At 49.0% G+C, this 69,560-nt stretch overlaps 1 protein-coding gene, 2 long non-coding RNA genes and 1 pseudogene across 4 annotated transcripts; 1 reads left to right on the forward strand and 3 right to left on the reverse strand.

Moving 5' to 3' along the window:
- Nucleotides 1-15,151: 15,151 nt before the first annotated feature.
- LOC141407832 (uncharacterized) lies at nucleotides 15,152-16,532 on the reverse strand. Its single transcript, XR_012418702.1, has 2 exons — nucleotides 16,390-16,532; nucleotides 15,152-16,055 (listed from the first exon to the last, which is right to left on the reverse strand). It is a non-coding gene; the product is annotated as an uncharacterized lncRNA (long non-coding RNA).
- A 1,725-nt stretch (nucleotides 16,533-18,257) lies between these two features.
- MCHR1 (melanin concentrating hormone receptor 1) lies at nucleotides 18,258-21,604 on the reverse strand. Of its 2 annotated transcripts, none has more exons than XM_005567181.5 (2): nucleotides 21,345-21,604; nucleotides 18,258-20,130 (listed from the first exon to the last, which is right to left on the reverse strand). In XM_005567181.5, the coding sequence occupies exons 1-2, from the start codon at nucleotides 21,424-21,426 to the stop codon at nucleotides 19,151-19,153; spliced, it is 1,062 nt and encodes a 353-aa protein (XP_005567238.2). In that variant the 5' UTR covers nucleotides 21,427-21,604; the 3' UTR covers nucleotides 18,258-19,150. The 2 variants fall into 2 exon arrangements, with proteins under 2 accessions (XP_005567238.2, XP_073859780.1); XM_074003679.1 differs by having other exon boundaries at nucleotides 18,258-20,742.
- Nucleotides 21,605-22,703: 1,099 nt separating this feature from the next.
- On the forward strand, nucleotides 22,704-28,286 carry LOC102138588 (glyceraldehyde-3-phosphate dehydrogenase pseudogene; annotated as a pseudogene).
- Nucleotides 28,287-30,584: 2,298 nt separating this feature from the next.
- LOC135965418 (uncharacterized) lies at nucleotides 30,585-54,710 on the reverse strand. Its single transcript, XR_010578334.2, has 3 exons — nucleotides 54,633-54,710; nucleotides 47,350-47,478; nucleotides 30,585-32,563 (listed from the first exon to the last, which is right to left on the reverse strand). It is a non-coding gene; the product is annotated as an uncharacterized lncRNA (long non-coding RNA).
- Between the last annotated feature and the right edge of the window lie 14,850 nt (nucleotides 54,711-69,560).

A 69,560-nucleotide genomic window follows, 5' to 3' on the forward strand; every position in this document is an offset into this window, starting at 1 on the left:
TGGCAGGTCAAAGCGGGCGGATCACCTGAGGTCAGCAGTTCAAGACCAGCCTGGCCCACATGGTGAAACCCCGTCTCTACTAAAAGTACAAAAATTAGCCAGGCCTGTGTGCATACCTGTAATCCCAGCTATGCGGGAGACTGAGGCAGGAGAACTTGAACGCAGGAGGTGGAGGTTGCAGTGAGCCGAGATTGTGTCATTACACTCCAGCCTGACTGAGAAAGGTTGCTTCAGGAAGTACAGTTGTTCAGGTCCACTGCACTGCAGCCCCCAATTTCCAGTCTCTGGTGATAAGGGATATTTTCACCCCCCTGATAAGGGGAGTGTATCCCTCCCAGAGGAATCTTTATGGCTCGCTGCATGCAGGAAGAGACAGGTCGGCTCACCCTTTCTGAAACCACATTTTCTCCACCGTTTTCTTTTTCTTTTGAGACAGAGTCTCACTCTGTTGCCCAGGCTGGAGTGCAGTGGCGTGATCTCAGCTCACTGCAACCTCTGCCTGCTGGGTTCAAGTGGTTCTCCTGCCTCAGCCTCCGGAATAGCTGGGATTACAGGCGTAAGCCACGTTGCCCAGCTAATTTTTGTATTTTTAGTAGAGACAGGGTTTCACGATGTTGGCTAGGCTGGTCTCAAACTCCTGACCTCGTGATCCACCCGCCTTGGCCTCCCAAAGTGCTGGGATTACAGGTGTGAGCCACCGTCCCTGGCCAGTGCCCCTGTTCTTTGCCTTGTTGCCTTATCAACCTTAGCATTTTGGTTTGTATTCTTAGGGTCCCAAGACAGTGTGTGCGGTTTCAGACACTGCATCTGCATTCAAGACAGGAAGAAGGGAAGAAGAGCCCAGCTAGTACCAACCTTACCTGTTTTCTTTTATGAAGAAAGAAAACCTTTTTCTGGGACAGGCACAGTGGCTCATGCCTGTAATCCCAGCACTCTGGGAGGCCGAGGCAGGCGGATCACCTGAGGTCAAGAGTTCAAAACCAGTCTGGCCAACATGGTGAAACCCTGTATCTACTAAAAATACAAAAAAAATTAGCCAGGTGTGGTGGCGCATGCCTGTAATCCCAGCTATTTGGGAGGCTGAGGCAGGAGAATCACTTGAACCTGGAAGGTGGAGGTTGTAGTGAGCCGAAATCATGCCATTGCACTCCAGCCTGGGCAACAAGAGCGAAACTCCATCTCAAAAAAAAAAAAAAAAAAGAAAAAAGAAAACCTTTTTTCAGAAGTTCCCACAGTAGTTCTCTGCTTAGGTACTGTGGATCACTCTTAGTTGCAATGAAGGCAGGGAACCCTGGAAGCCAGATTGTCCAGATAGGGCTTAGACTACTCATGGTCCATCACCTGGGGGTTCTGGTAGTCAAGAGAAAGGGGGCATGCGTGTTAGGTGGCCACCCATAATGTCCTACAATTTTTGGTGAAAAAAAAATGTGTTTTTTGTTTGTTTGTTTTTTGTTTTGTTTTGTTTTGTTTTTTTTTTTTTTTTGAGACAGAGTCTCGCTCTGTCGCCCAGGCTGGAGTGCAGTGGCCGGATCTCAGCTCACTGCAAGCTCCGTCTCCCGGGTTTACGCCATTCTCCTGCCTCAGCCTCCCGAGTAGCTGGGACTACAGGCGCCCGCCACCTCGCCCGGCTAGTTTTTTGTATTTTTAGTAGAGACGGGGTTTCACCATGTTAGCCAGGATGGTCTCGATCTCCTGACCTTGTGATCCGCCCGTCTCGGCCTCCCAAAGTGCTGGGATTACAGGCTTGAGCCACCGCGCCCGGCCTGTTTTGTTTTTTGACATAAGGTCTCACTCTGTCACCCAGGCTGGAGTGCAATGTTACAATCACAGCTCGCTGCAGCCTCCACCTCCCAGGCTCAAGCAATCCTTCTGCCTCAGCCTCCAAAGTAGCTGGGACCACAGGCCTGTGCCACCACACCTGGTTAAATTTTACTTTTTTTCTTTTGTAGAAACTGGATCTGGATCTTGCTTTGTTGCCCAGGAGGGTCTCAAACTCTTGGGCTTAGGTGATCTGCCCACCTTGGCCTCCCAAAGTGCTGAGATTACAAGCATGAGCCATGGCACCTGGTATAAATATACCCAACCTTCCCACTTTTACCTACTTGCTCAAGTTATTGCCACTTGTCTAAAACTTGCTCTTCTCTATCTCTGCTTGTCCAAGTCCTATCTACCCTTCCAAATCCTTTTCCAATGTCCTGGATCCCCAGTGGGATATGAAGACTGCTTCCGCCTCTCCCAGCACCTTGTAACCTTGACTCTGGCTTTTACATTCTGTCCTGTGTGTGGTCATTTGCACGAGGCAGCGTTGTGCTGTGGCGCAGCTTTGGGCATAGACCACCTTTGGTTCAGCCACTTTGCAGGTGCACCTTTGATAGGTCACTTACTCTCTCTAGGGTCTCAATTTCCCCATCTATAAAATGAGGGTAATATTAGATCCTGCCTCAGAGAGTTGTTGTGGGGATTAAGTAGGATAATTTGTGTAAACTACTTAGCCTGGTGCCTGATGTATAGCCAGCACTTGCTGACTGTTAGCCATCCTGGTTATTATGGTCATTACTGCTCTCCTCGCCCCATCGCCTCCCTCTGCCTTCCTCAGCTCTGCATGCTCTGACACTTTTTAAAATGGCGATAAAATTCACATACCGTAAAGTATGTGAATTCTTTATTCACATACCTTTTAAAGTGTGTGATTCAGTGATTTTTGGTATATTCACAAAGATGTACAACCATCACCACTATCTCATTCCAGAACATTTTTATCACCCCCACAAGAAATCCTGTACCTGTTAGCAGTTGCTCCCCATCTCTCCCTCCCCTCAGCTTCTGGCAACCACTAACCTACTTGATGTCTGTATGGATTTGCTTATTCTGGACTTTTGTGTTTTTGTTTATTTTTTTAAAGAGAGACTGGGTCTTGCTCTGTCACCCGGGATGGAAGTGCAGTGGTATGATCATAGCTCACTGCAGCCTCAAACTCCAGGATTCCAGCGATCCTCTGTGCTCCAGCCTCCCAAGGAGTTGGGACTACAAGTGTGCACCACCACACCTGGCTAATTTTTACATTTTTTTGTAGGCATGGGGTTTTGCTATGTTGCCCGAGCTGGTCTCAAACTCCTGGCCAGAAGTGATCCTCCCACCTCAGCCTCCCAAACTTCTGATATTACAGGCATGAGCCACCATGCCCAGCTAATTTTTGTATTTTTGGTAGAGACGGGGTTTCACCATGTTGGCCAGGCTGGTCTCGAACTCCTGACCTCGTGATCCGCCTGCCTTGGCCTCCCAAAGTGCTGGGATTACAGGCGTGAGCCACTGTGCCGGCCATCTCCACCTTTTGGTTATTATGAATAATGCTTCTATAAACCTTTGTGTTTGTGGATATATTTTCAGTTCTCTCGGGTATATATCTAGGAGTGGAAGTGCTGCATTCAGTGGTAGCTCTATATTTAACATTTTGAAACTGCTGAACTGTTTTCTACAGTGGCCGCGCTATTTGACATTCCCATGAGCACTGTCGGAGGGTTCCAATTTCTGCACATTCCTGACAACACTTGCCGTTGCCTGTCCAATGCTGCCCCTTTTCTACCAGTGACTGTGTGCCTCATCGGTATTTGGTTTGTTGGATGGAAGCTCTCTAGGGCTCTGGCTTCCCTGAGGTTTTTTGAGGCTGGCATAAGAGGCATGGTTTCTCCACTGGCAGCATCAGCTGGGACACTGGATTTTGGAAGGACTCTGAGCTTCCTATGCATCAGGCTGGGGGCTGAGCCCTGAAGTCCATGTCTTCATGGAGCCTGGAGTCTATGGGGGCACAAATAAGTCAACAAAGTGTTCAATTGCAATGCGGTGAGCAGGACTCCAGAGGGAAGCCCAGGGCATTATCATTAAAGTGTGATGGGTTGGGATTACATGTGGCTCATGCCTGTAATCCCAGCACTTTGGGAGGCCCAGGTTGCGGTGAGACAAGATCATGCCACTGCACTCCAGCCTGGGAGACAGAGTGAGATTCCATCACAAAAACAAAAACAAAAAACAAAACAAAACAAAACAAAAAAACGGGTCTGGGCGTGGTGACTCACGCCTGTAATCCCAGCACTTTGGGAGTCTGAAGCGGGCAGATCACCTGAGGTCAGTCGGAGATCAACCTGGCGAACATGGTGAAACCCTGCCTCTACTGAAAAAACAAAACAGAACAAAACAAAAAGCCAGGCATGGTGGTGCACACCTGAGGCAGGAGAATTGCTTGAACCCGGAAGGTGGAGGTTGCAGTGAGCTGAGATCATGCCACTGCACTCCAGCCTGAATGACAGAGCAAGACTGTCTCAAAAATAAATAAATAAATAATAAATAGACCGCACGCGGTGGCTCACGTCTGTAATCCCAATACTTTGGGAGGCCAAGACAGGTGGATCACGAGGTCAGGAGTTCGAGACCAGCCTTGCCAACATGGTGAAACCCCGTCTCTACTAAAAATACAAAAATTAGCTTGGCATGGTGGTGGGCGCCTGTAGACTCAGCTACTCGGGAGGCTGAAGGAGGAGAATCATTTGAACTCGGGAGGCGGAGGTTGCAGTGAGCCGAGATCACACTGCTGCACTCCAGGCTGGGTGACAGGGCGAGACTCCATTTCAAAAACAAAAAAAAGAAAGAAAAAATAATAAATAAAGTGTGATGGAGAGATGGTATCGATTCCCCCACCTGAGAGGCAAGAGGTTGTTCAAGGAGGGCTTCCTGGAAGAGACAACACCTGAGCTAAGTCTTAAAGATTAAGTAGGAGTCACTCAAGCCAGTAAAAATGGGCATAGTGTTTCCAGGCGAGTAGAACTGCTCAAGGAAAGCCACGGAGCTGGGAAACAATCTGGACTGCTGTGGCAGTGGCTGGGAGGAGAATAAAGTGGGGATTTGATAGTGACAGAACAAGAGAGAAATTGGAGTGTGATAAGCCTATGTACTGCATGGGAGACGCAGCAGCCAGGAGGCCTCTGCCTTGGTGTCCTCCTCTGTAAAACGGGGATAAAAATATTGCCTACCTTATAGGGATCTTGTCAGGGTTTAATGAGCTTGAATGAAGAGTTTATGCACCATCTGGAACAGTCTCTGGCACATGTTCAATAAATGTGGGCTATAACTGCTGCTCTCCTCCAAGAGCTCGGTGAGACACTGTAGCTTCCACTCTGGAGCTGAGAGAGATGCGCATGGCAGGGCGGGGGCTGTCCACGGTAGAGAAGTGAGGCTTCCGTCGTCATAATGAGCATGGGGGAGGGCGGGGTGGAGAGACAGGGAACAGCTTCCAGAGAAGGAAGAAGGGCTTGGCAGGCAAGACAATAGGTGTCCAGTTCTTTTTTTTTTGAGACGGAGTCTCGCTGTGTCGCCCAGGCTGGAGTGCAGTAGCTGGACCTCAGCTCACTGCAAGCTCCGCCTCCCGGGCTCACGCCATTCTCCTGCCTCAGCCTCCCGAATAGCTGGGACTACAGGCGCCCGCCGCCTCGCCCGGCTAGTTTTTTGTATTTTTTTTTTTTTTAGTAGAGACGGGGTTTCACCATGTTAGCCAGGATGGTCTCGATCTCCTGACCTCGTGATCCACCCGCCTCGGCCTCCCAAAGTGCTGGGATTACAGGCTTGAGCCACTGTGCCCGGCCAGGTGTCCAGTTCTAAGAAGGTGTGAACAAGGTATCAATCAACCACTATGTAGTGAGTACCTTCCATGTTCAAAGCAATGTGTGAAAGCTGCTGAGATATGAAGAAATATACCTCCCTAACCACAAGCTCACGATGGAGTTAGCAGAGACTAGGATAGATGAGACTGGGAGGGCTTCATGGAGAGGCAGAGAACCAAGCTGGAGTGGAAGGGTGGGGAGGACTCAAGGAGGCCAGCAGAGTGGAAGCCAAGTCAGGTGGAAAAAAACCGCAGGGTAGGGACAGGGCTTTTAAGTTATTTACAATCAACCAGAGAAGAAGGAAAAGATTCCAGAACATCCCATGGGGGTTAATGGAGGACAGGCCTGGAAAGAGAGATACAATTAAAAACTAGCATTTAGGCCAGGCGCAGTGGCTCACACCTGTAATCCCAGCACTTTGGGAGGCCGAAGTGGGAGGATCACTTGAGGTCAGAAATTCGAGACCAGCCTGGCCAACATGGCAAAACCCTGTCTCTACTAAAAATACAAAAATTAGCCGGGCTTGGTGTCAGGTGACTGTAATAGCAGCTACTCAGGAAGCTGAGGCAGAAGAATCACTTGAACCCAGGAGGCAGAGGTTGCAGTGATCTGAGATCGAGCCATTGCATTCTAGCCTGGGTGACAGAGCAAGCAAGACTCCATCTCAAAAAAAAAAAAAAAAAAAAAAAAAAAAAACAAAAAAACGAAAAACCAAAACAAAGCACAGATAAACATAAAAAGCTAACATTTATTAAGTGCTTGGTATAGTGTTAAGTGCTGTCCATGTTTAGTAGGGAGAGAAAAAATCACCCTTTTAAAATCATGCTACAAAATAGTACTCATTGCTCCAGGCCAAAATCGCAAGTATAAATGTTAGACAAGGATAAGGGAGTGATTCAGGCCAAGTGTTACCATAGGGAGTAGTGGGGACTGTGGCAAACCAGGGAGCATTTGCTTCCCCTAAAAGAGGCAGTTGCTCTTCCATCCAACCAGTTGTGTCCCCACTGACCACTGTGATCTTAAATCCAATGAATGCTTCCCTGTCTTGCCGACTTGACCTCCTAGGCAGACTTCCCCTCCTGGAACCAGTCTCTTTTCTTGCTTCCAGGATGCCACACTTTACTGGTTTTCCTTCTGCCTCTCTGGGCATTCTTTTACAGTTTGCTTTACTAACTGTTCTTCTCCCGTTCAGCCTTTGAGTGGTGGAACTTTCCAGGGCTCAAGCCCTCTTGTCATGTGACCCTGCACTCACTCTCTTCCTAGGCCATCTCATCTCTCTGTAGGCTGATGACTCCCACATTTCTATTTCAGCCTGGTTTGTCTGAAGCCTGGAGGATACTTGAGTATCTCACATATAAACGAACCCCAAATGGACTTTTTAAAATCTCTTCGGCCGGGCCCGGTGGCTCACTCCTGAAATCCCACCACTTTGGGAGGCCGAGGCAGGCGGATCACCCGAGGTCAGGAGTTCGAGGACAACCTGGCCAACATGGTGAAACCTCGTCTCTACTAAAAATAACAAAATTAGCTGGGCCTGGTAGCGCATGCCTGTAATCCTAGCCACTTGCGAGGCTGAGGCAGGACAATCACTTGAACCTGGGAGGCAGAGGTTGCAGTGAGCAGAGATTGTGCCATTGCACTCTAGCCTTGGGGACAAGAGTGAGACTTTGTCTCAAAAAAAAAAAAAACTCCACCCACAAATCTGATTCCCCTTCAGTTTCCCTACTTCAATCAATGGCGCCTCCACCCTCCATCACACGTGCCATCAACACATTCCCCTTCACCCTCCACATCCAGCTCCTCCCAATGGCTGTGGCTTCTGCTTTACAAAGACATCTCATGTGTGTCCACCTCTTGCCGCCTCCACTACCACCACCCTCATCCAGGCCATTACCATTGATGCTGTGCAGGGTCGCCTGGTCTCCAGGGTCGCTGGGTCTCCTTGCTTTCATTTTCCACCTGCTTCTATCCCATTCTCTACACAGAATCTATAATGATGATTTAAGGATGAAAATCTAATCATATTGAGGCAGGATGATAGGGAATTAGAGTAACCATGGGTTAAGGCATAAGCAAAAGAACAGCAGGTGCAGCCAGTTCTAGGCAAGACTGGGCTGCACACAGGCCATACCCTCACTCCTATGGTAACAAGACAGAAGTTTCCATTTCAGCCTCTGATTGGTCGTGGGCCAATCCTTCATAGGGTGTAGCCAATTGGATGCCTCTAAAGGGCACCTAGGGGTGTTACTAAATTCTTTTTTTCTTTTCTGTTTTTTGTTTTTGTTTTGTTTTTGAGATAGAGTCTGGCTCTGTCGCCCAGGCTGGAGTGCAGTGGCCGGATCTCAGCTCACTGCAAGCTCCGCCTCCTGGGTTTACACCATTCTCCTGCCTCAGCCTCCCGAGTAGCTGGGACTACAGGCGCCCGCCACCTCGCCCGGCTAGTTTTGTTTTTTTTTGTTTTTTTTTTTTTTTGTTTTTTTTGTATTTTTTAGTAGAGACGGGGTTTCACCGTGTTCGCCAGGATGGTCTCGATCTCCTGACCTCGTGATCCGCCCGTCTCGGCCTCCCAAAGTGCTGGGATTACAGGCTTGAGCCACCGCGCCCGGCTTTTTTTTTTTTTTTTTGAGATGGAGTTTCGCTCTTGTTGCCCAGGCTGGAGTGCAGTGGCGAGATCTTGGCTCACCACAACTTCTGCCTCCAGAGTTCAAACAATTCTCCTGCCTCAGCCTACCAAATAGCTGGGATTATAGGCATGCAACACCAGGCCCAGCTAATTTTGTGTTTTTAGTAGAGACCGGGTTTCGCCATGTTGGCCAGGCTGGTCTTGAACTCCCAACCTCAGGTGATCCACCCACCTTGGCCTCCCAAAGTGCTGGGATTACAGGAGTGAGCCACTGCGCCCAGCCACCAAATTCTTTAGCTTAATAAAAACCCGAAAGAAAATTGTAATCGGGACGCTTGAGCCGGCTCCCGCTCTGTAGTTTCACTTCAATAAATCTGCGCTTTCTTTGCTTATTTCTTCTTTTGTTGCTTCATTCTTTCATTGCTTTGTGTGTTTTGTTTAATTCTTTGTTCAATGTGCCAGGAACCTGGACAATTCACAGTCAAGACCTTCTATCCAGTAACAGTATCATTCCTGTTAAAAGCCTTTTGATGATTTCTCTTGGCTTTGGTATAAAATCCAAAATCATTGGTGTGGTTCACAAAGCTCTATTTGATGAGCTGGGCCCAGGGATATGAAATTAAATGTCAGTATGGTGCAGGCAAGTGACTTAAATAAATGAAGCTGGCTGAGTCAAGGGGACGATAGGGAGGAGTGGAGACTGTGGCAAACTGGGGAATGCGTGACTGCCTAAGAGTGTACCTTCATGCATCCAGCAGACTGTTGGCACATGGGAAGGTAGACCCTATAGCCAGATCTTCTGATATTTCAAGAGAAGCTGGTCACCCAGATTTTTAAGTAAAGCAATGGATTCAAAAGCTGGCAACTAATTCACAATCTTTTTTATACCATGCAAGAGAAAAACAAAACACCACATCTGTGGGTCGGATGAGCTTCTCAGCAGCCAAATGTTGGATTCTACTCTATACTCTAAAGATCCTGGACAGAACTTCTGTTAGAAGATTACTAATATATATATATTTTTGTTTGATACAGGCTCTCACTCTGTTGCCTAGGCTGGAATGCGGCGGTGCAATCTCAGCTCACTGCAGCCTTTATCTCCTGGGCTCAAGTGATCCTCCCCCCACCTCAGCCTCCCAAGTAGCTGGGTCTACAGGCATGCTCCCACCATGCCTAACTAATTTTTGTATTTTTTGTAGAGACGGGGTTTTTGCCATGTTGCCCAGACTGATCTTGAACTCCTGAACTTATGTAATCCACCCATCTCAGCCTCCCAAAGTGCCGGGATTACAGGAGTGAGCCACTATGCTCAGCCAGAAAAATTACTAATACTTTTGTTTGACAAGCATTTAACAGGTTTTTTTGAGGGTGGTGTGCAAAGATGAAGCGTCTCTTCTCCCCCTTTCCCCAGTGAGAGAGACGGAGGCACAGAGGAATAAGCCGCGCTGCATAAGAGTGAAGGGGCGTCTTCCTTGGCATAAACGATTTTGCCCTTTTACACTGAATTGTGGATTTCTCCAGGTTAGCCAGAAGAGGGGAGATTTGGAGATCCTGGAACTGGGAGGAGAGAGGAAATGGGAAATGGGAAAAGGGGTCTCGCCCAGTGTCTGTGGCTCAGATGTGGGACAGCAGGCCAGGCTTGGGAGGGCAGGAAGGCCTCTCCCCACAATGACAGAATGCAACAGGCAGACTGCAGGGATTGTGAGGACTCCCAGCCAACTCCAGTCCTATTCTGGACTCTCACCCACTCCCTCCTTCTCTGCTTTGACAATCCCTGAGCCCCAGCCTCAGGCTTGCGCTAGCACTGGCTGCCTCGGGGTGAAGCCACCTGCAGGGAGGTAAAGCAGCCTGGAGAGGTAGTGACCAACTGAGCAATGCCCTGAGCCGGAGGCAGCAGGTGACCACACAGAGATATTTGGGAAGGCACTTGCTGGCCCACCGCCTCGCAGGATGGAGACTTCAGTGGGTTTATATGAATGTTAGTTCCCCTGTTAAGGTGTCCCTGGGGAGCACTTGGGTTGCATTTGCAACATCTCATTTAATCATCCTGATTTTACCCCCGGAGCTAGGTGATATGGAGGTGCAAGACTAGGGATTTCCCTGCCCTTCTGGGGGAGAGAAGGGGCACAGGATCTCTGATGGGGAGAGCCCTGAGAGGAGGAAGCTTCAAAGAGAGGCAGCCGAGGGATGGAAGCCCAATCTGCTTTGACGGATTCAAAAGGCAGCAGTGACTATTTTCTTTCAGGTGTTGCCCTTCTGTGTAGTCTGAGATCGCCGTGATTCATCACAAATGGAGGAGACAGCTTTGCAGAGAATTAAGTGAGTGGCTTATCCATCCCATCTCTGACCATCTGGAAAGTTCCTCCCTCGACTGTCCTCAGGATTAGATCTGAGGTTGGTGTACCCCGGTGAGGTGGTGTGGCGGGCCAGGTCTTACTCATGCAGGCCTCCATAACAACTGCTTCAGTACTGACTGAGTGGTTAAGTTAAATATTAAAAGCTGGCCGGGCGCAGTAGCTCACACCTGCAATCCCAGCACTTTGGGAGGCCAAGGCGGGTGGATCACCTGAGGTCAGGAGTTCAAGACTAGCCTGCAACATAGTGAAACCCTGTCTCTATTAAAAATATAAAAATTAGCTGGGCATGGTGATGTGCACCTGTAATCTCAGCTACTCCAGAGGCTGAGGCAGGAGAATCTCTTGAACCTGGGAGGCAGCGATTGCAGTGAACCAAGATCTCCTCACCATTGCACTCCAGCTGTGGGTGACAGAGCACGCTTCTGTCTCAAAAAAAAAAAAAAAAAAAAAAAAGGCTGAAAGAGCCAGTGTGCTTATACAAAGGCTGGAATGTAACAAAAGTTCACCAAGAGTTTTGCCCAGGCCTTCCCTGGGCCTTAAAGCATGACAAAATAACGAAGGAATTCTTAACAGGACCCATTTAGGATTAAACAAATTTTATTGCAGGTCTGAAGAAACACCCCAGGCTTCTTACTGGGGGTCTGAAGGAACACCCCAAACCTCCATGATTTAGCAGGAGACAAGATAAGGGTAATCACCTCACAGCTGGACCCATTTAGATTAAGTAAATTTACTGAGGCTGCAGAGGAAGGTCTTCAGGACTCAGACCTTAGTTATAGATTAAAAGCAGTTAATCAGGGCCGGGCATGGTGGCTCACGCCTGCAATGCCAGCACTTTGGGAGGCCGAGGCGAGCGAATCATGAGGTCAGGAGTTCAAGACCAGCCTGATCAACACGGTGAAACCCTGTCTCCAGTAAAAATACAAAAAAAAAAAAAAAAAAAAAGGCCGGGGATGGTGCCACATGCTTGTAATCCCAGCTACTCAGGAGGCTGAAGCAGGAGAACTGCTTGAACCCAGGAGGTGGAGGTTGCAGTGAGCCGAAATCTCACCACTGCACTCCAGCCTGGGAGACAAGAGCGAAACTCCGTCTCAAAAAAAAAAAAAAGTTAATCAGTCTATATGTTTGTAGATGAATGCACACTGACACGTAGACATATAGCTTAGAAGGTACATAGGCTCTGGAAAGCTTTGTAATTTAGAGTTGGTTTGGCAATATTTTTCAGGCCTCTCCCTAAAACTGGTTACAGAAATAAAAACTTCCTTCTTTCCCATTTCATCCCCATCTCGTTACTGGGCCACAAGAATAAGCAGCCTGACCCTTAGTTTGGTCCGGGAACAGTCGTCCATCACTGTTTTGCTGCCTTGCTTTTTTCTGATCTCCTCAGCTCAAGCTACTGGGTCAGTTTGACTTATTACAGATCACAGGCATGCAAGGAAGAAGAGGTTTGAGGAACAAGTGGTTCTCCATCCCAGCGCTCAATTAGAAAAAAAAAAGTATTTTATTGAACTGCAGAGGAGAAGGAGCTTAATTTTTTAACATTTGTTTTTTTTCTTAGTAACAAGTCATGCAGAACCAATTATTACTAGTTTGAATTGAGGAAAATACAGTTGCTAACAATAACAAAAGAACAACCCAATTTTAAAAATGGGCACAAGACTTGAATAGACATTTCTCCAAAGAAGAAATACAAATAGTCAGGAAGTACATGACGAGATGCTCAACATTGCTAATTATTAGGGAAATGTAAATCAAAATCACAATGAAACCACTTTAGGCGCATTAGAATGTCTTTTATTTTAAAAAGAAAAAGAAAATAAGTGTTGATGAGGACGTGGAGAAATGGAAACACTTGTACATTGCTGGTGAGAATGTAACATGGTACAGCCACTATGGCAGTTTCTCAAAAAATTAAAAATAGAACTACCATATGCTATGGCAATTTTTTTTCTTTTTTTTCTTCTTCTTCTTTTTTTTTTTTTGAGATAGAGTCTCACTCTGTGGCCCAGGCTAGTATGCAGTGGTGTGATCTCTGTTTACTGCAAACTCCACCTCCCAAATTCAAGTGATTCTCCTGCCTCAGCCTCCGAAGTAGCTGGGATCGCATGTGCCTCCATGTCTGGCTAATTTTTGTATTTTTAGTAGCGATGAGGTTTCACCATGTTGGCCAGGCTGGTCTGGAACCCCTGAGCTTAGGTGATCCTCCCGCTTTGGCCTCCCAAAGTGCTGGGATTACAGGCATAAGCCACTGTGTCCGGCTCCTGATCTGGCTTTTTTTTTTTTTTTTTTTGAGATGGAGTCTCACTCTGTTGCCCAGGGTGGAGTGCAATGGCGCAATCTTGGCTCACTGCAACCTCCGCCTCCTGGATTCAAGTGATTCTCCTGCCGCAGCCTCCCGAGTAGCTGGGACCACAGGTGCACACCACCACACGTGGCTAATTTTTGTATTTTTAGCCACCGCACCCAGCCTGATCTGGCAATTCATTTTTTTTTTTTTTTTTTTGAGATGGAGTCTCACTCTGTCACCCAGGCTGGAGTGCGGTGGCGCAATCTGGGCTCACTGCAACCTCCGCCTCCCAGGTTCACACCATTCTCCTGACTCAATCTCCCAAGTAGCTGGGACTACAGGCGCCCGCCACTGCGCCCGGCTAATTTTTTTTTTTTTTTTTTTTTTTTTTTTTTGAGACGGAGTCTCAGGCTGTTGCCCAGGCTGGAGTGCAGTGGCGCGATCTCGGCTCACTGCAAGCTCCGCCTCCCGGGTTCCCGCCATTCTCCTGCCTCAGCCTCCTGAGTAGCTGGGACTACAGGCGCCCACCACCGCGCCCGGCTAATTTTTTGTATTTTTAGTAGAGACGGGGTTTCACTGTGGTCTCGATCTCCTGACCTTGTGATCCGCCCGCCTCGGCCTCCCAAAGTGCTGGGATTACAGGCTTGAGCCACCGCGCCCGGCCGCCCGGCTAATTTTTTGTATTTTTTAGTAGAGACGTGGTTTCACCATGTTAGCCAGGATGGTCTCGATCTCCTGATTACGTGATCCACCCGCCTCAGCCTCCCAAAGTGCTGGGATTACAGGCGTGAGCCACAGTGCCCAGCCTGATCTGGCAATTCTTATGGGTATATGCCAAAAAGAATGGAAAGCACTGACTCCAACAGATATTTGTGCACTCAGGTTCATAATAGCCAAAAGGTAGAAACAACAGATGAATGGTTAAACAAAATGTGGTATACACATACAATGCAATATCATTCATCCTTTAAAAGGAGGACGATTCTGACACATATGACAACGTGGATGAACCTTGAGGACATTATGCTAAGTGAAATAAGCCAGTCATGATGTAGCAGGACAAAACCCCTCAGACATTGAGATAGTGAAGGGAGTGGCTTTAATCAGCTGGGAGCATCAGTAGGCTAGCGTCTTAAAATCCGAGCTCGTCAGGTGCTCAACTTCTGTCCCTTTCAAGGGCTCACAACTCTAAGGGGGTCCGCGTGAGAAGGTCGTGATTGATTGAGCGAGCCAGGGGTTACCTGACAGGGGCTGCAAGCACCGGTGGTCAGAGTGAAACAGAACAGAATGGGAGGTTTCACAGTGTCCTTCCATACAATGTCTGGAATCTGTACATAACAACAGTTGCTAGGTCAGGGGTCGAATTTTAACTACCAGGCTTAGGTCAGGCAGGCCCAGGCCTGGTTTCGGGTCTGGTTCCTGGGCGCTGGGCTACCTGCCTTTAGTTTCGCTTCTCTTCTCTTTTCTGAGTATAAAACAACATAAAACAATATAAAGGGTCTCACTCTTCCCTCAACGCAAGAACAAAATCTGTGTGATTCTACTTATACGAGGTTCCTAGAGCAGTCAAATCCACAGAGACAGAACGTAACCCGGTGGTTGTCAGGAGTTATGGGGACGGAGGAATGGTCGGTTGGTGTTTAATTGGTATGGAGTTTCAGTTTGGGAAGATGGAAAATTTCTGGAGATAGATGGTGGTGAGGGCTGCACAATAATGTGAATGTATTTCATGCCACTGCATTCTACACTTGAAATTATTAAAAGAGTAAATTTTATGTTATGTGTATTTTACAATAAAAAAGAGGCTAGGCGTGGTGGCTCTTGCCTGTAATCCCAGCACTTTGGGATGCCGAGGTGGGCGGATCACCTGAGGTCAGGAGTTCGAGACCAGCCTGGCCAACATGGTGAAACCCTGTATCTACTAAAAATACAAAAATTAGCTGGGCGTGGTGTCGCATGCCTGTAGTCCCAGCTACTCAGGAGGCTGAGGCAAGAGAATCACTTGAACCCTGGAGGCGGAGATTGCAGTGAGGCGAAATTGCACCACTGCACTCCAGCGTGGGTGTCAGAGTGAGACTCTGTCTCAAAAATAAATAAATAAATAAATAAATAAATAAATAAATAAATAAGGCCAGGTACAGTAGGTCACACCTGTAATCCCAGCCCTTTGGGAGTCTGAGGTGGGCAGTGTCATGCGCATCCATGTGAAGAGACCACCAAACAGGCTTTGTGTGAGCAACATGGCTGTTTATTTCACCTGGGTGCAGGCAGGCTGAGTCTGAAAAGAGAGTCAGCGAAGGGAGATAAGGGCGGGATTGTTTTATAGGATTTGGGTAGGTAAAGGAAAATTACAGTCAAAGGGGGGTTGTTCTCTGGCGGGCAGGAGTGGGGGTCACAAGGTGCTCAGTGGGGGAGCTTTTTGAGCCAGGATGAGCCAGGAAAAGGAATTTCACAAGATAATATCATCGCTTAAGGCAAGGACTGGCCATTTTCACTTCTTTTGTGGTGGAATGTCATCAGTTAAGGCGAGGCAGGGCATTTGCACTTCTTTTGTGATTCTTCAGTTACTTCAGACCATCTGGGCGTATACGTGCAAGTACCAGGGGATGCAATGACTTGGCTTGGGCTCAGAGGCCTGACAGGCAGATCACTTGAGCCCAGGAGTTCAAGACCAGCCTGGGCAACATGGTGGAACTCCGTCTCCACCAAAACAAAACAAAAAATAGCTGGGCATGGTGACATGCTCCTGTAGCCCCAGCTACTCGGAAGGCCGAAGTCGGGGGAGGATTGCTTGAGTTCAGGAGGTCAAGGCTGCAGTAAGCTGAGATCGCACCACTGTACTCCAGCCTGGGCAACAGAGCCCCACCTTGTCTCAAAATAAATAGATAAATAAAAATAAGTTAATTAATTAAATGAAAACTGATGATTCAGAAAGGAACAAACAAACACAAACCCAATGCCAGTCGCCGTGTTTGGTGCTCTGCTTGCTTCTCTTGTGAACAGCAATGTGCGGAAGTGGTTCTGCGGACTCACTTGCAACCTAAATTTTGAGGTCAACGTCTCTCAGCTGTGAAATTCTGCCGGGTGCTGGGGGCAGTTTCGGAGCATAATCCTCACAGTTGGAGAGGAAGTATTTTCTGGGGAAAAGATAAGGCAGCAGTGGATGAAGCACTGGCCGGGTTTGAGGAGATGACCTGATGGGGCCCCCGTGGGAGAAACTGTTAAATGTGGGAAGGGGGAAAGGAGCAAAGAGATGGACCGCAGGGCCTTCACCCCCTTCTTGGACTCTGCAGCTCACAGTGGCCCCCACGGCTCTCCAAGGTTCTGGCCACATCCCTAGGCTTAAGGAAGAGGAAAAGAAAGTTCCCCTCATGCCTCAGATCCCAGCCCTGCACTCGGTCCACCATTCCCACCAGTGATGTCAGGAAAATGCCAACCCAGCGCCCAGCGCTCACCTCTGCCTGGTCTTACCCTCATCCACATCGCGAGTGTGTCCAGATTACTGCGGGATCAGGCTGGGGAGAGGTGTGCTGGTGGCAGCTCCCATCGTAATCCCCCACCCTTCAAGCCTCCCTGCCCCACTTCTCCCCTCGACCGCCTGTTCTCCCTAACTCATCTCTCTCCTCCGCCTCTCCCCTCTGCGAGGTTTACATTGCTATCCACCCACTTTCATGACTCCACCCACTCTGCTTCCATTTTAGTTGTTTCAGCGTGGGGTTAAGAGCTGAAGGACAGGATGCCCCCTTCCCTGGGAGCTGCTGGGGCTTTCGCTGGGCGTGTGCCCACCCAGCCACTGTGAGCTGTTGATCTGGTGATGAGCATTCTCTGGGAGAGGCCGTCTCCCTTGTTTCCTCTCTGAGATTCCTCCTTGGAGTGCTGGAAGGTGAGAGGGAGTGACGAGCAGGCAGGGGCTGGGGCTGATGGACACCCAGGAAAGCCTTCCAGTAGATAACCCTGATGCAGGAAGACCTCCTTTTATCACGTTTGTGGCTAGGAGTTGGGGCTTCTTGGATTTGCCTCAAGGCTTCCCTAAGAATCCTTTTTTCTTTTCTTTCCTTTTTTTTTTTTTTTTTTGAGATGGAGTTTTCGCTCTTGTTACCCAGGCTGGAGGGCAATGGTGCACTCTCGGCTCACTGCAACCTCTGCCTCCCGGGTTCAAGTGATTCTCCTGCCTCAGCCTCCCATGTAGCTGGGATGACAGGCGCCCACCACGCCCAGCTATTTTTTGTATTTTTAGTAGAGACAGGGTTTCACCATGTTGGCCAGGCTGGTCTCGAACTCCTGACCTCAGGTGATCCGCCCACCTCGGCATCCCAAAGTGCTGGGATTACAGGTGTGAGCCATCGTGCCTGGCCAGAATCTTCTTTCTTTTATTGAGTGTGTGTCTAAAAGAGATTTCAAGTTACCGGTGGCAGCTGGAGACCCTACTGTTAGTGAGTAAGGAAAATAACCATCGGCTTCTTTACCCCGCAGGTGCTCGGCGGAGAGGAACACAGGCCAGGAAATACTAATGATGGGGATAAAGAGCTCCCCAGGGGCTGGATGTGGCAGCTCAAGCCTATAATTCCAACTTTCAGGAGGCCAAGGTGGGAGGACTGCTTGAGCCCAGGAGTTTGAGACCAGTCTGGGCAACATGGCAAGGCCCTGTGTCACAAAAAAAAAAAAAAAAGTCCCCAGGACCCAAGGAAGCTGCCCAGAAGTTTTCTAAAGAGGCTCCCTGCTGCAACTCTGAAGAGGAACAGGCTGTGCTGGTGCCCCTGCTTTAAGGATGCTTGTAGCTTTCTCCTGCTATCTCAGTAAGGTCTGCTGAGCACTGCACTGACAGCTCCCAGTCCCCTCTCAGTGAAGACGTCAAGCAGCAGCAGCCAAGCAGCAGTCGCGGCTGCCTCCCAGCGGCCCCGGCTGTAATCTTCTGTTCAAGGTGCCCACACCAGATCTCGGCTGTAGAAAGCAGACAGGCTTCAGCTGCCCTAAGAGCTGGTTCTGCGGCTGGTGACTCAGCGGGGGTGGGGGTTGGGGGGAAGTGGGGGTTAGGACTTGGGGCCTGAGGGGCCAGCACTGGTGACAACAAAGTCCAGGGGATTTTGTGCAGAAGACAGGAAGCTGAGTCCCAAGAACAAGCCTAGCAGTGGAACTGCAATCGAATGAATCCCCGGTAATTCCATTCATGCCACTGAATCCTCCCTGTGGGTTCAGAAACACAGATCCCTGCTTCGTGCGTCCTAAAAATGCAGTGCGAACCAAGGTCTAAATTCCACAATGAAGTGACCCTTCTCTTTTCTGCTACCCACCTTCCCCCCGACCCCACACCCACCCCCAAGTCCACAAGAACAGAGTGATGTGGGTGGAGATTTTCCTTTATTTGTTTTTATTTTGGAGAGGAAGGGCTAGAGCAAAAAAATGATGCCAACACACCGGGCACTAGAATGGCCCCTGCACATGCAGAACACACGGACACTCACGCTGGATTAGCGACTGAGCAAATGTGCCCCGTGGAGAGAATGTCACCAAAGCTGCAAAAGCCCCCCGCCGCCAACTTTTATTAGTTTTAAGACCCCCAACCACACCCACCCCAGATCTCCCTGTCATTCTTAGTAAGCAGACCTCCTAGGAAACTGGGCTTTTACTCCTGTGGGCTCAGTGCCACATCCCCTCAAATAAACATGCATCCTCTAGAGCAAAAGGGAAATTGACAGAATGCTGGAATGCCGAGAGATGGGATGCTTCATTTTTCATTATCCACCAGCTTGGGAGAAAGGCCACCTTCCATCACACCAGTGAGAGCGGGGAAAGAGCTATCGGGCCCTTTCCCGTCTCTCAGGCCTTGTGCAACATGTCCCTGGCTGCTCACACTCCAGCCCTGCCTGACTTGAAACAAACCGAGTCAGTAGCCTTCCACCTCTTGCCTTGAGAAGAAGACATTTGAGAGCTCGCAGATATAGGGCAACCGATGATCCAAACCAACATCTTCTCTTGCTCAGCTTCTGTTCTATCCAAAGGTCTAATCCTGCTCCCCCAAGGGGATTTCTGAGGTCTGAAACCCCCAAACCTGACTCCAGGCCTCCCCAGCAATGTGTGGGCCCCATGGAACGTATTTATTTCATTGCAACGACCCCTCACTACCTAATCTTCCTGCATTCCCGCAGAGCAGTCTTGGGTTTCTCTCGGCATCTCTCCCCACGGCTTGCTGTGGTGTTCTGACTTGGAGGTGTCCAGGGTGGCAGGGGAAGCGTCAGGTACCTTTGCTTTCTGTCCTCTCCTCGTCAGCCGTCTGAGCGTTGCTGACAGCGCGAAGCTGCCCCTGGGCTGCAGGCTTCACCGAAAGGACCAAGCGTTTGCGGAACGTCTCACAGAGCACAATGTACACAAAGGGGTTGAGGCAGCTGTTGGCGTAGCCCAAGCTGATGGCCGCATTGTACAGGTAGACAAAGGTGAGGGTCGGGCGGCTGATGGACAACTGGGTCAGCTGTAGCACATAGTAGGGTGCCCAGCACACAAAGAAGACCAGGCAGATGGCGATGGCTGTGCGGGTCACCCTCTTTGTCCGCAGCCGGATGCTGCGCTGGGAGGCGGGGGCCACTGAGGACGTCATGCGCTGCAGGATCCTCACGTATGCGGCCGTGATGACCACGAAGGGCAGGGCAAAGGCCAGGAAAAACTGGTACAGGGTGAACCAGTAAAGGTCAGTGTCCGGGTTGGGCAAGCGGATGCCGCAGCCCACTGCACCTCCTGGGAAGGGGATGAGTCTGGCATACAACCACACGGGGGTGATGCTGATGAAGGAGAGGGCCCACAGGAGGCAGATCACCAGGGTGGCCACAGAGGGCTTCCGGAACTTTGTGGAAGAGATGGGGTGGACGGTGGCCAGGTAGCGGTCAATGGCCATGGCGGTCAGGATGTAGGTGCTGGTGAACTGACTATTGGCATCCATGGCCGTGATGAGGGTGCACATGGTCTCCCCAAAGTGCCACACCCCATTGCCCATGAGCTGGTGGATCATGAAGGGCATGCCCAGGAGAAAGAGGAGATCCACCACCGAGAGGTTGATGATGAAGATGTCGGGGACATTGTTGCACCAGTGCAGCTTGGACTTCTTCACGACCGCGAAGATGACCATGGAGTTCCCGATGATGCCCAGGAGGCAGATGGTGCCGAACACCGAAGGCATGATGATGTTGATGTAGGAGACGCTCCCTGAGCGAGGAGGTGATCCTGGGGACAGAAGGAGCAAGCGTTGGCCGTTTGACATGGGCTCTGCTCTGAGAACTGACATCCTGCTGGCATGCTCAGCCTCCAGCGACCCACCGTTCATCTGGAATCCTCTCCCACCATTCTCCCTCCCTTCACCATTGCTAATCTTGTCCCTTTTCCCTCCTCCATGGATTTCCTGGTGAATCCTACCAGAGTCCCCTGAGCCACCCGTCTTGCAAGGACACAAGAAGCCTGCCTCCTGCAGGCACCAGAGGCAAGAACCACAGCTGTCTGCAGAGATTACTCTGTGCGCCCCGGGCTTCACCAGGAAACCTCATCAAAATAGCCAGAAGGACAAAAAAGTAAGTGTGTGTGTATGTGTGTGTGCACATGCTTTTCCTATGTGTAGCCCTGAGTGCTTCATTTTGGAGCTCTCTGGTTGGAAACGGTGTACTGATTCTTGGACATCTCTGAGCGACTGTCTTGTAGAGGCTTTTGCCGGCTGTGCCCTGGTCAAGTCAGCAGCCCTCCCTACCCCAGTCTTCCTAGCAGGAATTTCCTTGCTTGGTATCTTCTGAGCCTGGGCTTCTTGAGTGAAGCAGAGACAGAAGCTGTGTGTTGCAGCTCAGCAGCCTGAAAAAATTATCCACATAAGCCTTTCCTCTTTTCCTTCCTTCCCTTCTCCTTCAAAGCTGGAATCCCAGGGCACCGCAGCTCTGGAAATGTCAGGAAGCTTAATTCACCAGAAAAGTTAATCCCCTCATGGCTCCGTGAAGTCTTCCCTTCCCAGGGCCTCTCCCAGGTGGCAGTGAGGATGTCTCAGACCTCATCACCCAAGTGCGAGTAAAAAGCTGAGGCTAACAGTGCAGGAGTGAGCCCCCAGCTGTCTCCCACATACCACCCTCCAGCTTCTCTCGCTTGCTTTTCCAGCCTGGAATTTTTTCTGCCAAGCCTCTTTGGAACCCAGCCGCGAGCCTTCCCCTGCTGCCTCGCGGCTGGCCCCACTTCCTTGCCATTCTGAACATGCCTTCGTCCCCTGCTCTGCTCCTACCCGTCTGCCCCTGCGGGCCCCTGCGGACCCTTGCCCCCTTCTCCCCTGCCCCTCTGAGCAAAGTAGACCACAGATCTTGTCCCCAAGAACTGTGATAAAGTTTCCCAAGCAGTTTGGCTCAGGGGTGAAACCTTCCCATTTTCCACCCACAGCCCAGAGGAGGGAGGACTCCCAGTCAACTCACCTGCCGAGGTGAGGTTATCGGGGCCATCAGAGGTGTTGCTGGTGTTGGGACCAGTGGGCAGCAGCGAGGCTTCCAGGTCCATCCAGCCAGTGCTGGTCGCCGGCTCCCACAACCAAGCTGAGCTCCCCTCCACCCACGCAGGCTGCGGCAGCCTCCAGCGCCTGCCACCTTGTCCAGGAGCGCAAGCCCCGCAGTCGGGAAGGGGGTCTTCCTTGGCAGCCTGGCAGCCGCTGCCGCCTCCAAGCCCAACTGCCCTCCCTACTCCCTCCTTCGCGGCTCTCACTGACATCACCTAGACACATTAACATTCGGAGGCAGCTGCACATTAACCTCTTCAGTCCCGGGCTGTGGCTGGCTTCCACTTCTGAATGCCTGCAGAGCCCCAGGGCCCTGGGGAAGCTGGGAGGGACTGGGCAGAGGCAGCCCCATCAGGAAAGGGATCTCCTTCCCACTGACACTTGGGATTGTCTCGTGTGCTTACAGGGGCTGCTGCTTGTCTTGCATGAGGATCGAGGTCTCTGCAAAGGCAAACGGACAGAGCAAACAGGCTGCCTCCCTGTGGAGGAGACAGTAGCTTGGCTTAGCCCCTATCCCAGGTATGGGTGGCTGGGCCACATGGCAGGGTCCGGGGGGAACTGCACAGAGCTTGGGAATCAAAGGCTTGGACTGCAGCCGGGCTGCCCCCCACGCACACTCAGGGCACCCTCGGCCCCTTCTCTGTGCCCTGACGGCTTCCGACCATCTTGCTGGCTATGCTGCCAGCGTCCTGCAGTAGTTGAGGAGTTGGCTGCTGAACCCTTGCCTGGCACTCAGAGGTCACGCAGGTCACTCCATGCTGGCCATAGCCAGGACCTCGGGGGCCGGAAGGGGACAAACTCCCGTCTGCACGGGATCTGCCTGGACCAGGCTCGCAGAGGTGTTAATTTTCTAAATGCTCTGAGGCCCCTGAGGTTTGGCCTGGGACTCTTTGAGACAAATATCCAAGCATGATCCCCCAAAGAGATCATCCCAGAGGAACAGCCTCGGCGGCAAAGCCGTTGAGTGAATTTTCCAAGGAGGCATCCTGTTGCCGGCCTCTGGGACCCTCACAGACAGGAGCCGCCACTGCACCCACTGCCGGACTCAGGAGCCAGGGGCTCAGGGTTCACAGACGGATCCCTACATGTGTCCTCTGTCTTGTTTACTTATTGGATTCATCCAACAAACATTTATTGAGTCCTTACTACCCGCCAAGCACTGTTCTAGGTTTTGCAGTGAAAAAAAAAACGGGGGGTGGGTGATAAAGTCCCTGTCCTCATGAAGATTGCGTTCAAGTTGGGGGGAGACAAAATCCCTCAAAGACGATTCATGATATTGGCGATGACTATGAAAAACTTAAAGCAGGGTGAGCCGGCCCCTGAATACCAGCGGAGATGGAGGTTGCTATTTTATATAGGATTGATCATCAAGGAAGGCCTCACTGAGAAGCACTTCCAGAAATGTCCTGAAGGAAGTCAGGAACTATGCTTAGAAATATTCTAGAGGACCAGCATTCCTGGCTGTGGAAATCGCCAATGCAAAGGCTGTGTGGCAGGAGCGTGCAGGGTGACTCTGGAGAACAGTGTCGGGCCAGGTGCAGTGACTCCGCCTGTGATCCCAGCACTTTGCGAGGCCAAGGCAGGCGGATTGCTTGAGCTCAGGAGTTCAAGACCAGCCTGGACAACATTGTGAAACTCTGTCTCTACAAAAATTAGCCAAGCATGGTGGCAGGTGACTGTAATTTCAGCTACTTAAGCAGCTGAAGCAGGAGAATCGCTTGAAACCAGGAGGCAGAGATTGCAGTGAGCTGAAATTGGGCCACTGCACTCCAGCCTGGGTGACACAGAAAGACCCTGTCTCAGGAAAAAGAAAATATACTTCACATAAAGATAACTTATGGCCGGGCGCGGTGGCTCAAGCCTGTAATCCCAGCACTTTGGGAGGCCGAGACGGGTGGATCACGAGGTCAGGAGATCGAGACCATCCTGGCTAACACGGTGAAACCCCGTCTCTACTAAAAAATACAAAAAACTAGCCGGGCGAGATGGCGGGCGCCTGTAGTCCCAGCTACTCGGGAGGATGAGGCAGGAGAATGGCGTAAACCCCGGAGGCGGAGCTTGCAGTGAGCTGAGATCCGGCCACTGCACTCCAGCCCGGGCGACACAGCGAGACTCCGTCTCAAAAAAAAAAAAAAAAAAAAAAACTTATGATATTGGCAATTGCTGTAAAAAACTTAAAGCAGGGTGAGCGGGCCTGCGAATACCAGGAGAGGTAGAGGTTACTCTGGTAGAGGATTGATCATCAAGGAAGGCCTCTCTGAGAAAAGTCCTGAAGGAAGTGAGGAAGCGTGCTTAGAAATATTCTGGAGGGGCCGGGCGCGGTGGCTCAAGCCTGTAATCCCAGCACTTTGGGAGGCCGAGACGGGCGGATCACGAGGTCAGGAGATCGAGACCATCCTGGCTAACACGGTGAAACCCCGTCTCTACTAAAAAATACAAAAAACTAGCCGGGCGAGGTGGCGGGCGCCTGTAGTCCCAGCTACTTGGGAGGCTGAGGCAGGAGAATGGCGTAAACCCGGGAGGCGGAGCTTGCAGTGAGCTGAGATCCGGCCACTGCACTCCAGCTCGGGTGACAGAGCGAGACTCCGTCTCAAAAAAAAAAAAAAAAAAAAAAAAAAGAAATATTCTGGAGGACCAGCATTCCCGGCCATGGAAATTGCCAGTGCAGAGGCCCCGTGGCAGGAGTCTGCAGGGTGACTCTGGAGAGCACTGTGGCTATAGTAGAGATTAGCAGGAGCTGACATCAGAGAGGAAGGAGCAGGCAGGGAAGATTCTGCCAGGCTTGCCAGCCAGTGTAAGTACTTTGGCTTTTCCTTTAGGGGAAACGGGAGTCACCAGGGGGTTTTCAGTTGAGAAAAGACATGATCAGACATGTTTTGATCAGTCTGGGCTGGGTGTAGTGGCTCATGCCTGTAATCCCAGCACTTTGGGAGGCTGAGGCGGGAGGATTGACTGAGGTCAGGAGTTCGAGACCAGCCTGGCCAACATGGTGAAACCCTGTCTCTACTAAATATACACAAATTAGCCAGGCGTGGTGGCAGGTACCTGTAATCCCAGCTACTTGGGAGGCTGAGGCATGAGAACTGCTTGAACCCAGGAGGCAGAGGTTGCAGTGAGCTGAGATTGTGCCATTGTACTCCAGCCTGGGTGACAGAACGAGACTCTGTCTCAGAAAAAAAAAAAAAAAAAAAAAAAAGAAGCTCTTTGCGGTCAAGGAAGGCCTCACTGAGAAGTACTTCCAGAAAATAAAAGTCCTGAAAGAAGTGAGGAAGCGTGTTTGGCGGGAGGTGATTGGATCTTGGGAGCAGATTTCTCCCTTGCTGTTTTTGTGATAATGAGAGAGTGGTCATGAGATCTTGTTGTTGAAAAGTGTATAGCTGGCCAGGTGTGGTGGCTTGTGCCTATAATCCCAGCACTTTGAGAGGCCGAGGCAGGCGGATCACCTGAGGTCAGGAGTTCGAAACAAGCCTGGCTGGCATGGTGAATCCCCGTCTCTACTAAAGATACAAAAATTAGCCAGACATGGTGGCACGCGCCTATAGTCCCAGCTACTCATGAGGCTGAGGCAGGAGAATCGCTTGAACCCAGGAGGCAGAGGTTGCAGTGAGCCGAGATCGCGCCATTGCTCTCCAGCCTGGGCAACAATAGAGAAAATCCATCTTTAAAAAAAAAAAAAGTTCTAGAAATGAACAGTGACAACGTCTGCACAACATGGTGAAAGTACTTAATGCCGCTAAACTGGACACTTAAAAGTGGTTAAAATGGTAAATTTTATGTTACGTATATTGTACCACAATATATAAAGTAAAGAGGCAAATTTTATGTATATTTTACCCTGCACAAAAAATCCCAAAACTCTGCAATGGCCATCCCAGCATCCCTACCTTATTATCATAGACCATTTCGTGGAGCTATCCCAGAAGCATGTTAGAACTGGCTCCAGCTACATCCTGCATTACAGAAGAGTGCTCCCCTGTCAATAAACTATCTCCTTTCTTTTTAAATTAATTTATTTATTAATTTATTTTTTGATTCGAGACAGAGTCTGGCTCTGTTACCCAGGCTGGAGTGCAGTGGTGTGATCTCAGCTCACTGCAACCTCCACCTCCTGGTTCAAGTGATTCTCTGGCTTCAGCCTCCAGAGTAGCTGGGATTACAAGCATGTTGCACCATGCCCAGCTAATTTTACTAGAAATAGAGTCTCACTATGTTGCCTAGGCTGGTCTTAAACTCCTGGCCTCCAGTGATCCACCCGCCTCAGCCTCCCAAAATACTGGTATTACAGGCGTGAGCTGCCACACCTCGCCTACTCATTTGAGACAGGGGCTCACTCTGTCATCCAGGCTGGAGTGCAGTGGTGAGATTTCAGCTCACTGCAACTTCTGACTCCCTGGTTCAAGTGATCCTCCTACCTCAGCCTCCCTAGTAGCTGGTACTATAGGCACAAGCCACGACGCCCAACTAATTTTGTTTTTTAAAATTTTTTGTAGAGATGAGGTGTCGCTATGTTGCCCAAGCTGGTCTTGAACTCCTGAGCTCAAGGGATCCTACTGCCTCGGCCTCTTGAGGTGCTGGTATTACAAGCATAAGCCACCACGCCTGGCCAAAACTATCTCCTTTCAACCTTATATTTGCATCATGGTCTAGCACCCTCAAGATCCATTTCTGGCCGGGTGGGGTGGCTCTCACCTGTAACCCAGCACTGTGGGAGGTGGAGGCCAGAGAATCACTTGAGCCTAGGAGTTCAAGACCAGTCTGGGCAACACAGCGAGGCCCTCTCTACAAAAAATTAAAAATTAGCCAGGCATGGTGGCGTGCGACTATAGTTCCAGCTACTTGGGAATCTGAGGCAGGAGGATTGCTTGAACCCAGGAGATTGAGGCTGTAGAGAGAAGTGTTTGCACCATGGCACTTCAGCATGGGTGACAAAGCAAGGCCCTGTCTCAAAAAAAACAAAAAAACAAACAAAAACAAAAACAAAAATCCACTCCCACACATAGTCCCTTTATTTCTCCCAGTCCTTATTAGCTGGTCCTGGTCCTCATGGTTGGACTATTTTATCCAAAAACAGAAGCTGTATTTCCCATCCCAAGCTACAACACTGAGATCTGACCCCAGTTATTGAGTCTGAAGCAATGACAGGCTCTCTGCTCCTCCTGTTCGACTGACAGCTGCATGTTCTCATGCAGTGCCAATTGTGTCCCTGAGGCACCAAGGTAAAAGTGAAGGCTGGAGTAAACAGATTTGGACATAGTGGGTGCCTGGTCACCAGGGCTGCTTTTAACTCTAGCAAAATGGATATTGTTGCCATCAATGACTCCTTTTTTTTTCAAATCATATTTGAGTATGATTCCATCCATGGCAAGTTCCACAGCACCATCAGGCTGAAAACGGGAAGCTTGTCACCAATGGAAATCCCATCACCATCTTCCAGGAATGAGATCCCACCAAAATCAAAGGGGATGATGCTGGTGCTGATTATGTTACGGACTCACCAGCATCTTCACTACCATGGAGAAGGCTGGGACTTGCTTAGATGGGGGAGCCAAAGGAGTCACCATCTCTGCCCCTTCTGATGCCCCCATGTTTGTGATGGGCATGAACCATGAGAAGTATGGAGACAGCCTCAAGATTATCAGCAATGCCTCCTGCACCACCAGTTGCTTAACCCCCCCTGGCCAAGGTCATCCATGACAACTTTGGCACCGTGGAAGGACTCATGACCGCCGTTCATGCCTTCACTGCCACCTAGAAGACTCCCGATGGTACCTCTGGGAAATTGTAGTGTGATGGCTGCAGTGCTCTCTAGAACATCATTCTTGCCAAGCCTGTGGGCAAAGTCATCCCCAAGCTGAATGGGAAGCTCACTGGCATGGCCCTCCATGTCCCCACCACCACCATGTTGGTCATGGACCTGACCTGCCATCTGGAGAAACCTGCCAAATACAGTGACATCAAGATGATGGTGAAGCAGGCATTGAGGGGGCTCCTCAAGGGCATCCTGGGCTATACTGAGCACCAGGTTGTCTCCTCTGACTTTGACAGTGACACCCATTCTTCCACCTTCAATGGTGGGCCTGGCATTGCCCTCAACAACAACTTCGTCAAGCTCATTTCCTGGTATGACAGTGAATTTGGCTACAGCAACAGGGTGGTGAACCTCATGGTCCACATGACCTCCAAGGAGTAAGAGCCCCAGGCCACCAATCCCAGTGAGAGCACAAGAGGAAGAGAGGGGACCTGAGCTGCTGGGGAGCCCTGCTGCACTCAGCCCCCACCATACTGAGCATCTCCCCTCAACACAGTTTCCATGTCAGACCCCTGAAGAGGGTGGGGCCTACGGAGACCCACCTTATCATGTGCCATCAATAAAGTCCCCTATACCTTGCCCCCCCCAAAAAAAAGTCCCCTGTACTTCTGACTGTTAAGAGTCAGGAGAAGAAGCAACGAGAGGAAATAAGGAGCATATCTGAGGATAAATATCCTCTTGCAAGTCAGTTGAATCCTAGCATGACTTCCAGACAAGGGCAGGCTGCTCTCCTCTAGCAAGGAAGAGAGGGTTACTTTTGCTGGCCTGAAATGTTCAGGGGGTTCAGAGAAATCTGGGGGTTCAATGTTCTCAAGTACACCCAGATATCCCCTCCTAGGCATTAGGGTTCCAATCCTTTCCTATGAGAGGCTTTACTTTGGCATTGGTGATGCATTAGGGCTGCCCATATTCCATCTTTCTTGCAACTCTGCAACTCTTACAATTAGAATCTGGGTCTTATTCTCAGCAATGTCTGCCTTATTGCTGCAGAAGATGAGGGTCTGCAATTGTTGCTTTGAAGGCCTTCTGGCTTTTGCTGTATGTCCTGAATTGACAGTTGGCTATCTGACTCTGCCTTTTTTTTTTTTTTTTCTCTTATCTGTTCTTTTTTTTTTTTTTTTTTTTTTTTTTTTTTTTTTTTTTTTGAGACAGAGTCTCCCTCTGTCACCCAGGCTGGAGTGCAGCAGTGGCCCGATCTTAGCTCACTGCAACCTCCACCTCCCAGGCTCAAGTGATTTTTGTGCCTCAGCCTCCTGAGTAGCTGGGATTACAGGCACGTGCCAGATACCCAGCTAATTTTTGTATTTTTAGTAGAGACAGTGTTTCACCATGTTGGCCAGGCTGGTCTTGAACTTCTGGCCTCAAATGATCTGCCCATCTTGGCCTCCCAAAGTGCTGAGATTACAGGTGTGAGCCACTGCACGCAGAGTCTGCCATTTTTTCTTCAAGGCTTCCAAAGCAGTTAACAAAAACCAGCTAACTCCATAGTCCTTATAATGACCACAGTTTCCACACTGTTCACATCTAGAGCTACTGCATAGTTCAATGTTTCCTCTTCCACTTATACCTCATTTCAACCAACCACAGGTACGAGTGTCAATGTGATGCTACTGCACACACCAGGCCAGGGTTGTTGAGCCCCCTATTTACCACCAGCAATGGAATCCTTGTTGGCGTCTGACTGGTAATTGATATATTCCAGAAACTCAATTGGATGGAGTTGTGGGGGAGGTCCCCTTCTTTCTACTGTCACTCCTGGTACTAATTTCCTTAATTTGGTTTTCTCTAAAAGCAGTGCTTGAAATAAGGACTTGTGTGCAGTAGTTTATTTTAGATGTGATTTTAAGGAGCAGGTGTCAGGGAACAGAGTGAGTCAGGGAAGAAGGAAAAGCCAGGATAAGGGTACGTTGCCAAGTTTGCTGCTGTGGGCAATGGGGGCTCAATTTGTCCAGGCCCTCCTAGGAAGTTCAAGAATGTCTCTCAACTGGGCACAGTGGCTCACACCTGTAATCCTAGCATTTTGGGAGGCCGAGGTGGGTGGATTGCCTGAGCTCAGGAATTCCAGACCAGCCTAGGCAACACGGTGAAACCTGTGTCTACTAAAATACAAAAAATTTGCCAGATGTAGCAGTGTGCGCCTGTAGTCCAGCCACTCCAGAGGCTGAGGCAGAAGAATGGCATGAACCCGGGAGGCAGAGCTTGCAGTGAGCCGAGATCGCACCACTGCACTCCAGCCTGGGCAACAGAGTGAGACTCTGTCTCTTAAAAAAAAAAGAAGAGGCCGGGCGCGGTGGCTCAAGCCTGTAATCCCAGTACTTTGGGAGGCCGAGGCGGGTGGATCACGAAGTCAGGAGATCGAGACCATCCTGGCTAACATGGTGAAACCCCGTCTCTACTAAAATTACAAAAAACTAGCCGGGCGTGGTGGCGGGCGCCTGTAGTCCCAGCTACTCGGAGGCTGAGGTAGGAGAATGGCGTAGACCCGGGAGGCGGAGCTTGCAGTGAGCCGAGATCCGGCCACTGCACTCCAGCCTGGGTGACACAGCGAGACTCCGTCTCAAAAAAAAAAAAAAAAAAAAAAAAAAAAAAAAAAAAAAAAAAAAAAGAAGAAAGTCTGGGACCTCCTCCCTCTTTCTTGGGTAGCTGAGGCATGAGAACCACCTCTAGGAGGCAGAGGTTGCAGTGAGCCAGAAAGGTGCCACTGCATTCCAGCCTGGGCAACAGAGCAAGACTCTGTCTCAACAACAACAAAAAAGTTCCGTTTTAGGCCAGACACAGTGGCTCACACCTGTAATCCCACCACTTTGGGAGGCCAAGGCGGGTGGATCACTAGGTCAGGAGATCGAGACCATCCTGGCTAACACAGTGAAACCTTGTCTCTACTAAAAAAAATACAAAAAACTAGCCGGGTGTGGTGATAAGCGCCTGTAGTCCCAGCTACTCAGGGGGCTGAGGCAGGAGAATGGCATGAACCCGGGAGGCAGAGCTTGCAGTGAGCTGAGATCGCACCACTGCACTCCAGCCTGGGCAACAGAGTGAGACTCCATCTCAAAAAAAAAAAAAAGTTCTCCTTTAGACATGCTACATTTAAGATGCCTATTCACTTCCTAAGGGAAGTGGTGGTTAGTAGTTGGATATAAGAGTCAGAAGTTTTAGCCGGGCGTGGTGGTGCATGCCTGTAATCCCAGCCACTCAAGAGGCTGAGTCAGGAGAATCGTTTGAACCTGGGAGACGGAGGTTGCCGTGAGCCAAGATCGCGCCATTGCACTCCAGCCTAGGCGACAGAGCGAGGCTCTGTCTCAAAAAAAAAAAAGTTCAGGGGAAAAGTCGTGCCTGAAGATATAAATTTTTAAATTTATTTTATTTTTTGTTTAGCAATTTCAAAAGCTCACAGAGATATAAATTTAAACAGACTGGATGAGCTTACCTAGGGAGTAAGTGTGAATAAAGGTGTTGTGAGGACTGAGCTCTTGGGCATTCCAAAGTTTACAGTTTGGGAAAATGAGCATTACTGTCCAGTATCTCCTCCTCTTCCACATGCCACAGTCCTCCCATCTTCATTCACTCATCCATCCATCAGACAAATCATTACACAGCATATACTACATAGCAGGCACTGTACTAGGCTCTGTGGATACAGTGAAGAAAAACGAGCAAGTGCCTGGTATTAGGGAGCTTAAACTAAAGTGGGAAGAGACAAATAATGACAAGCAAGCTAATAAGTGAACGAGGTGTCCTTTTCAGGGTTCAAATCCAGACAAATCCATGTAACTTAATCACAAAGGGATTTAGGTAGTTACAAGATCATGGCTCTGGAGTTAGGCCATCCCTGCCATTATCTGCACTACCAAAATGACCGAGCCTGGTTAGAGGAGTTTAAACCAAGACTGAGCAGCAAGGGAAGCAGAGAAAGGTGGGTGTGATCTCTCTGGCCTTTGAATGCTAGGAGTGAAGTTGGGAGGAGTGAACACTGAGCAAGGCAATCCACAATGCCAGCTACACAGGCTGATTACTGACTGTTGTAAGTGTCACTGAGGAAATGAATAGGGTGATGAGAGTGGGGGTGAAGGGGTCTTTTAGAGAGGGAGTTAAGGACATCCTCTTTGAAGAGTTCAGGTAGCATTCTCAACACCCATTCTACTACAAATGATTACTTTAAACCAGTGAATCAACAGTCATCTCATTCCTCTTGCTGGTGACTGTTTTCGGGGTGAGCATGTCTACTGGACACCCGTGTGCATCTCTTCAGGTCCTCTTCACCACACCTAGCTCATAGTTCATCCATCGACCTGCTCTGGCACAGTCCCTGACCAAGTCCAGGTACAGGTGCAGATATAGCTGTGACCTCACAGTGCTGTGTGCCTTTTACCCTCTGTCTTGGGTCTTCTCTGTTGCTGCTACATCTTAGAATCTGGGAATCCACGGAGTGCCCTCGCATGAACAGAAGTGCAGGGAGAGTTAACGCTCCTTAGAGGAACCTTTGACCAGTGTAGGGTGGAAGCCATGGATAGATGCTTTCCCCAAAATCCCCCAGGACATACCATCCTGAGGCATATTTCATGTAGCTTCCCAGCAGTCCCGTAGGTTAGAGCAATCAAACACTTTTAGCCCTGGCCAACTGGAAATCATTGCTTTTTACTATCTGCTTCCCTGCTTTGCTCCTCTACCCTCCTTCCTGGTTCCTAGGATCGCACTTCCCAGTAAAATACCAACACATCCCCTTTGTCTCAGACTCCGTTTTCTGGGAACCTGAGGCTAAAGCAGCACGTGATTTATTCTTACCAGTGACAGTAAAGGAGAGGAGTGTTGTGGTGAGAGGCATTTGGTAAAGATTTCCTTGTTCTTGCAAAGAAGATACAAGAAGAGATTGTCTCTTTTGCCCCCTTTGAACTTTGTTGTGCCTGGACATGACACTGGTGTATTAGTCGGTTCTTACACTGCTATAAAGAACTCCTTGAGACTGGGTAACTTATAAAGCAAAGAGGTTTAATTGGCTCACGGCTCTGCAGGCTGTGCAGGAAGTGTGGCTGGGGAAGTCTCAGGAAACTTAAAAATCATGTTGGAAGGTGGAAAGGAAGCAGGGTCATCTTACATGGCAGGAACAAGAGGAAACAAGTGAAGGGGAAGGTGCCACATACCTTTTTTTCTTTTCTTTTCTTTTCTTTTCTTTTCTTTTTGAGATGGAGTTTTGCTTTTGTTGCCCAGGCTGGGGTGCAATCCTCCAACATTGGGGATTACAATTTGACATGATATTTGGGCAGGGACAGAAATCCAAACCACATCGGTTGAGAACACTTGCAGCAGTTGAAAGTATCCTCATTGATGGGATCCATCTGGTTGTCGGAAGGAAACAGAACAAGCTCAAATGGGGAAATGCAGGAGAGTTTAGTAAAGGGCCTATTTGCCAGGGTTTGGGCATAGCTAAGGGAAACCAACAAGGAATGCTGGCCAGCCCGCTGGGGCTGTGAATAGCAGAGAGCCACTGCCATTCCCAGGCCTGGGGGCTGAGGGAAGGGGAGAAGTGAGCAGAACCCAAAAAGAACAGTCAAAAAGCAAGGGAGCCCGGCGCGGTGGCTCACGCCTGTAATCCCAGCACTTTGGGAGGTTGAGGCGGGCGGACCACCTGAGGTCGGGAGTTCGAGACCAGCCTGACCAACATGGAGAAACCCTGTCTCTATTAAAAATACAAAATTAGTCAGGTGCGGTGGCACACGCCTGTAATCCTAGCTACTCAGGAGGCTGAGGCAGGAGAATCACTTGAACTTGGGAGGCGGAAGTTGCGTGAGCCGAGATTGTGCCATTGCACTCCAGCCTGGGTAACAAAAGTGAAACTCCTACTCAAAAAAAGAAAAAAGTTAAAAAAAAAATACAAAAATTAGCCAGGCATGGTGGCTGTCGCCTATAATCCCAGCTTCTTGGGAGGCTGAGGCACAAGAATCTCTTGAACTCGGGAGGCAGAGGTTCCAATGAGCCAAGATTGTGCCACTGCACTCCAGCCTGGGCAATAGAGCAAGACTCAGTTGCCGTCTCAAAAAATAAAAATTTTTTAAAAAGTGAGGGGGCCGGGCGCGGTGGCTCAAGCCTGTAATCCCAGCACTTTGGGAGGCCGAGACGGGCGGATCACGAGGTTAGGAGATCGAGACCATCCTGGCTAATACGGTGAAACCCCGTCTCTACTAAAAAAAAAAAAATACAAAAAACTAGCCGGGCGAGGTGGCGGGCGCCTGTAGTCCCAGCTACTCGGGAGGCTGAGGCAGGAGAATGGCGCAAACCCGGGAGGCGGAGCTTGCAGTGAGCTGAGATCCGGCCACTGCACTCCAGCCTGGGTGACAAAGCGAGACTCTGTCTCAACAAAAAAAAAAAAAAAAAAAAAAAGTGAGGGGGCCGGCCGGGCGCGGTGGCTCAAGCCTGTAATCCCAGCACTTTGGGAGGCCGAGACGGGCGGATCACGAGGTCAGGAGTTCGAGACCATCCTGGCTAACACGGTGAAACCCCGTGTCTACTAAAAAAAATACAAAAAACTAGCTGGGCGAGGTGGTGGGCGCCTGTAGTCCCAGCTACTCGGGAGGCTGAGGCAGGAGAATGGCGTAAAAACCCGGGAGGCGGAGCTTGCAGTGAGCTGAGATCCGGCCACTGCACTCCTGCCTGGGCGACACAGCGAGACTCTGTCTCAAAAAAAAAAAAAAAAAAAAAAAAAGTGAGGGGGCCAATCAGCAGTAACCTAGCAGGGAGCAGTCCAAAGGAGTAAATAATCTGACCTCACTCTCCTCTTGCCCTCTGACCTCTGTCTGTAGATGCTGTTCTTGAGGGTCAACCTCTTGTGGCCCAGGGCAGGGTGGAAAGGGAGAAAAGTGAATTTGAAGGGGCAAATGGAAAATCAGCCCACTGATACAGGAGGAGACGTTCAAGTTGTTATCATTGTGTAATTCTTGAAATAACTAATTATTATTTTTCTTTTGAAACAGAGTCTTACTCTGTTGCCCAGGCTGGAGTGCTGTGGAGCCATCTCAGCTCACTGTAACCTCTGCCTCCTGGGTTCAAGCAATTCTCCTGCCTCAGCCTCCCAAGTAGCTGGGATTACTAGTGTGCACCAACACACCCGGCTCATTTTTGTATTTTTAGTACAGACAGGGTTTCATCATGTTGGTCAGGCTGGTCTTGAACTCCTAGCCTCAAGTGATCTGCCCACCTCGACCTCCCAAAGTGCTGGGATTACAGGCATGAACCACCACACCTGGCCAACAACTAAGTATTTTGTTATCCTCTGTCAATCCAGATAAGGAAACTGAGGCAAAATTAATATAGAGAGTGATTTGGGCCACGGTTGAGGACTATAGCCTGGAAAACACTGAGAAGTGCTCAAAAGAGAGGCTTGAGTTTTTAAAGGGGATTAATCAGGAGAGGGGGTGATTACAGAGTTGAGTTTCCAAGGATGCTTTCTGGTTTACAGAAATAACACTGATTAGTGACTGGCTGTACACTGTTGAGCTATAGGGAGTGAGTTACAGTGTCCAGCGTATGGTGTTTTATGGCTACTTGGCATCAGTCAGTCTAGAGCCCACACAGCAAGTGGCTTCCAGAGCTGATTACTTAGCTGGAGGGGGAGTGAGACATGACTGCTGTCACATTTCCATCCCTTTCTGGGCCTGATAATTTAAAGAGAGCTCACAGCTCGGAAAACACTGGGAAGTGCTCCAGAGAACCAAGGAGAGGCGCAAGTTTTTAAAGAAAAAAGGATAAAAAGTTGCTTTTCTTTTCTTTTTTTTTTTTTGGAAACAGGGTCTCACTCTGTTGCCCAGGTTGGAATGCAGTGGCATGATCTCACCTCACTGCAACTTCTGCTTCCCGGGTTCAAGTGATTCTCCTGCCCCAGCCTCCCATGTAAGCTGGTACTACAGGCACCCACCACCATGCCCGGCTAATTGTGTGGTTTTTATTTATTTATTTGGCTCTGTTGCCCAGACTGGAGTACAGTGTCGCAATCTCGGCTCACTGCAACCTCTTCCTTCTGGGTTCAGCCATTCTCCTGCCTCAGCCTCCCAAGTAGTTGAGATTACAGGCGTGCGCCACCACGCCTGGCTAATTTTTGTATTTTTAGTACAGGGTTTCACCATGTTGGCCAGGCTGGTCTCGAACTCCTGACCTCAGGTAATCCACCCGCCTTGGCCTCCCAAAGTGTTGGGATTACAGACATGAGCCACTGCGCCCAGCCAATGCCTGGCTAATTGTTTGTATTTTTAGTAGAGATGGGGTTTCATCACATTGGCTAGGCTGGTCTCAAACTCCTGACCTCAAATGATCCACCCGCCTCAGCTTCCCAAAGTGCTGGGATTACAGGTGTGAGCCACCGTGCTCGGCTGAAAAGTTGCTTTTCTTTCTCATCTCATTTAACAGATGAAGAAGTGAAGTGCCACAGGTTGGGTTTTCTGGGAGCAGATGCTGGGGTGGAGAGAGGAGCACCAAATGTGTCTGTGGGGTGAGCGCTAGCCAAGGAAGAAGGGAAGCACATCGGGAAGGGGTCCAGAGATTGTGATGCTGACCTGACAAGGGCTCTGCCAGCCCAGTGGGAAGCCCCAGAGCAAGGCAGTCCAATGTTAGGCAGAAGCGGCTGGGCCCTGGCACCACAGCCCTGCCTAGTTGGTGGCTGGGAACCACCCCAAGAAGCGTGTGATCCCAGCTCAGAAGCTGAGACACGGCTTCTCCAAAAACCAAAAATAGAACTACCATGTTATTCAGCGATCCCACTTCTGAGTCTATATCCAAAGAAAATGAAATCAGTATCTCAAGACGATATCTGTATCCCATGTTTATTGCAGCATTACTCACAACAGCCAAGTTATGGAGTTAACATAAGTGTCTGTATTAGTCAGGGTTTCTCCAGAGGAACAGAGGCAATAAGATATATATGAAAGGGGATTTATTAGAGGGAACTGGGCCACGCAATCACAGAGGCAAAGTCCCACAACGGGCTGTCTGCAAGCTGGAGAACCAGAGAAGTCAGTAGTGAGGCTCGGTCCAAATTTAAAAGACTCGGAACCAGCCAAGCCAACAGTGCAGCCTCCAGTCTGAGACCAAAGGCCTGAGAGCCCCCATGAGGCTGCTGGTGCAAGTTCCAGATTCCAAAAGCTGAAGAACCTGGAGTCTTGTTTTCTGTTTTCCAAGGGCAGGAGGAGTCAGAGGCAGCCAGCTCCAGGAGGGAGCGAGGGAGGGAGAGCATGAGCTGAGTATCCCCATTCTTCTGCCTACTTTGTCCTAGGGGTGGGATGGGGTTGGGGGTGGGCAGCAGATTGGATGGTGCACACCCACACTGAGGGCGGGTCTTCCTCTCTCAGTCCACTGAAGTACACATCAATCTCCTCTGGGCTGGACGCCATGGCTCATGCCTGTAATCCAGCACTTTGGGAGGCCGAGGGGGTTGGATCACCTGGGATCAGGAGTTCAAGACCAGCCTGATCAACATGGTGAAACCCTATTTTTACTAAAAATACAAAAACTAGCCAGGCATGGTAGCAGGCACCTGTAATCCCAGCTACTTGGGAGGTTGAGACATGAGAATCACTTGAATCCAGGAGGCAAAGGTTGCAGTGAGCCAAGATCATGCCATTGCACTCCAGCCTGGCAACAGAGGGAGACTCTGTCTCAAAAGAAAAAAAAAAAAAAATCTCCTCTGAAAACACCCTCACAGGCACACCCAGCAACAATGTTTCACCAGCCAACTAGGCATCCCTCAATCCAGTCAAGTTGACACCTAATATTACCCATGGCAAGTCCATTCCTTGTCAACTTGGCATCCACACACATCTCCTTAAACCATACTTAATCTCCCAAAGTAAAGACAGTAACAAGGTGATAATTCTGCCTAAATGAAACAATTACCCTGTGCACAACTGAAAACACACTAAACCGATCCCCCAGAAGAGGAGGTAAAGTTCTTGAGTGATGTTTATTCATTATTCCATAACTTGAATAGTATGATGTAAAATTAACACTTCTTAGGCTGGGCTTGGTGGCTCATGCCTGTAATCCCATCACTCTGGGAGGCTGAGGCAGAAAGCTCACTGGAGCCAAGGAGTTCAAGACCAGCCTGAGCAATATAGTAAGACCCCCATCTCTACAACAGAATAATTAAAAAATTAGCCAGGCATGGTGGTATGTGCCTGTAGTCCCAGCTACTTAAGACGCTAAGGCAGGAGAATCCCTTGGGCCCAGGAGTTCAGGGCTGCAATGAGTCATGATCGTGCCACTGCACTGCAAGCTGGGCAACTGAGTGAGGCCGTGTGTCAAAAACAAAAACAAATCAAAAAACCCTCCATACGTTTCAACTGTTTGTTTTTTTTTTTTTTTTTTTTTGAGACGGAATCTCACTCTGTCACCCAGGCTGGAATGCAGTGGTGCGAACTTGGCTCACTGCAGCCTCCGCCTTCCAGGTTCAAGTGATTCTCCTGCCTCAGCCTCTGGAGTAACTGGATTACAGGTGCCTGCCACCATGCCTGGCTAATTTTTGTATTTTTAGTAAAGACAGGGTTTCACCATGTTGGCCAGGCTGGTCTCGAACTACTGACTTCAGGTGATCCACCTGCTTCAGTCTCCCAAAGTGCTGGGATTACAGGTGTTAGCCACTGCGCCTGGCCAATTTTTTTTTTTTTTTTTTTTGAGATAGAGTTTCGCTCTTTTGCCCAGGCTGGAGTGCAGTGGTGTGATCTTGGCTCATTGCAACCTCCGCCTCCCAGGTTCAAATGATTCTCCTGCCTCGGCCTCCTGAGTAGATGGGACTACAGGTGCACACCACCACACCCAGGTAATTTTTGTATTTTTAGTAGAGACGGGGTTTCACCACATTGGCCAGGATGGTCTTGATCTATTGACCTTGTGATCCACCTGCCTCAGCCTCCCAAAGTGCTGGGATTACAGGCGTGAGCCACCTCGCCCAGCCTAATTTTTGTATTCTTAGTAGAGATGGGGTTTCATCATCTTGGCCAGGCTAGTCTCGAACTCCTGACCTCAGGTGATCCACCCACCTCCCAAAGTGCTGGGATTACAGGTGTAAGCTGCTGCGTCCGGCCTCATTTCAACTTTTTGATCATTGAAAAAAAATTTTAAATACTAACATAAAGTCAATAAAACTTATGTTACATGATAAAAGAATAAAACAAAAGAAAACAAATTTGCTTAATATATGTGCATATACACACAAACATTTTCTTAACAAAATAGATAGGAAATACTCATGATGATTACAGTCCTTGTTTCTCTAACCATGTGGTCGTAGATGGTATTGATAACTTCCTTCTACTACCCATTCCTTATACGTTTGGCCTTCAGAAAGCATCTCAGCTGGTCACGGTTTTTTGTTTTGTTTTTTTGAGTCTCGCTCTGTCACCCAGGCTGGAGTGCAGTGGCGCGATCTCGGCTCACTGCAAGCTCCACCTCCTGGGTTCACGCCATTCTCCTGCCTCAGCCTCCTGAGCAGCTGGGACTACAGGCACCTGCCACCACCCCCAGCTAATTTTTTGAATTTTTAGTAGAGATGAGGTTTCACTGTGTTAGCCAGGATGGTCTCGATCTCCTGACCTTGTGATCTACCCGCCTTGGCCTCCCAAAGTGCTAGGATTACAGGCGTGAGCCACCACACACCGGCTAATTTTTTGTATTTTTAATAGAGATGGGGGCCGGGCGCGGTGGCTCAAGCCTGTAATCGCAGCACTTTGGGAGGCCGAGATGGGCGGATCACGAGGTCAGGAGATCAAGACCATCCTGGCTAACACGGTGAAACCCCATCTCTACTAAAAAATATACAAAAAACTAGCCCGGCGAGGTGGCGGGCGCCTGTAGTCCCAGCTACTCGGGAGGCTGAGGCAGGAGAATGGCGTGAACCCGGGAGGCGGAGCTTGCAGTGAGCTGAGATCTGGCCACTGCACTCCAGCCTGGGCGACAGAGCGAGACTCCGTCTCAAAAAAAAAAAAAAAAATAGAGATGGGGTTTCACCGTGTTAGCCAGGATGGTCTCGATCTCTTGACCTTGTGATCCACCCACCTCGGCCTCCCAAAGTGCCGGGATTACAGGCGTGAGCCACCGCACCCAGCATTGGTCATGGTTCTTTACCTGACAGGGTGTGTTAGTCCATTTTCACACCACTATAAAGAACTTCCCTGAGACTGGGTAATTTATAAAGGAAAGAGGTTTAATTGACTTTCAGTTCCTCACAGCTGGGGAGGCCTCAGGAAACCAATCATGGCAGAGGCAGAGGCAGGCACCTTCCTCACAAGGTGGCAGGAGAGAGAAAGCATGTGAAGGAGGAACTGTCAAACACTTATAAAACCATCAGATCTCGCAAGAACTCACTATTAGTGAGAACAGAGTGGGGGAACCGCCCCATGATCCAATCACCTTCCTTCCTTGACACATGTGAAATACAATTCGAGATGAGATTTGAGTGGGGACACAGAGTCAAACCATATCATGGGGTGACCCTAACCTTCATTCCTGAAGGATCTGGGTCATTCACGGTCCCGCCTGGATTGGGTTATTATAGTTTCCCCACTGACCTTAATCACAGGGCGTGGTAATACTAAGAGATGCACTAAAAAAATCTGTATTTTCCAGACATACTCTTCCTTACCTCCACCGTGGAGCAGGCATCCAGTTTCCTTGGCATTCTTAATCAATCACCCCAACCAACACCATAACTACAATCTTAGTCTGTTGACTCAGAGGCATGAGGAGCCCCAAGTGGCTGGGCATTGGTCTCAACTTGCAGTTCAATGGAATCACTGTTATGTCTCCTAGTAGAAGCATTCCTTTCTCTGGAACTAAGACCTCCAGGCTAGCAGGACATAATGTCACCAGGGAACAGGAAGCAAAAAGTTTGCTAGTGGGTCCACTGGGGTAATGGTGAGTGGTGCCACTCCCATTTCTACCCCTTGATTCCTGGACCCAAGGAAGTGGGTTCCACCCAAGTAGACCCACTGCCATACTTCTTTGACCATCAAGTGGGTTCCTTGGTCAGAAGCAACACTGTGTGGAATACCATAATGGTGGGCAAGACATTCCACAAGCCCACACACTCTAGTTCTGGCAGAAGCATTGCGTGCAGGGTGGGCAAGTCCTTATTCAGAGTAAGTGTGTGTTCCAATAAGGACAAAACACTACCCCATCTATGATGGAAGTGGTCCAGTGTAATCAACCTGCCACCACGTAGCTGGCCAACCACACTGGGGAATGGCGCCCTGGTGGGGGCTCCATGTAGGTCTTGGCTGCTGGCAGATTGGGCACTGAGAGGTGGCCATAGCCGGGTCGACCTTGGTGAGTGGAAGCCCATGTTGCTGAGCCCATGCTTAACCTCCGTCCCTGCCACCGTGGTCACTTTGTTCATGAGCCCGCTGGAGAATGACGGGGTAGCTGGGGAAAGGGGCTGACTGGTATCCACAGAATGGTTCATCCTATCCACTTGATTATTAAAATTCTCCTCTGCTGAGGGCACCCTTTAAGAAGCATTCACATGGGACGCAAATATCTTCACATCTTTGGCCCACTCCGAGCAGTCTATCCACATACCTCTTTCCCAAATGTCTTTGCCACCAATTTTCCAATCTTCTTTCTTCCAAGTCCCTGACCACCCGCCAAACCATGGACTACAGCCCATGAATCAGTATATAATCGCACATCTGGCCATTTCTCCTTCCAAGCAAAGTGCCAGCCCAGTGGGAAGCTTCAGAGGAAAGCAGCCCAACATTAGGCAGAAATGGCTGGGCCCTGTACCACAGCTCTGTCTAGTCAGTGACTGGGAGCCACCCCAAGAGGAGTGTGATCCCAGTTTAAGAGCTGAGGCAAGGTTCCTCCAAAAACTAAATATAGAATTACCATACTAGGCCGGGCGTGGTGGCTCACATCTATAATCCCAGCACTTTGGGAGGCTGAGGTGGGAGGGTCACCTGAGGTCAGGAGTTTGAGACCAGCCTGGCCATGGTGAAACCCTGTCTCTACTAAAAATACAAAAATTAGCTGGGCGTGGTGGTGGGTACTTGTAATCCCAGCTACTCAGGAAGCTGAGGCAGGAGAATTGATTGAACCCAGAAGGCAGAGGTTGCAGTGAGCCGCGATAGCACCACTGCACTCTACCCTGGGCAACAGAGCAAGACTCCCTCTCAAAAAAGAGGAAACAAAAATCAAAGGTCTGGTATTAATCTTTTCATTGTGTATAGTTCCCTGGTAGATGGTCTCAGATGCCCCTGGGGAAGGCTGGAGGCAGATTCCCAGCTCGTACTTGTGGAACTGCAGGGTCCTTTCTTACAGGTATCCAGCTTTCACTTCTTCCAGGATCTCTGGAACAGGGACTGACTCAGGCTTGGAAATCGGGTGAGAGACTGGGCTCTCAATCACGGTGGCTAAAGTCAGACCTCTGTTGACCAAGCCTGAAGTTTTTCACATACACACATCAAGTAGCAACTTAGTGGATGAGTTGTTCATATGTTTTCGTTCTACAGGCTCCACGGTCAATTAGCCAAATCAGTCTCTGCAGATCAGACCATCTGGGTAACTCCAGTGGCCCTGCCTATTACAATAACCACATTCGCTCTCCTCCAGAAATTAAGTAAGTGCTGCAACTTGGTTTCTATCACTGCAGGCTCTACACATCCCCAGTGAAATGAGGAAGCCCACTTCAGCTGCTGCCATTTCCACCAGCAGCTCCCACCAGGGGCTGTTCAGAGCACTGGTATTTCCCTTCCCAGAGAATTTCTCAAAGTCTTGGTTTTCCGGGGGATCAACTTCTGAGCAACCAAAAAAAAAAAAAAAAAATGCAATGTTTACTACACTCTGTTAAGGGGTTATTTATTTTGAAAGCAACTGGGAGCCACTAAAATGTTTTTTGTTTTTTGTGTTGTTTAAGATGGGGTCTCTCTCTGTTGCCCGGGATGGAGTGCAGTGGCACAATCTTGGCTCACTCCAACGTCTGCCTCCCAGGTTCAAGTGATTCTCCTGCCTCAGTCCCACCCCTCTTCCCCGCCCCTAGTAGCTGGGACTACAGGTGTGTGCCACCATGCCCAGCTAATTTTTGTAGTTTTTTTTGTAGAGATAGGGTTTCACCACATCGCTCAGGCTGATCTCGAACACCTTGATCCACCTGCCTTGGCCTCCCAGTGTGCTGGGATTACAGGCATGAGCCACTGTGCCTAGTCACTAAAGTATTTTCAACAGTGGAGTAGCATGGTGAAATATATATTTTATTTTATTTATTTATTTTTGAGACAGAGTTTCACTTGTCACCTAGGCTGGAGTGCAATGGCGCAATCTGAGCTCACCGCAACCTTCACCTTCTGGGTTCAAGTGATTCTCCTGCCTCAACCTCCCAAGTAAATGGGATTACAGGCATGCACCACCACACCTGGCTAATTTTGTATTTTTAGTAAAGACAGGGTTTCTGGCCGGGCGCGGTGGCTCACGCCTGTAATCCCAGCACTTTGGGAGGCCGAGACGGGCGGATCACGAGGTCAGGAGATCGAGACCATCCTGGCTAACACGGTGAAACCCTGTCTCTACTAAAAAAAAAATACAAAAATTAGCCGGGCGCGGTGGCGGGCACCTGTAGTCCCAGCTACATGGGAGGCTGAGGCAGGAGAATGGCGTGAACCTGGGAGGCGGAGCTTGCAGTGAGTGGAGATCGCGCCACTGCACTCCAGCCTGGGCGACAGAGCGAGACTCTGTCTCAAAAAAAAAAAAAAGACGGGGTTTCTCCATGTTGGCCAGGCTGGTCTCAAACTCCTGACCTCAGGTGATCCACCCGCCTCGGTCTCCCAAAGTGCTGGGATTACAGACGTGAGCCACTGCGCCCGGCCTATGAAATGTATATTTTAACAAGACTACTCCTGCTATTTGGTGGGAATGTGTTGGAAAAGGAAGGTGGGAATGAGGGGAACAAGTGGTATCTGATACAGTGAGCCCGCTGAGCCTTAGAAACATGCAGACAGCAGCCATGTCCTGGGAACTATAGGACAGGTAGACAGCAGTGCTGGGGGAGGCCGAGAGACACACTCAGCCCTTGGGGTGCTCCAGGGAGGGGATGGTGAGTGGGGGGAGGCACATGATGGCAGGAAAAAGGGTTTACTGTTGTAATTAGGCTTGATCTTCAGAAAAGGGCTGGGCAGAACTGAAAAACAGGTCAAGAGCCAGATGGCTTGGAGGAGAGCAGGTCAAATGTTCTCCTTTCAGGGGGAGTTTGCAGGTGGTGGTGGCCTTGTCCAGGGGTTTTGGTGACATCAACTGTAAAGCTCTGAAGCCAAGTGCCTGGCCGGTGGAAATGGCCTGGACTATCTTGCTTGCACCCTGCTCAATGTGTAGGGGCATGAGGTGAATTCAAAGCCAGGGTCATATGGCAAAGGAGGATGCTCCACGCTGGCCCCAAAACATCCCTTTGCAAAGCCAGGAACATGCTGTTACCAGAGTCTTTGCACATTTACCCAAACCTTTGAAATGTGTCATTAGCCCTTTGTGTTGATGAAGAAAGCGGAATGAGGGCTGATAGCCCTGATTCCTCCACACAATAGCAGGTGCAAAGCTGGCAGGCAAGAGCCACAGCCGCATCGTAAAGTCGTCTTGTGTTGGGCTGTCAGTCCTTCCTCTCCTATCCTTGCATGCTGCCTCCAATACCTTCCTACTGCCTCTTAGTGTCCCATCCAGGCCTTCCAAGTGGGTGGAAAGAGCTACTAACTTTGGAATGAGACCAGGTTGCGACTAATTTATCTGAACCTCCCTGTGGCTGACATGGCAACTGTGCCTTTCAGATTCCCCTTTGAGAAAGGACTCACTGCTCAGCTACAAGAGGTGTGATTAAGCTGACAGTCTGCAATCCCTTCAGGATCAGCCTTGCCTTTTTCTTTTTAATTGAATATTGACGAATTATAATTGTATATATTTATGCAGTACAAAGTGATATTTTATATATATATATAATGTGGAGTGATTGAATCAAGCTAATTAACATATCTATCACCTCAAATGCTTATCATTTATTCTTCCTGTCTAACTGAAACATTGTACTCTTTGGCTAACATCTCCCCATTCCCCCCACCCTCAGCTTCTGCTCTCTGTTGCTATGAGTTTGATTGTTTTAGCTTCCACATATAAATGAGAACAGGCAGTATTTGTTTTTCAGAACCTGATTTATTTCACTTAGCATAATGTCCTCCAGTTTCATCCATGTTGTTGCAAATGACAGGATTTCCCTTTTTTTTTTTTTTTTTTTAAGGCTGAATAGCATTCCATTGTGTATAAATACCACATTTTCTTTATCCATTCATCCATTGATAGACACTTTCGTTGATTACATAACTTGGCTATTGCAAACAATGCTGCAATAAACATGGGCGTGCCGATGTCTCTTTGAGATATTGGTTTCATTTTCTTTAAATATATACTTGGAAGTGGGATGGCTGAATAGTATGGTAATTTTGTTTTTTTTTTGAGATCGAGTCTCGCTCTGTCGCCCAGGCTGGAGTACAATACCACCATCTTGGCCTACTGCAACCTCCGCCTCCCAGGTTCAAGCCATTCTCCTGCCTCAGCCTACCGAGTAGTTGGGATTACAGGTGTGAGCTACCACGCCCGGCTAATTTTTGTATTTTAGTAGAGATGGGGTTTCACCATGTTGGCCAGGCTGGTCTCGAACTGCTGACCTCAAGTGATCCGCCCGCCTCGGCCTCCCAAAGTGCTGGGATTACAGGCGTGAGCCACCACGCCTGGCAATACCAGACCTTTGGGTGATAACTGGACAACAGATCTGGGCGAACAATTAGTTCCTGGGAATCCAGAAGTCTACTGGGATCTACTAATCAGAGTAGTGTTTATTTTTTTATTTTATTTTATTTTTATTTTTAATTCTTTTTTTTTTTTGAGACGGAGTCTTGCTCTGTCACCCAGGCTGGAGTGCAGTGGCCGGATCTCAGCTCACTGCAAGCTCCGCCTCCTGGGTTCACGCCATTCTCCTGCCTTAGCCTCCCAAGTAGCTGGGACTACAGACGCCCGCCACCTCGCCCGGCTAGTTTTTTGTATTTTTTAGTAGAGACGGGGTTTCACTGTGTTAGCCAGGATGGTCTCGATCTCCTGACCTCGTGATCCGCCCGTCTCGGCCTCCCAAAGTGCTGGGATTACAGGCTTGAGCCACCGTGCCCGGCTTCCAGAGTAGTGTTTATGATGGATCAAATAATAAATGGAGTTTGGACCAGGTGCAGTGGCTCATGCCTGTAATCTCAGCACTTTGGGAGTCCAAGGTGGGCTGATCACTTGAAGTCAGGAGTTCAAGACCAGCCTGGCCAACATGGTGTAACCCCCTATCTCTACTAAAAATACAAAAATTAGCCAAGTGTGGTGGCAGGCACCTGTAATCCCAGTTACGTGGGAGGCTGAGGCAGGAGAATTGCTTGAACCTCGGAAGTGGAGGCTGCAGTGAGAAGAGCTTGTGCCACTGCACTCCAGATTGGGCAACAGAGCAAGACTCTGTCTCAAAAAAAAGGCAAATCAAATAATACATGGAGTTTGGGCTGGGTGCAGTCGCTCATACCTGTAATCCCAGCACTTTGGGAGGCTGAGGCAAGAGGATCACTTGAGCCCAGGAGTTTGAGACCAGCCTGGGCAACAGAGCGAGACCTTGTCTCCACAAAAAAAAAAAAAAAAATGTTTTTAATTAGCCATGAGTGGTGCTGTGAGCCTGTGGTCCTAGCCACTCCAGAGGCTGAAGTGGGAGGATCACTTGAGCCCGGGACCCCAAGGCTGCAGTGAGTGGTGCTCACACCATTGCACTCCAGCCTGGGCCTGTCTCAAAAAATAAAATAAAATAAAAATAAATAGAGTTTGTTTGATAGGAATGACTTCACAATAGGTCATATCGATCTCCAAAGCTATTTATTTCCATGTCCCTAATTATATCCCCGGAATAGATCGCCCCAGCCACTAGCAGCAATTACTGTACTGGTTCTTGGATTGGCAGTGTAAGAGACATGATGATGAGAAAAGTCAAATGGAAATCCCTCCTTACCAAATGGATAAACTGATATGGTTTGGAAGTCTGCCCCTCTAAATTTCATGCTGAAATGTGATTCCCAATCTTGGAGGTGGGGCCTGGTGGGAGGTGATTCAATCATGGCGGCAGATCCCTTGTGAATGGTTTAGCAGCATCCCCTTGATAATGAGTGACTTCTCACTCAGTAACCTCACATGAGAGCTGGTTGTTTAACAGTCTGGGACCTTGGCTAGGTGCGGTGGCTCACACCTGTAATACTAGCATTTTGGGAAGACGAGGTCAGCAGATTGCCTGAGCTCAAGAGTTCAAGACCACCCTGGGCAACATGGTGCAACCCCATCTCTATTAAAATACAAAAAATTAGCTGGGTGTGATGACACACACCTGTAGTCCCAGCTACTCGGGAGGCTAAGGCAGGAGAATCACATGAACCCAGGAGGCGGAGGTTGCAGTGAGTCGAGATCGCATCACTGCACTCCAGCCTGGGCGACAGAGTGTGACTCTGTCTCCAAAAAAAAAAAAAAAAGTCTGGGACCTCCCTCTCTCTTGCTCCCACTCTTGCCATGTGATGTGCCTGCTCCCCCTTCACCTTCTGCCATGATTGCAAGCTTTCTGAGGCCTCAGCAGAAACCAAGCAGATATCAGCAACATACTTCTCATACACCCTGCAGAACCATGAGCCAATTAAACCTCTTTTCTTTATAAATTACCCAGTCTCAGCTATTCCTTAATAGCAACATAAAAACAGCCTAACACATAAACCAAAAGCAACACTGAAACTCCTGGGCAACTGAAGAGATTAATAATATCATCACGGCCTAGAAAGATTCTGGGGTGGTGATTTTATCACATTTCCCCTTCATTCTTCAGTTTGGCCAGTGAAGACGGCAGATGGGTCTCTGAGAGAATGACAGTGAATTACCATAAACTTAATTATGTGATAACGCCAACTGCAGCTGCTGTTTCAGATATGTTCTCATTGCTGGAGAAAATAAACACAGTCTCCCACACCTGGTATACAGTTACTGAGCTGACAAATTCTATTTTTCTATTTCAAGAAGAAGAGGTCAGACACCCTGCTTTCATGCATCAGGGTCATCAACACACCTTTACCATCTTGCCTCGGGACTCCATTAATTCTTCTGCCAATTCTCCAAATCTCAGACTTTAGACACATCCTCGTTACACAAGACACAATGCTATTCCACTCCACTGACAACATTATGCTCCTAGGGCCTGGGGAGCAGAAAAGTACAGGTATCCTAAATGTGACAGAAATGTCATGAAAACACAAAGGCCCAATTTCTCAGTAAAGGTTTTGGGGTCCAGTGTTCTGAACACGTCCTGTTTTATTCTACAAAGTAAAGAACACTTTTTTGCCAGGCACGGTGGCTCACGTCTGTAATCCCAGCACTTTGGGAGGCCGAGGTGGGTGGATCACGAGGTCAAGAGATCAAGACCATCCTGGCTAACTTAGTGAAACCCCGTCTCTACTAAAAAAATACAAAAAATTAGCCGGGCATGGTGGCGGCACCTATAGTCCCAGCTACTTGGGAGGCTGAGGCAGGAGAATGGTGTGAACCTGGAGGTGGAGATGGCAGTGAGCCAAGATCACGCCACTGCACTCCAGCCTGGGCTACAGAGTGAGACTCCGTCTCAAAAAAAAAAAAAAAAAAAAAGAACAGGCGGGATGTGGTGGCTCACGCCTGTAATTCCAAATCTTTGGGAGGCTGAGTCGAGAGGATCACTTGAGCCTGGCAGTTCAAGACCAGCCTGGGCAACATAGTAAGACCTTGTCTCTAAAAACAAAATAAAAAATTAGCTGGGCATGGTGGTGCATGCCTGTGGTCCCAGTTACTCAGAGGGCTGAGGTAAGGAGGACTGTTTGAGCCTGGGAGGTCGAGGCTGCAGTGAATCCTGATCATGCCACTGCACTCCAGCTTGGATGACAGAGCAAGACTGTCTCCAAAAAAAAACAGTAAAGAACAGTTTATACCCACTACCACAAAAGAGCTGTGATTAGCCAGGTGCAGTGGCACACACCTGGGCACCAGCCCAGGAATTCAAGGCCTCAGTGTGCTATGATCACGCCTGTGAATCACACTGTACTCCAGCCTGGGCATATAGTAAGATCCCATTTCTTACAATTAAAAAGAGAGAGAGAGAGAGAGAAGTGATACTTCATGTGTCTCTTTGCATTTGGGAGTCATTATATACTATTTGCTGTTCCAACCCATTTACTAGATGACCTAAAAGCTACCAGCTTTGGCCGGGCGCGGTGGCTCATGCCTGTAATCCCAGCACTTTGGGAGGCTGAGGTGGGCGGGTCATGAGGTCAGGAGATCGAGACCATCCTGTTTAACATGGTGAAACCCCGTCTCTACTAAAAATACAAAAGATTAGCTAGGCGTGGTGGTGGGTACCTGTAGTCCCAGCTACTCGGGAGGCTGAGGCAGGAGAATAGCGTGAACCCGGGAGGCGGAGCTTGCAATGACCTGAGATCATGCCACTGCGCTCCAGCCTGGGCAATAGAGTGAGACTCTGCCTCAAAAAAAAAAAAAAGCTACCAGCTTTGAGTGGAGCCCTGAGGAAGAGAAAGCTCTGCTACTTGATTCTAAAGGCCTTGCAGATCCAGTGAGGTGCTAAGGGTTTCTGTAGCAGGTGGGAAGAACCAGATCAAGCTAGGTCATCCGCCTTCCCTGTGGGCGCCACGCTCCCGTGATGTCTGAGACAGAATCAGATTTTTTTTTTTCCCTCCATCAAGTATTAGGAATCCACATTAAGCACCAGTCACCTCAGGCTATAGGCACTGGTCTGAAGTGCCTGTGTCCAAGGCTTGGTTTCACTTGCCAGAAATTGTAAGAGCTGCACAAGCTGCTTATGGTCTATTTACTGATTTATTTTTATTTATGAGACAGAGTTTCACTGTTGCTGCCCAGGTTAGAGTGCAATGGCATGATCTCTGCTCACTTCAACCTCCACCTCCGGGGTTCAAGTAATTCTCCTGCCTCAGCCTCCCACATAGCAGGGAGTACAGGCACCTGACACCACGCCCGGCTATTTTTTATATAGTAGAGACAGGGTTTCGCCATGTTGGCCAGGTTGGTCTCGAACTCCTAATCTCAAGTGAACCACCCACCTCGGCCTCCCAAAGTGCTGGGATTACAGGCGTGAGCCTCCGTACCTGGCCTGGTCTACTTTCTTTAAAAAGGAGCTATGTGATTTTTTTTTTTTTTTTTACAAAGATGCCAAGACAATTCATTGGGGGAATGAATATGGAAGAGCCAGATATCCACATGCCATAAAAAAAAACAAAAAAAAGCACCCTGGCACTACAGCTCACACTTGTAATCCCAGCACTTTGGGAGGCCGAGGCAGGTGGATCACCTGAGGTTGGGAGTTCAAGACCAGCCTGACCAACATGGTAAAAGCCCGTCTCTACTAAAATTACAAAATTAGCTGGGCATGGAGGTGCATGCCTGTAATCCCAGCACATTGGGAGGCCAAGCCAGGTGGATCACGTGAGGTCAGGAGTTTGAGACCAGTCTGGCCAACACAGTGAAACTCCATCTCTACTAAAAATACAAAATTAGCCAGGCGTGGTGGCATGCACCCTGTCATCCCAGCTATTCGGGAGGCTGAGACAGGAGAATCACTTGAACTCAGGAGCCAGAGGTTGCAGTGAGCTGAGATCATGCCATTGCACTCCAGCCTAGGCAACAAGAGCAAAACCCCATCTCAAAAAAAAAAAAAAAAAAAAAAGAAAATTAACTCAAAATGGATCACAGACCTAACTGTAAGAACTTAAACTATAACACTCTTAGAAGAAAATGCAGCAGTAAACCTTGGGTATGGCAAAGACTTCTTAGATTGACACCAAAAGCACAAGCAACAGTAGAAAAAATAATAGATAAATTAGACTTAATAATGATTTTAAAACTTTTGTGCTTTTTTTTTCCGCTTTTTGTCTTTTTTTTTTTTTTTTGAGACAGAGTCTCACTCTTTCGCCCAGGCTGGAATACAGTGGTGCTATCTCGGCTCACTGCAAGCTCCGCCTCCTGGGTTCACGCCATTCTCCTGCCTCATCCTCCCGTGTAGCTGGGACTACAGGCGCCCACCACCACGCCCAGCTCATTTTTTGTATTTTTTGTAGAGATGGGGTTTCACTGTGTTAGCCAGGATGGTCTTAATCTCCTGATCTCGTGATCCACCCACCTCAGCCTCCCAAAGTGCTGGGATTACAGGCGTGAGCCACCCTGCCCGGCCTTTTTTTTTTTTTTTCAGACAGGGTCTCATTCTTTTTTTTTTTTTTTTTTTTTTTTTGAGACGGAGTCTCGCTCTGTCTCCCAGGCTGGAGTGCAGTGGCCGGATCTCAGCTCACTGCAAGCTCCGCCTCCCAGGTTCACGCCATTCTTAGACAGGGTCTCATTCTTTTGGTCAGACTGGGGTGCAGTGGTGCGATCACAACTCACTGCAGTCTCAACCTCCCGTACTCAAGGCTGCAGTGATCCTCCAGCCTTGACTTCCCGAGTACCTGGGACTACAGGCATGTACAACCACACCCAGCTAATTTTAAAAATTTTGTAGAGATGGAGGTCTCGCTATGTTGCCCAAGCTACCCTCAAGCAATCCTCCCATCTGGGCCTCCCAAAGTGCTGGGATTATAGGCATCAGCCACTGCTTCCCACCAATTTTTGTGCTTTAAAGGACACCATCAAGAGAGTGTAAACAGCCGGGTACAGTGGCTCATGCCTGTAATCCCAACACTTCGGGAGGCCGAGGTGGGAGGATGCATTAGTCCATTCTCACTCCGTTATGAAGAAATACCCGAGACTGGGTAATTTATAAAGCAAAGCGGTTGCATTGACTCACAGTGATCCTCTCATCTCAGCTTTCTAAGTAGCTGGGACTTCAGATGCACATCACCATGAATTGTACATTTTAAAATGATATATTTTTTGTTTGTTTTGTTTTTTTGTTTTTTTGAGATGGAGTCTTGCTTTGTTGCCCAGGCTGGAGTGCAGTGGCGCGATCTCGGCTCACTGCAAGCTTCCCTTCCCTGGTTCAAGCAATTCTCCTGCCTCAGCCTCCTGAGTAGCTGGGACTACAGGCGCACACCACCATGCCCGGCTAATTTTTTGCATTTTTAGTAGAGATGGGGTTTCACTGTGTTAGCCAGGATGGTCTCGATCTCCTGACCTCGTGATCCGCCCGCCTCGGCCTCCCAAAGTGCTGGGATTACAGGCGTGAGCCACCACACCCGGCAAAACGATGTATTTTTATTGTATGTGAATTATATTTCAACAAATGTGGTTTTTGTTTGTTTGTTTGTTTTTGTTTTTTTGAGACAGGGTCTCACTCTGTTGCCCAGGCCAGAGTACAGAGGTATCATCAGTTCACTGCAGCCTCGAGCTCCTGGGAGGAAGAGATCCTCGAACCCCAGCCTCCAGAGTAGCTAGGACTACAGGTGTATGCCACCAAACCCGGCTAATTTTTTTTTTTTTAAAGGGAACACAAAGTCTTGCTGTGTTGCCTGGGCTGGTCTCAAACTCCTGGACTCAAGTGATCCTTCCACTTCGGCCTCCCAAAGTGCTGGGATTACAGGCATGTGCCACTATGCCCAGCCAACAAATCTGTGTTTTGTTTTTGTGAGATGGGGGTCTCAGTCTGTCACTCAGGTTGGAGTGCAGTGGTGTGATCTCAGCTCATTCCAACCTCCGCCTCCAAGGCTCAAGTGATCCTCCCACCTCAGCCTTCCCAATAGCTGGAACCACAGGTATGCACCATAAGGCCCGGCTAGCTTTTTGTATTTTTTGGTAAAGATAGGGTTTTGCCCAGGTTGGTCTCGAACTCCTGAGCTCAGGCAATTCACCTGCCTCAGCCTCCCAAAGTGCTGGGATTACAGGCATGAGCCACTGTGCCCAGCCAGCAAATCTGTTTTTAAAAGGTATCGGGGAGGAGGGCTGTGGACAGAGGAAGCACTTAGAAATGCAGTCTCCACTCTGGTCCTTGGGACAAATGGCCAACTCTGGATATTAGTTTCCTACTCCTTGTCTCTTTTCACTCTGCTTCCTGGGAGCGTCATCCAGTTATACCTTGCTGACCATTTGGCAGGCCACTGGGAACCACCTTGAACATGCTTTGCAGAGAGGCGCTTCCTGAGGACACCCTCTGAACTGCAGTGTGAAGATGGGTTTCAGCTGGTTTTGCTGACAACATCGGAATCAGTAACTTGGATGAGTGCACTCCTTGGCTCTGCCACTGACTTGCTGTGTCATCTAGTAAGTCCCCTGATCTGCTTGGTGCCAAATGGTAACTGAAGTAAAATGAGCCTGCCTTGGGATGCTCTTTGCTGTGGGTTTTATTTTTTTTGAGACAACCTTATAGTAACTAACATTTGTACAGCCTTTTACACACGTGCCTTGTCTCAGCTGATCCGGTGAGGCAGATGTGATCCCTACTGACAGATGTGGGGACTGTGGAGCAGAGATTTGGGCAGTTTTCCCAGAACCATCCAGCTGGCACGGTGCAGCCAGGCCCCAAGCCCAGGCCTTCCACTCTTCTGACTCCAAATTCTGTGCTCATTCCTCTCCATGGGGCTCCCTTGTGATGCGACTTTCTTCCTATCCTAATTCCAAAATACTGATGTTACTGAGCTATATAACTCTTATCTTAAAAAAAGGAGAACAAAACCAAAATGCCAATGTCAAGGAAACTGCCACACTTCAGTTGGTCTCACCCTTGTATTTTTAGCCTTTAGAGACAGCCCCTTTCTGGACTACCCTCTTCAGCCTTTTGCCAACTGGTGGTCAGTCCTGTCCCACTTCAGTTCTGCAGCGTCTGGGTCTTGATTTCATGCAACTGAACAGGGGCTGGCTTGCCCTGTGACACAGGGCAAATGTTTGCAGAAAGGACTGAGGTGGGGTGAAAGGAAAATCCGGTTCTTTTAGAACTCCTGTTTTTGTTGAGCACAGAGGACACTTCAGGGTCAGGCCTCTTCTCCTGCTTCCCCCAATACCCTGTGTTACCCTTAAACATCTTAAGGTTTCTAGAAAGGGCTATGCGCCCCTGTAACTTCTGCACATGTTGACCCTTCGGGCCTTTTTTTTTTTTGAGACAGAGTTTCACGCTGTCACCCAGGCTGGAGTGCAGTGGTACAATCTCAGCTCACTGCAACCTCCGCCTCCTGGGTTCAAGCGATTCTCCTGCCTCAGCCTCCCGGGTAGCTGGGACTACAGGCACATGCCACCATGCCCTGGCTAATTTTTGTATTTTTAGGAGAGACGGGGTTTCACCATGTTGGTCAGGCTGGTCTCAAACTCCTGACCTCATGATCCGCCCACCTCGGCCTGCCAAGTGCTGGGATTACAGGCGTGAGCCACCGCGCCCAGCCCCCAGCCCTTACAGGCATTTTCCTTCAACAAACCTCAACAACCAGACCCCTGCTTCGGGCTAAGGCGCTAGCGCATTCCATGGTGATTAACCATTTTTCTTATTGTCTCCAGACTAGACTCTGAGCACCCGGAAGGCAGGAACATTGTCCACACCTCCCAGTTGGGGGCCTGGCACAGAGCAGGTCCTCCGCATTGAACGCTCCAGCTTTAGAGTGGTTCTGCACAGCTCCCCTTGCCTTTCTTTCTTTACCACCATTTCTTCTCCTCTCCTCTCCCCTAAAGGCACAGAGATCCGTTTGTCAAGACTAAGTTTAGGGTGCGGTGGGGAGGGCAGGAGGTGGAGCTAGCCAACCTTCCAATCCCAGGCCCTCCCGCCTGCCCCCACCAACCCCGTCCTGCCTCATGGAACTTAGGTTTGAAACACAGGGAAGAACCGGAGGAGGGCCTGCTAGCCGGGGGGCAGACCACAGCAGAGCCCTGGGGCGCTCCCCGGTGCTGGGGTTTGGGGCGGTGGCAGCTGTGTGCCCACCCCGGGAACAGGCTGCACGGGCCGGGGGCAGAGAGCCCACCCCGGACCAGGCTGCACGGGCCTGCAGACAGCACCGCAGCCTGGGCTGGCAGCCTTTTCCAAGGGCTGCTCTTCACTTCCGCCTCCCTCTCCCGTCACTTCATCAACGTTCTAGGAACCATGGTGAGCCCACGCTTCTTCATTCATTCCCGCCCACTCACGGCACAAGCCCACGTCACAGGAGGCATGACTCGCCTCGGAGGCTGATTAGCTTTCCAGGCAGCATCCAGCTCACGCAGGCGCTGAGTCAGTGCCGCCTAAGCCCGGCCAGGAGGGAGGTGACTCAGGCCCGGAACTGTGGGTCTCCTCCCCTCCAGCCCTGCCAAGCAGCCTGCGGCCAGGAGAGGCCACCCGGGGTCAGGCCCTGGGCTAATGCTCTGGGTGCTAAGCCCTCCTAAGTCCCCACAGACCACCCGTAAGGCACGTACGTGTTGCCAGCTGCCCCGCATCCTCTCTCCCCATCTCCCGGGGAAGACCCAACAGCCCTCGGGTTTCCAGCCGGTCTCCTCGGCAGGGGACGGGGGCAGTAGTAACTGTCCTGGATGTGGCCACATTGATTGGCTCAGGGCTGGGCATGTGATCTGTTGGAGCCAATAAGAGGCATTGAGACTCAGGCTAAAATGTCTGGGACAAAGCCTCTCTTCCTTATTTTCGCTCGGCTCAACTCCAGGGGTCCTAGAGCTGGAGCTGGAGCTGCTGGCTCCAGCTTGCCAGCGTGTGAAACCTGCCACTGACACCAACCATGCGGAAAAGAAAGAGAAATGGCAGGAAACTGAGTCCTGGTTATATTCTGGAGTCCTGAATCCAGCCATACCTGAAGCTGGAATAATATAGGGACTTTTGAAGTTTCCTAGCTTAATGCAGCCCTTTTGCTTAAGTTAGTCTGTTTTTTGTCACTTGCAGTTGTAAGAATTTTAATCATTACCACCATTTGCTACTACATTTAACTAATCCTAAAACATGATTTTTTTTCATCTTAATGGAATCATCATTGCTTCCAAATTTGATAAATTAAACATAGCTGTTCATATTGTCCTAACTTCAACTGAGTTAGGTGCAGTGTTGGTGCTGCGTGTACAGAATTGAGTGCTATTTAAAATGTCTTCAAAAAAGCATATAGTGACTCAGCATTTGGATAAAAAGTGATTATGTAGAAAGAAAGGCAAGGATACTGAGCTATAGGGAATGAGGTTAATATTAGTGAAACAACTTTTCTCTTTGGAGAAAGAACTGCTGTTTCCTGACAAAGCAACATGCAAGTGCTTTGTAAAACCGAATACAGGAAGATACTCACAAGTAAATTTGTGTTACATTTTGTTCCTGAGATATGGATAAAAAGATTGACTATGTATCATACACCAAGCAATGCAACTGAAGGCAGGAGAAATTGTGGAATCTCACAGAACACGTGAGAGGAATACAAAGCAATGAGTTACTGTAACTAATTTGTGACTTTGTGTAGAGCCACCTTTAAGACACTGCGCTGTCATAGCCCTTTTGCTGGTGTGTTCTCTTAGGTTAGCCCTTGCTGGACCCACAGAGAGCTGACCAGCCACAACTAAGCAGGGCATTGTAGCTAAAAGGCTGGACTGTGGCACTAGATGGTCTGTGTTCCAATCACAGCTCTACCATTTACTGCCTGTTTGAACTCAGCTAAATTACTTAACCTTCATCTATAACCATCGGAATGCATTATCACTCGCATTTTGCAAAAGTGCTGTTAAAGTCACTTGCACCAGGCGCAGTGGCTCATGCCTGTAATCCCAGCACTTTGGGAGGCTGAGACGGGTGGATCACCTGAGGTCAAGAGTTCAAGACCAGCCTGGCTAACACAGTGAAACTCTGTCTCTACTAAAAATACAAAAATTAACCAGGCATGGTGGCGCACACCTGTAATCCCAGCTATTCGGGAGGCTGAGGCTTGAGAATCACTTGAACCCTGGAAGCAGAGGTTCCCATGATCGGAGATGGTGCCACTGCACTCCAGCCTGGGCAACAGAGTGAGAAGTGAGACTCTGCCTTCCACACACAAAAAAATAAAAAATAAAATTCACTTGCTCAAAGTCACAAGCTGAGTTTGAACATTATGGACCTAATCATTATATCTCATCCATACTGGGTTCCTACTGGTCAAGAGGAGTGGAGAACTGGGGACATCGGTACATCCCTGCTCTGCTCCTAAGCACTCTGGCCTAGACTGGCTGAGTGGAGGTAGAATCAAGTGGTTACAATGGCCTGGCCTTCAATGATACTTGCTGTCATACTGTTTCAGTTCACTAGCTTGGGCCTAAAGAGAGATCCCCTGCTCCCCACAAATCTGTATGTGTGCTGTTTGAATAGTGCCAATAGGTTGTGCCTTGGGTTGTAGTTTTTCCTCCTCTAGGTATCTTATTTATTTATTTATTTATTATTAAATAATGGGGGGGGGGCGCTCAACTTCTCCCCAACATGGGTTTATCAAGGATTTTTTTTTTTCTATTTTTTTTGAGTCATGGTCTCACTCTGTTATCCAGGCTGGAGTGCAGTGGTGCAATCTCAGCTCACTGCAGCCTCTGCTTCCCAGGCTCAGGCGATCCTCTGACCTCAGCTACCCAAGTGCCTATGACCACAGGTGCACGCCACCGTGCTCAGCGAATTTTTAAGTTTTTTGTAGAGATGGTGTCTTGCTATGTTTCCCAGGCTGGTCTCAAACTCCTGGGCTCAAGCCATCCTCCCGCCTTGGGCTTCCAAAGTGCTGGGTTTACAGGTATGAGCCACTGCACTGGGTCAAATAATTTTTTTTTTTTTTTAATTTCTGAACAAATAAACGGTGCTTCCTCTGAAAGGAGTTCCAGTGAACACAATTTTCTCCATCTCATTACCATGAGGTTTAGGCCACAGCTGTAAGTTCTCTGTTGTCATTCTCTGTATTCACCCCAACACTCTGTAGAGTGTGCGGTGTGGGAAAATAGACACCCAAGATGAGAAAAGAAAGCAGGAACCTCTGGCCTGGTGTTATGGGAAGGAAGCAGCACACCTTGAGGGGACAGGCCAGGAGTCCAGGTACTGACCCACACCAACGCACAGCGTGGCCCCAAGGAGCTGGGAGTGAGGGGACACATGTAGACAGTGAAGACCCAAGATAGACGGGAAAGGAACTTCTACTTTTTTTTGAGACAGAGTTTTGCTCTGTTGCCCAGGTTGGAGTGCAATGGCGCGATCCCGGCTCACTGCAACCTCCACCTCCTGGGGTTCAAGTGATTCTCCTGCCTCAGCCTCCTGAGTAGCTAGGATTACAGGCACATGCCTACATGCCTGGCTAATTTTTGTATTTTTAGTAGAGATGACGTTTCACCATGTTGGCCAGGCTGGTCTCGAACTCCTTACCTCATGATCTGCCCAGCTCGATCTCCCAGAGTGCTGGGATTACAGGCATGAGCCACTGCGCCCAGCTAGAACTTCCACTTTTTCACTGCGTGTCAGAGACTGCTGAGCCCCGCATCAGTGCAAGGGCAGGTGTTGACTTGTGATCAGTATGGTTACTCCTAATTTACAGATGACAAGATTGAAACTCAGGGACACAGTCTGTTTCCTAAGGTCACATGGCTCGGGGCAGAGCCAGGCTTTGAAACTACACCTGCTTTTCCACTGAGTTGCTCTGTCCCTCTTCTCTGTGAGTTTCTTATAAGGTATTTGTTGTATGACTGCTATCATGAGGCACATTTTATTCACCTGTGGGGAGCTGGTACCATTAGTGTAATATAATCATTCAGTTTGACTCTCATCAATGTTTTTGCTGCAGCTGCTGCTGCTTTTGCCACACTCTAGTTTTCCAAAACTCAGGTGCAGTGGGGTCTCCTTGTCCGTCCAGGCAAGAAAAAATAATCACTTCAGAATGAGTTGGTAGGACGGCAGCACAAACAGGCATGTAAAAAAAATGACTTCACAGCCGGGCACGGTGGCTCACACCTGTAATCCCAGCACTTTGGAAGGCCGAGGCGGGTGGATCAACATGGTGAAACCCCGTCTCTACTAAAAATACAAAAATTAGCCGAGCATGGTGGTGCATGCCTGTAATCCCAGCTACTCGGGAGGCTGAGGCAGGAGAATCGCTTGAACCCAGGAGGCAGAGGTTGTGGTGAGCTGAGATCACACCATTGTACTCCAGCCTGGGTGACAGAGCAAGACTCCGTCTCCACAGGAAAAAAAAAAAAAAGAATAACTTCAGAACGCTGTTCTAATCAGGTAGCATTTTGGTAAAGAGAGAAACGAGTATAACTTGTTCCACCAACTCAGAGTGCAGAGTTCCACCTAATTGCTGGAGTCTTTATCACCTCCCCACCCAATTTTGTGATTTGCCCCCATATGCTGAGGACTTCAGGCATGGCTCCATCCAGGGGTTTGGATCATATCACAGGGACTCTGCCCCTGTCTCTTCTATACCCTTAATTGCTCCTTGTTATTATTTGGTTTCATTTTCAGACGAGATCTGGCATGTTCAGGGTGGTATGGCTGTAGACTGGGCTTTCTTTTTTCTTTTCTTTTCTTTTTTTTTTTTTTTTTTTTTGAGAGGGAGTTTCACTCTTGTTGCCCAGGCTGGAGTGCAGTGGTGTGATCTCGGCCCACTGCAACCTCCGCCTCCCGGGTTCGAGCAATTCTCCAGCCTCAGCCTTCCAAGTAGCTGGGATCAAAGGTGCCTGCTACCATGCCTGGCTAATTTTTGTATTTTTAGTAGAGATGGGGGGTTTCACCATGTTGGCCAGGCTGGTCTCGGCCAGGCTGGTCTCGAGCTCCTGGCCTCAGGTTATCTGCCGGCCTCGGTCTCTCAAAGTGCTGGGATTACAGGCATGAGCCACCGTGCTTGGCCTGGGCTTTGTTTTCAAATCTGTTCTTGCCTTCTGACAGCTAGATGGCCACCGGCAGCTCCAAGCCTACATTTGTCTTTTTTTTTTTTTTTTTTTTTTGAGACTGTTTCACTCTATTGCCCAGGGTGGAGTGCAACTGGCCCGATCTCGGCTCACTGCAACCTCTACCTCCCGAGTTCAAGCGATTCTCATGCCTCAGCCTCCAGAGTAGCTAGGATTACGGGCACTCGCCACCACACCCAGCTAATTTTTGTATTTTTAGTAGAGAGGGGGTTTCACCATGTTGGCAAGGCTGATCTCGAACTCCTGACTTCAGGCGATCCGCCCACCTCAGCTTCTCAAAGTGCTGGGATTACAGGCGTGAGCCACAGTACCCAGCCACCTACATTTGTCTTTATAGCGCTTAGGAAGTTGGAGGAGTTTGACTCTGACAGAAGTCCTGGTGAGGCATCCTGATTGGCCTGGTTTGGGAGACGGGGTACTTTGGTCAGAATTTGACTATGTGACCTCCTTGGAGTGTGAAGAGGACTCTGGGATTACAGGCATGAGCCATCATGCCTGGCCCTATAGTGAGGTTTTGAGCTGCCACCCTCGAGTTCTCACCCAGAGCATTTGGGGATAGGACTGGCTTTCCCGGCTCCTGTGTCAGTGCTCACTGGATTAGAATTAGGGTGAGGCGAGTGAGGCAGCGTAGGACAAGTGCAGGATCAGATCCTGCCTGTTCTGTATTTATTTTTTATTTTTTTAGGGATGAGATCTCACTGTGTTGTCCAGGTTGGTCTTGAACTCCTAGGTTCAAGCAATTCTCTCGCCTTATCCTCCCAAAGTGCTGGGATTTACAGGCGTGAGCCACCGCACCTGGCCTAATTTTGATTTTTTTGAAATATTGTGTTATTTTTCTTAATTGCTAAGTTTTTTTGGCATCCACTTTAATTTTGTGTCTGATTCTCCTCACCCTAGGCTATAACATCATGGCAGGCTTTCATTTTAGGGAAAAAAAAAAAGGCTTTGTAAGTTTTGTTTTTTTATTTTGAGATGAGTCTCACTCTGTCGCCCAGGCTGGAGTGCAGTGGCCAGATCTCAGCTCACTGCAAGCTCCGCCTCCCGGGTTTACGCCATTCTCCTGCCTCAGCCTCCAGAGTAGCTGGGACTACAGGTGTCTGCCACCTCGCCCGGCTAGTTTTTTGTATTTTTTTAGTAGAGACGGGGTTTCACCGGGTTAGCCAGGATGGTCTCGATCTCCTGACCTCGTGATCCGCCCGTCTCGGCCTCCCAAAGTGCTGGGATTACAGGCTTGAGCCACCGCGCCCGGCCTTTTTTGTATTTTTTAGTAGAGACGGGGTTTCACCGTGTTAGCCAGGATGGTCTCGATCTCCCGACCTCGTGATCCGCCCGTCTCGGTCTCCCAAAGTGATGGGATTACAGGCGTGAGCCACCGCGCCCGGCCAAGTTTTTGTTTTTAAAACAAAATATTTTTGTTCCACAAGCAATAAGAACTTCCAGTTCAGTTCCACCTCTTGGTTGTTTACCAGCGCGGCCTCTTCTCTACTCCAGGGGCAAAAACGGGGTTACAGCTCTCAACCACCAGGGGGCGCCAAAGAACAACTGATAATAGAACCGTTCCTGAGGACGTCCTCCAGGAATGACATTCCCCAGCCTGGATTCCTTTCCTCGCTGAAGAAAACCCATCCATTTTGAGATTCTCTGCCTGTCAAGTACTTCAGTCTCAAGTAGGCCCCGACTACATGAGCCAGATTCGAGGTTATGTTTGGATTGTATCCTAAAAGCACCCAAAGAAGACATTTATATTGGCTGCAGTGATCAGAAAGTCAGAATAAAATCCTATGGGGGTTTGGGTTAATCAGACTTGTGTTTATTTTTTATTTTTATTTTTTTTTGAGACGGAGTCTCGCTCTGTCGCCCAGGCTGGAGTGCAGTGGCCGGATCTCAGCTCACTGCAAGCTCTGCCTCCCGGGTTCCCGCCATTCTCCTGCCTCAGCCTCCCGAGTAGCTGGGACTACAGGCGCCCGCCACCTCGCCCGGCTAGTTTTTTGTACTTTTTAGTAGAGACGGGGTTTCACCGTGTTAGCCAGGATGGTCTCGATCTCCTGACCTCGTGATCCGCCCGTCTCGGCCTCCCAAAGTGCTGGGATTACAGGCTTGAGCCACCGCGCCCGGCCCAGACTTGTGTTTAAAGCTTGGCATGTGTGATGCAGGGCAAGGTCTCTTGTAGGGGGACCAAATTTCCTAGTTTCCCCTGGTCAGTAAAAGTCCTGCATCTTGACCCTTCAGTTCCTGCAAACTGGACTGTTGGTCCCTCTACCTGCTTGACCCTCAGTTTTCGTCATCTGTGAAATGGACATAAGGCCAGTACCTTCTATGAAGTGTTCATGGAAGAATTCAATGAGATGATGATGTACACAGTAGGTGCTGAAGAAAAACTAGCTCAGTTTTGTTATCAAGTAATACAGTAGGTGTTTGCAATCCCAGGCATGACCCAGTAAAACTATGTAAACAGAGCCCTAACTTTTTTTTCTTTTTTTTTTTTTTGAGATGGAGTCTCGCTCTGTCACCCAGGCTGGAGTGTAGTGGCACGATCTCAGCTCACTGCAACCTCTGCCTCCAGGGTTCAAGTGAGTATCCTGCCTCATCTACCTGAGTAGCTGGGATTACAGACACCCACCACCATGCTCGGCTAATTTTTGTGTTTTTAGTAGAAACAGGGTTTCATCATGTTGGCCAGGCTGGTCTCCAACTCCTGGCCTCAAGTGATCTGCCACCTTGGCCTCCCAAAGAGCTGAGATTACAAGTGTGAGCCACCGCACCTGGCTGAGCCCTAGCATTTCAAAAAAAATTTAATATAATAGAGATGAGGTCATGCTATGTTGCCCAGGCTGGTCTTGAACTCCTGGGTTCAAGCCATCCTCCCACTTCGGCCTCCCAAAATGCTGGCATTACAGGTATGTAATGCTGGCTCCATCTCAAAATGCTGGCATTACAGGTATGGGCCACCGTGCTTGGCCACAGAGCACTAACATTTGAAAACTCCACATATACGTTCAATTCACTTCCAAAGATATTTGCTGAGTGCTTACTACATTTGAAGAAATTGTTAGCAGTTTAAAGGTTATGAGCATTTTTTTTTAAATTATTGCTCCTTATCAAGGATGCTATAATGTCTAGGGGACAGAGATATGGAAAGTGTTTACAGGGTAGAGGGGAAAAAAATGCATGCCCATTGTTCCCCTCTTGTGAGTCTTTATTTCCTCCTGGCTGGATAACAGTAGTGGTTTAATTTATCTTTACAGTCCCATTTCACTCTCCTTCCATTCCAACTGACAAACTACCAGGTGAATCTTAAGACAGTCTGGATTCTGTTTTCCAGAACGTAATGCCTCTTTTACCATGGCATTCTTTTTACAACAGGGCCTCAGCAAACTTTCAAACCTTATCTCTCAAACAAACCAGACGACTCCCTTGCTCAAACATGTCCTCTGTTTTCCTTCCTCCGCGTTATTACTCACAGTGTTTCCTAAGTTGGAGTGCCCCACCTCATTACTGCCTGTCAAACTTATGCTTTTTCTTGTGTGGCCTCAGTGGGTTCTCCACGAGACAGGAACATTCCCTTCCTAGACCAGACCTCATTCTACTGTCCTTTCGGCATTGTTCATGTTAGCATCATTTCATGGACCCTGTTCTTGATTGTGGCAGAGCTGATCTATTTCACTTTTTAGTATTTCCTCTAGTTCCTTGTATGTAGCCAACAAATGTTTATTGAATTACACCCAGGATCTTATTTATTTATTTATTTATTTATTTATTTATTTATTTATTTATTGAGACAGTCTTATTCCATCACCCAGGTTGGAGTGCAGTGGTGCAATCTCGGCTTACTAACAGGCTCCATCTCCCAGGTTCAAGCGATTCTCCTGCCTCAGCCTCCCGAGTAGCTGGATTACAGGCATGCACCACCACACCCAGCTAATTTTTGTATTTTTAGTAGAGACGGGATTTCGCCGTGTTGGCCAGGCTGGTCTCAAACTCCTGACTTCAAGTGATCCACCTGCCTCAGCCTCCCAAAGTGCTGGGATTACAGGCGTGAGCCCCTGCGCCCGGCCCCAGGATCTTAATTTTAATATCTGTATCCTAGCTTTGCTAGTTTTAAGCTGTGTGATATTGAGTAAGTTACTTAACCTCTCTAAACTTCAGTTTCCTCATCTGAAACAAGATAATGCACTTGGAATGCTTCACATTGTGCTTGTTATAATAGGAGCTACAGATTGTCGGAGAAAGAAAAGATCCACCTATGTTGGAGGAATATGGGATACGGGAGGGCTTCCTGGAGGAAGTGGGATGTCAGCTGGGATTTGAATAGATGAAGATGAGAGAGGACATTCTAGGCAAAAGGACTAATTTGAACAAAGATTTAAGAAGAAATAGGAAAGCACAGGATGTGCTGAAGATGGAGTTGGTCAAGTCCTGGCAAATACTTTTGGAGAGATTCTCCACGAATAGAGATAGAGAGGGAAAGGATGGGGGAGTAACTTTTCTCAGAGTGTGAATTAACAGGTTGGAAGGAGGAAAATCGGTCTTTAGTGGTTTGCTGAAGGTTCCTGTCATTGACTTTGCCCTTTTCAGCAGCGGCAGCAGAATCGGAAGTGGTGGTCAGTGGATAGGTGACAGAATGAAATCAGCACATGTTTTCAGTAAGGTGCAATGAAGGATGGAAATGGACAAAAGGACAACTGGTCGCTCATGATTAGCAGAGTTAGGCTTAAAGTTTTACATTTGTGTTAAATAATTAATTATAGAGGCAGGAGAATTGCTTGAATCGGAGAGGCGGAGGTTGCAGTGAGCCGAGATCCCGCCATTGCACTCCAGCCTGAGCGACAAAAGCGAGACTCCGTCTCAAAAAAAAAAAAAAAAAAAAAATTAATTATAGAAATACAAGAGTGAATCTGGCTTAGTATTAGTTTGTGGGAAAGGCTCTAGAGGGAAGGGGTGGAAAGGATTCGTTATAAAGTCAGGTTGAGCCAAAGGGTCAGTGCAGCCACTGTATCTGCCAATGCAAATATAAAATGAGGCCAGGCGCGGTGGCTCACACCTGTAATCCCAACACTTTGGGAGGCCAAGGTGGGCAGATCACTGGAGGTCAGGAGTTCAAGACCAGTTTGGCCAACATGGTGAAATCCTGTTATCTACTAAAAATACAAAAAAAATTAGCCAGGTGTGGTGGTGCATACCTGTAGTCCCAGCTACTCAGGAGGCTGAGGCAGGAGAATCACTTGGACCTGGGAGGCGGACGTTGCAGTGAGCCAAGATTGCACCACTGCGCTCCAGCCTGGGCAACAGAAGAAAACTCAGTCATAAATAAATAAATACAAATTAATAATAATAATAAATAAATAAAATGAAGCAGGCATGGTGGCTCACACCTGTAATCCCGTTTTTTGGGAGGCTGAGGTGGAAGGATCACTTGAAGCCAGGAGTTTGATTCCAGCTTGGGCAACATAACTGGACCCTGTCTCTACAAAAAAAACTTAAAAATTAGTTGAGCAAGGTGGTGAGCTTCTGTATGTCCAAACTCCTTGGAGGCTGAGTCAAGAGGATCACTTGAGCCCAGGTGTTGGAGGCTACAGTGAGCTATGATTACACCACTGCACTCTAGCCTGAGCAACAGAGTAAGACCCCGTCTCTATACACACACGAGAAAAGTATAGTTTAATAATAGATGTAGGGAGTCAGACCAAGGAAGGCCATAGGCTCACGGTACTGTTTGGCAGTCAGGTCATGCCTGAGCACTTTACATAGTTACATTTTTGCTGCAACAATAGGAATGTGTTGGCCCACAGCAGAAGACTCAAATGATGCCTCCTAAGCAGGTAAGCGCACCCATCTCCCAGCTGCTATGAGTGTTGGCTGCTAAGGGTTCCCAGCTGCCCCAAATTTCAGAGAATTGCCCTCACTTGAAGGGAGTGACCTTGGGGACCTTAACTTCCTTAGGGCCCACAACCACTGACATGGACTAGGGCACAAAAAGCTGTCCATGCCTCAAGGTGAGTGACTGTGGTGGTGTTTCTGCCCAGAGCTCTCCTGTGTGCATCAAGTCAAAGAAAGATCAGGCTGAGCCCGACTCGGCTCTCTTCCTTTCCCTGTCTTGCTCATCTTCCTCCCTTACAGGATTTGCCTCCCTCACTAAATCCTGTTCATTGGATCTCTCTTACAGGCTCTGTTTCTAAGGGCTCTGACCCAAGACACCTATGAAATCAAATAGCCAGAAAAGAACTGGATCCAGGTTCTCAAACAGAGCTATCATCCATCATGGCCTTTATGCATATATCAGCTCTGATTGTTTGGTTTTGTGTTCGCTTTATTCTCCCCTGTGGTCCTCATTGTTAATGCCAGGTATACAGCCAGACAGTTCAGCAACCCTCCTGTAGAGAAAACTCCATCCCAATAGTTTTGTTGTTGTTGTTGTTTCTTTGTTTTTTTTGAGACGGAGTTTTGCTCTTATTGTCCAGGCTGGGGTGCAATGGTGCAATGGCATGATCTTGGCTCACTGCAGCCTCCGCCTCCCAGGTTCAAGCAATTCTCCTGCCTCAGCCTCCCAAGTAGCTGGGATTACAGGTGTGCGCCAGCACAGCCAGCTGTATTTAGAAGAGACAGAGGATTTCATCATGTTGGTCAGGCTGGTCTTGAACTCCTGACCTCAGGTGATTCCCCCCGCCTTGGCCTCAAAGTGCTGGGATTACAGGCATGTGCCACCGCTCTCGACCCCATCCCAGTAGTTATAACAAGATGCCAGGACTCATGCTGACTGGACTGTCTTGATCACATGTCTTTCCCTAAATCAATCACTACAAATGATGGCAGGTAGGGTTTGGAGTGCTTTCATTGGTTAGGACTGGGCCATGTGATCCCCCACCCCAAGGTGAGTAGTGAGTCACTCCCAAGGCAGCTACAGGGATAGACAGTGGGGAGGAGTGGTTCTGTTACCAGAAAGGGGTCCTGATCTAGACCTCAAGAGAGGGTTCTTGGATCTCGTGCAAGAAAGAGTTTGAGGCGAATTCATAGAGTTAAGTGAGAGCAAATTTATTAGAGAAGTAAGGAAACGAGACTGGGCACAGTGGCTAGGGCATAATCCTAGTACTTTCGGAGGCCTAGTGAGGGTGCAGATCACTTGAGGCCAGGAGTTCTAGACCAGCCTGGCCAACATGGTGAAAGCCCCTCTCTACCAAAATACAAAAATTAGCCAGGTGTGATGGTGGGCGCCTGTAGTCTCAGCTACTCCGGAGGCTGAGGGAGGAGAATTGCTTGAACCTGGGAGGCAGAGGTTGCAGTGAATTGAGATTGTGCCACTGCACTCCAGCCTGAGTGACATGGCAAGACTGTCTCAAAAAAATGAAAAAAAAAAAAAAGAGAGACAAAAGAATGGCCACTCCATAGGCAGAGCAGCGGCATGGGCCACTCAGCTGCTTATACTTACTGTCACTTCTTGATTATATGCTAAGCAAGGCAGGGATTATTTATGAATTTTCTGGGAAAGGAGTGGGTAATCCCTGGAACCAGAACTGAGGGTTCCTCCCCTTTTTAGACAAGACAGGGTAACCTCTGGACATTTCCATGGTATTTGTAAACTGTCACAGTGCTGGTGGGAGTGTCTTTTAGCATGCTAATGTATTACAATTAGTGTATAATGAGCAGTGAGGATGACCAGAGGCCACTTTTCTCACCATCTTGGCTTTGGTGGGTTTTGTCTGGCTTCTTTACCATCACGTATTTTATTAGCAAGGTCTTTGGATCTTGTGCTGACCTGTATCTTGTGCTGACCTATCTCATCCTGTGACTTAGCAGGCCTAATCTCCGGGGAATGCAATTCAGTAGGTCTCAGCCTTATTTTACCCAGCCCCCGTTTAAGATGGAGTCCCTCTGGTTCGAACGCATCTGACAGTTCCCTGGAGGAAAGTGGGGTTCCCTTACTAAAAGAAAGAGAATGTTTACGGGGAAGGACACAACACATACCCCCAGTAGATCCTGAAGGATGTCCACATGAAGTCCTTAGGATAACAAGGCATATGAAAACCATCAGTGAGGACAGGTCAAGAAAAAGGAACTTAATCCCTATTGTTTTGTGGAGATGGGTCGAGGGTGTGGGAAAGGGGATGAAGTGAGATTAGACATGTTGTGTGAAGCTTTAGAGGATGACATTAGGATCTAGGGTCAGAGATAATTTCATTACTATTTTTTTTTAGAGTCCGAGTCTTACTCTGTTACCCAGGCTGGAGTGGGCTCAGAGATTAGAGGGAGGCAGACCACCTATAAGAAATACATAAACCCTTTTTTTGTTTTTTGAGACAGAATCTGACTCACTCTGTCGCCCAGGCTGGAGTGCAGTGCTGTGGGATCTTGGCTGACTGCAACCTCCGACTCCCAGGTTCAAGTGATTCTCATGCCTCAGCCTCCCAAGTAGCTGGGACTATAGGTGTGCATCACCACTCCTGGCTCACTTTTGTATTTTTAGTAGAGACGAGGTTTCACCATGTTGGCCAGGCTAGTCTTGAACTCCTGACCTCAAGTAATCCTCTGGTCTCGGCCACCCAAAGTGCTGGGATTACAGGTGTGAACCACCACACCCAGCCTAACCCTTTATATATCCACAAAATATGTATGTGTCTATATATAGTATACAAGACGTACACAATTTAAGTTGTCCAGAAAAAGAATAGAGATATCTGTGAGAGGGTGAGGTTGTCTGTAGTCTCTGCCATGAACGGGCAGATCTCTCTTCCCGTGACTAATAAAATCCACTTGTGCCTCCTCCTTACCTGGGCTTTTTCAGGAGGGCTGTGTCTGGGTGGGTACTATCTGGAATGCCCCACCCCGGTCATGTTTTGGGGAAATCTGCCCCACCCCAATAATTCCAGCGGGGGTACTTTCTCCTCGGAGGCGCACTTCTGCATCCTCTTTTAGTCACCTGGGATACCCGCCTGGCATTGCAGTCACCGCAGTACGTGCCTTAGCGTCCTCCAATTTGGTGTAAGCACCCCCAGGGTAGTGACTGTATCTCATCTAGCTTACTTCCTCAGTGTTCTTACTCAAAAAATATTTATCGAACAAACAATTTTATCAGGTATTTTGTGCAAGAATTTTTGCCTTGGGGGAAGGTCTGTGTGACTAAGAGCCCACGAGGATCCCGTCTAACTTCAAGATTCTGCGTCGGGCATTGGTACTGAACTGGAAGCTGATTTATGGTGAGTAATTGAGAATACCCAAGGCCACTTTGACTCTTGCAGCTGTTGGATAGAGCAGCACCTTCTCCCGCCCTCCCTCTGAGAGTTCACCAATGGGCAGTCCCAGAAGTCTTTGAGGAGGAGAAGGGGGTCATAGTGAGAATTTACCCTGGAATGTAAAGTGAGAGGCCCCTTTTCAGTCTTTGAGCCTTCGCATGGGTCCGCCCCAAACCTAGAAGAACGCCCCTGACCCCTTCTTCCTCTACCTACTGTTACTCCTTTGACTCCGTCTGGTGACCCTATCGCCGACGCCTTCCGGAAAGCGCTTCCCCCTTTTCCACCCCATCGAGTTGGGGTTATTTCTCCTTTTCTGGGCTCTCTCCCATTGCTGGGGAGGAAGGGGGATATGAAAGGACTGCCTGACCGCGGCTCTCATCACAGTGAGCCTGGCTTACCTAGTTTCTCTCTCCCCTTTTGCCTTTCTCCTTTCTCCCTGTTGCAGTCATGGACTTCACTCATTACATATACATATACATATACATATACATATACATATACATATACATATACATATACCTATACCTATACCTATACATGTTTTAAAATCGGGCAGCCTCCCGCTCCCCGCCCCACGCCCAGAATAGGTTCAGAGGGGCGCCCGGGTTCACGTGCGGAGCGTGTGGCCTCTGCGCCTAATGGGCGCCCCTTCACTACATGAATGGGTGAGGGCAAGGGTATAGGATTTTAGAATTCCAAGAGTCGTCGGGGGTCATCCCGTGGAATCCTCTCTTCTGCAGATGCTCTTTCTGGAGCCTTCCGATGCAAGCTCTTGGGCTCACGCAGCCCTTCTCCTCTTCTAAGCCCAGAGCACTTTCGCTGCTGCAGATCTCCACGGCCTCGGCAGGTAGGGAGGAGCAGGCAGGTGTCAGTGGCCTCCCTTTCACCGTTGGGGAAACTGACTCAGAGAAACAAGGCGACGGGCCTCGGCAGGGCGGGACTGTAACGGGAATTCAGGGCTCCAGGCCAGAGCGGAATTTATTGTCTCCTTTTGCGAAGCGTGAAAGTGAAATGATCGACTTCGGAGTCCCAGACGGAGACCCTTCAGTCCCCGAGAAGAATCGGGATGGGGTCTGTGATTAATGCAGTAATTACTCGCGCCTGGGCATTGACCCCTTGCCAACTTGGCAAGATCCGGCACGGTCCACCGCCCTTCCCTTCACAGGGTGACCAGTGGGCTGCGGCCTCTTTAAGGCCCAGCGCTCCGCCCCCGGCTCGTCGCCGA

This window comes from Macaca fascicularis, chromosome 10, assembly GCF_037993035.2.
Source record: "Macaca fascicularis isolate 582-1 chromosome 10, T2T-MFA8v1.1".
NCBI lineage: Eukaryota > Metazoa > Chordata > Mammalia > Primates > Cercopithecidae > Macaca > Macaca fascicularis.

Coding starts and splice junctions, on each gene's coding strand:
- MCHR1 (XM_074003679.1), bottom strand. CDS start 20,230: ATGAACGGTGGGTCGCTGGAGGCTGAGCATGCCAGCAGGATGTCAGTT.